The 70,293-nt window shown below is 40.7% G+C and overlaps 7 protein-coding genes across 10 annotated transcripts; all 7 read left to right on the forward strand.

The window, feature by feature from the left end:
- Window positions 1-1,892: 1,892 nt before the first annotated feature.
- Window positions 1,893-14,268, forward strand: hibadhb (3-hydroxyisobutyrate dehydrogenase b). The gene is made up of 8 exons (XM_012862690.3): window positions 1,893-1,962; window positions 2,781-2,941; window positions 3,051-3,160; window positions 3,252-3,373; window positions 12,283-12,416; window positions 12,608-12,684; window positions 12,775-12,931; window positions 13,653-14,268. Exons 1-8 carry the CDS (start codon window positions 1,893-1,895, stop codon window positions 13,809-13,811), a joined length of 990 nt encoding a protein of 329 aa, XP_012718144.1. The 3' UTR covers window positions 13,812-14,268.
- A 5,184-nt stretch (window positions 14,269-19,452) lies between these two features.
- On the forward strand, window positions 19,453-21,272 carry hoxa13b (homeobox A13b). 2 transcript variants are annotated; one of them, XM_012862565.3, is made up of 2 exons: window positions 19,453-20,185; window positions 20,353-21,272. In XM_012862565.3, the coding sequence occupies exons 1-2, from the start codon at window positions 19,540-19,542 to the stop codon at window positions 20,592-20,594; spliced, it is 888 nt and encodes a 295-aa protein (XP_012718019.2). In that variant the 5' UTR covers window positions 19,453-19,539; the 3' UTR covers window positions 20,595-21,272. The 2 variants fall into 2 exon arrangements, with proteins under 2 accessions (XP_012718019.2, XP_012718020.2); XM_012862566.3 differs by having other exon boundaries at window positions 19,453-20,173.
- A 5,000-nt stretch (window positions 21,273-26,272) lies between these two features.
- hoxa11b (homeobox A11b) lies at window positions 26,273-28,260 on the forward strand. Its single transcript, XM_012862570.3, has 2 exons — window positions 26,273-26,999; window positions 27,956-28,260. The coding sequence occupies exons 1-2, from the start codon at window positions 26,273-26,275 to the stop codon at window positions 28,186-28,188; spliced, it is 960 nt and encodes a 319-aa protein (XP_012718024.2). The 3' UTR covers window positions 28,189-28,260.
- A 3,348-nt stretch (window positions 28,261-31,608) lies between these two features.
- On the forward strand, window positions 31,609-35,871 carry hoxa10b (homeobox A10b). Its single transcript, XM_012862568.3, has 2 exons — window positions 31,609-33,093; window positions 35,192-35,871. The coding sequence occupies exons 1-2, from the start codon at window positions 32,310-32,312 to the stop codon at window positions 35,464-35,466; spliced, it is 1,059 nt and encodes a 352-aa protein (XP_012718022.1). The 5' UTR covers window positions 31,609-32,309; the 3' UTR covers window positions 35,467-35,871.
- A 352-nt stretch (window positions 35,872-36,223) lies between these two features.
- Window positions 36,224-39,679, forward strand: hoxa9b (homeobox A9b). Its single transcript, XM_021316446.2, has 2 exons — window positions 36,224-38,698; window positions 38,995-39,679. Exons 1-2 carry the CDS (start codon window positions 38,218-38,220, stop codon window positions 39,231-39,233), a joined length of 720 nt encoding a protein of 239 aa, XP_021172121.2. The 5' UTR covers window positions 36,224-38,217; the 3' UTR covers window positions 39,234-39,679.
- Window positions 39,680-46,884: 7,205 nt separating this feature from the next.
- hoxa2b (homeobox A2b) lies at window positions 46,885-48,551 on the forward strand (the record flags this gene model as incomplete). Its single annotated transcript, NM_001309978.1, is given in 2 exon segments — window positions 46,885-47,329; window positions 47,731-48,551. Coding segments are annotated over 2 exon segments (987 nt in total). The 3' UTR covers window positions 48,384-48,551.
- Window positions 48,552-52,879: 4,328 nt separating this feature from the next.
- On the forward strand, window positions 52,880-69,443 carry skap2 (src kinase associated phosphoprotein 2). 3 transcript variants are annotated; one of them, XM_036132843.1, is made up of 13 exons: window positions 52,880-53,103; window positions 53,238-53,318; window positions 55,902-56,007; window positions 56,124-56,149; window positions 56,380-56,481; window positions 57,784-57,864; window positions 59,756-59,839; window positions 59,946-60,070; window positions 60,245-60,308; window positions 61,628-61,741; window positions 61,841-61,945; window positions 64,594-64,706; window positions 69,095-69,443. In XM_036132843.1, exons 2-13 carry the CDS (start codon window positions 53,279-53,281, stop codon window positions 69,185-69,187), a joined length of 1,053 nt encoding a protein of 350 aa, XP_035988736.1. In that variant the 5' UTR covers window positions 52,880-53,103; window positions 53,238-53,278; the 3' UTR covers window positions 69,188-69,443. The 3 variants fall into 3 exon arrangements, with proteins under 3 accessions (XP_035988736.1, XP_035988744.1, XP_035988733.1); XM_036132851.1 differs by lacking the exon at window positions 52,880-53,103 and having other exon boundaries at window positions 53,134-53,318; window positions 56,383-56,481; XM_036132840.1 differs by lacking the exon at window positions 52,880-53,103 and having other exon boundaries at window positions 53,136-53,318.
- Window positions 69,444-70,293: the final 850 nt, after the last annotated feature.

Below are 70,293 nucleotides of genomic sequence, written 5' to 3' on the forward strand. Positions count from 1 at the left end.
GCCCAACAAAGGCCTTGTAATGGCTTAGATAACATGCAAATTGAACTGAAACAGGTCCAACTCCTTGGACCACTCCCTAATGGGGAGTCGTTAAAGTCATTGTATGCCTGCAGATTGAACCAAAAGTGGTCCAATCCTCTGCCACAGGGAGTCGTTAGGGTTGTTATTGGCCTGTTTTACAGGAACTATGTTTTGATCACCCGTATGAGGATGAGGATTGAGGTGATGATTGGCCGGAATTAACCCTATAGCTGTATTATAAATTTTTGAGAGTTGGAACCTAAGGCCTCCTCCTCTGTTTAAGGTTGGTTTTTCTCTCTTAACATAGATGGCTTCCTTCACACCCCTTTCAAACCATCTGTCTTCTTTGTCCAAAATGTGAACATTTTGGTCCTCAAAAGAGGGTAATTTGTCCTTAAGGTGTAGGTGGACAGCAAAGTCTTGTCCTGAAGAGGTAGCTCTCCTGTGTTGAGCCATGCGTCTGTGGAGAGGCTGTTTGGTTTCTCCAATATAAATATCAGAACATTCCTCACTGCACTGAACTGCATACACCACTCTGCTCATCTTAGGTTTGGGGGTTTTGTCCTTGGGATGCAGAGGATGGTGCAGCTGGTGCAAATTGAACCTTTTTCAGTTCAATCTGCATGTTATAGCCATTACAATGCCTTTGTTGGGCAGTAGTATAAAGCTTGCAACTCCACATTACTCCAGACTTTTTAATTGAGAAAGCTTCCGAGATAGGGAGCAAAACGTCTTCAAACTTTGGAAAAAAGTCCAGTTGTTTTGTTTTTTACTTTTTTGCAATGACTATGACCTGGATGACTGAGAATCTTCACCAGCATACGACTCGCATCATCCATGTGCGTTTCCGTTGTGTAATGATGTCGGAGTAAAAGGCTGTTCACAGCAGACCAAAGCTCATTTCCTACCCACAACAATTCTTACTGTTGACCCTATGAGAGATCAAGGAACAGTGCCTATGAGGAGGAGCTATAATTAGAGGTATTTGGATGGAGCCTGGTTCAGATTGTGGACTTTATCTTTGCCCAAATAACAGTGTATTCTGTAATACTGGCTTAACACTGTCGTCTTTTAAATTTTTAAAGATTTTAAAGCTAGAAGTCACAATTTTTGCTAATTAATTTATCAGTAAACATTCCTCTATTACAGCTCTTGTAGGAAAATAGCTTACATAATATAATAGATGCGTAAAGCCAAATAAAACCAAATTAGGAGGCAATTACAGCTCTATAGATGATTGTGATTTATATCCCCCATTATATTTTATCCTTCATGATGTCTTCTAAGCTTTAAGATATTTTTATTGTTTGACTTTATTTATTTATTGCTGTCTTCATTACTTTTTTTATTTATTTTTTGGTCACATCGCCTCCTATAAAATCGAGAACTGTTAACTACCAATTAATATACCCTTTATATTTCAGCAAAGGGGGCAATCAGGTTTATTCACAACTTTTAACATATCCTAGCACAGTTACTTTGAATTTTAGTGTAAATATGTGTTGACACAAATAAACAGAATAACCATTAAATCTTTTTAAAAGCTGGCCTGATCAGAGACGAAAAAATAGACTCTTGGGTTCATCCAAATGATACCGGTCTCAGGAAAAAAAAATAAAAAATAAACAAAACCACACACATCACCATAGACATTATATAAGATAGACATTATAGACATTATATAGACATTATATTATGTCAATGCTAATCACCTGCAAGAAAGAAGCTTGAGCACACCCAGAGCCCTCCCCTAGCGCCCATTGGCTGAAACAACAGGGACGTCCTGCGCGACTCTGCGATCCGATTGGCCGGGCCAGTTGTCACTGACGTACGTACTGCTACGTCTCCCGTAAGGTCAAGAGGAAAGAAGCATGGCCGCTGTGCTGAGAGGGTCCCTGTGCCTAGTAGGAAGGTGTCGTAAACATGTTGACTTTGCGTGCGGTAAGGGAAATATATTGAGATTTCGTGCACGATGCATTGGTCTTTGATGTTTAAAGAAAGAAAGCGGAGCAGTTAAATAAAGCCTGTTTTGCGACACAACGATGTTTTACCTTGAGTTGTTTTGGGAGAAGTTCAAGATATTTTGCGCTGGGATTGTAGCTGTTGCTCCAGGGGCTTTATTTAACCCATTTAAATGCTGTGTTTTGGTTCTTGTTTTACCTATTAGGCCTTTTAGGAAAGCTATGTTTATTTACTACTAGCATGTCTGGGTTTCAAAAGCCCAAAGGATAGAAATCGGCTACACATCATCATGTGTCCTACTGTTGTCAGACACTTTTAGAAGAATAATATGTCAGTAATCTAAAATGATTGTTCACTTAGACAACATGGAAACGAACAAGAAGAAAATTCAAATATTATAAACCTTTCCTTGTTTGAAAGGCATTTCTTTCTCTTTTATGTTTATACACACAGCTAAACAAAATGTCGATTTATGGAGAAGGACACAGCTGATATTATGATAAACTAAAGATTAGGTTTCAACCTGAGCTGTTTGTCTGTAGTCACTTATAACACATGATATAACACGTTATGGTATTTCAAAATAAGATATGTTTAGGTAAGTGGCTAAAACTGAACCATGCACTATACTTTAATTCTATCAGAATAAAATGAATTAATGTCACAGGAGTGCTAAGAGACTGCTCCAGGCTTTATGCTGTAGAAATGATCGGTTTGTAAATATTGGTTTAAAACGGTACATGTGTGGGATTTTATGTCTTAAAATTCCTCCACTTTTTTTCCCCATTTTGTTACAGTTTTCACAAGGTCTATGGCCTCAAAGACACAAGTGGGGTTTGTGGGTCTGGGAAATATGGGAAACCCAATGGCGAAGAATCTGCTGAAGCACGGCTACCCAGTTATTGCCACAGATGTATTCCCAGAGTCCTGTAAAGAGGTTCAAGAGCTGGGTGCTCAGGTAACCTATGCAGAATATACACCCACATTTATATTGGTGTATACATGCACTTCTTTGACGTTTTTAGAACACTAAGAAGTGGGTGTTTTTGTTTTGTTTTGTTTTGCAGATCGTGGATAATCCTGCAGAGGTTGCCGACAAAGCGGATCGTATTATTACCATGCTTCCCTCTAGTCCTAATGTCATTGATGTCTACACGGGACCCAACGGCATTCTCAAGTACACTTTGATTTGTCTTTAAATGTGTGTGATTAAAATCTCTTGTTCTTACAATGGATTCACCCAAATTATGTTTTTTTTTTCCTAACAGAAAAGTAAAGAAAGGATCCTTGCTGATTGACTCCAGCACCATTGATCCATCTGTTTCTAAGGAGATGGCTGCTGCCGCGTTGAAGTTGGGGGCAGTTTTTATGGATGCACCTGTATCGGGAGGTACATCATTATCAGATTTTTCTATTCTGTCTTGTGTGATACACATTAAACTTGCTGACTAGTTCGTCAATGAACAAAAGCAGCTTTAAATATGTGGTCTTTAGACAAAATTATTAGGTTCATTCAAGCATCCAGATTCCGTAACTTCATTACTTATTAAACAGAGATGAAGCCACAGTAGAAAAATTATGCTTGGAAAATAGTAGTTAGACATTTTGTCCGTCTTTGGGATTCAAGAGAAAAATTCATCTGTGTGCTGCTAAAGAAAAGCACATAATTAAATTATTAATGGTAAGGGAGACCACCTCTCTAGGCCCCTTTTCCATTGGCACCAATTTGGATCAGTTTGCTACGGGTCAACTAGCTTTTCCTCCTTTACCATTAGTAACTGTTATGTGGAACCGGTTCTGTTTTTAGTACCTGCTTTAGTGTGGTTCCAAGCACAGCGAGTCGGCCCGAAGACACAACATCAAAAGATTGTCAATAGCTGATTCACCGGGGGGAGCCGCTAAGCACACGTTTCTGTGCTTTGGGGGCTAATGAAAAACGTTACGCGTTTTACTCTTTGGCACCACCTTGCTATGTCGACCACATCCACATTTGCGCAGTACTCAGTTTTAATGGAAAACCACCCATGTAGAACTGAATCAAACCGACCTGTATCGAATCGATTCATTAGGCCCGTTTACACTACACTTTTTTAACCGAGCCGAGACCAGTCCGAGCTCGGTAACCGAGATAACTCTTGTGTGTAAATGGTCAGCAGACTGAACCAGACCGCGCTAACGATAACCGGACCACGCTAACTGCAGACCAGTTCATCAGTAGGTCTCGGACTGGTTTTTTTTATCCCGGTTCCCTGAGAACGAGGAGCGCATGAGCAGACCGCGTCATGCCCTTACAGTCAGCTGACTGTCCGCGGGTTTCCCGGCGTGTCTGGCTGCACGTCCCGATTCACACTCCATTCAGACAAATTTCAGACATTCATAATAATACTAGCTTCCTTACCGTGCCACACGGTTTCCAGAGATGATTCTGCTTATGAACCTCAGCGTCTGTTGTTGTTTCCCGCGTCTGTAAATCCTTATTAGACGTTAATTTGTCTTATCCACGTCCCAAAAGCCGAATCTGTCTAACAATAACATCCTGAATGTGACGGGTGCCGCCATTTTGATTTGCTCGGTCCCGCCTTCAATCCCAGAGAGCGGTAGTAACGCAGATCGCCACTAGGAGGCGAGGAGCAACCAAGTAACCATAACCGAGATAACTCCTGTGTGTGTAAACGGCTGCATTTATCTCAGTTAACTGGACCAAGCTAGGACCGGTCTCGGCATGGCTCGGTTTTTAGGTGTAGTGTAAACGGGCCAGATGTGTCACAGTGAAAAATGGAACATAAAAACTTAGGTTTAAGCAGTTTGTTCCTGTGCCGCACACCTCCATGTGATAACATAATCCCAAGGAATGATGATCTTAGCAATTGTCTAAGGCTACATTCACACTGCACGTCTTGATGCTCATTTCTGATTTTTTTTTTTTCCTGAAATCTGATTTTTTTATGAGGTAGACGTTCATACTACTATTACATCCGACCGCCATCCTACTTCTGTTTGAATAGTTCAAGACTGCAGTGCGACCCGCACGCGCAGATAACAGAAGGGGACATCACACAGCAGCGTGCTAGTTACAGAAGTAATGGTGGTTGTAATTGTTTCTAGAAGTGTTAAATAAAGCTTTGTTCAAAGACTCCCCCCAAAAAAACTAAAACATATATATATATATATATATATATATATATATATATATATATATATATATATATATTGTTATTATTAGAAGGTTGTTGAGCCATGGGAGCCGACAATATTAAGACCACATTATAGCAAGACGAAAAAAACTAAGCAGAAAGCAGCGCAGCTATTCATGAACTGCTACACCTGTGTGTGGATTCGTAACAAGAGCCAGGACAGTGACGTAAATGGTGGCTGAAATGTGACGTGACTGTTCAGACTGCAGACACTTTGAAAAATATCTGATACGTAGCCAAATTAGTACGACATATGGAAGTGGAAAAAAGATTGGATTTGAGTCGCTTTTCCCTGTAAAGTGACCATAGCCTTATGCTGCGTTTAGACTGAAGGTGATTCTAGCATTAAAAAGGCATCCAACCCATCAGCTTGGATTTTTGCTCAGAGTGACCGATCATAGATAATAGGATGGGCACAAATGACGATGCGTTTGTCCTCCATTGTCGACTTCCTGGGTTTTCCTGGTCATCACGTTGCGTCGGAAAATGCAGCACTACATCACATAGTAGAGTTTCTCTCATTGGTTTGACACTCCACGCCCAGCTGCAAAAGTTCAGGTTTTCTTTGGATGCTGGAAATCTCAAAATGCGGCGCACGTGCCGGGTGAAAAGCGCTACATGACCTCTCGTCACTGCTAGATGCGCCCCCACCATAGACTTTGCTTGTACACCAGACATCCCTGATACTCAGATCGTGTTCGGTCTGAACCCAGCATTAAAGAAGATTAGTGGTGTCCCGGTACCAGTATCAAGTACTCATTCTCGTACTTGTAAAAACAACCCAATACTCTGCACCGACGCCAATTTTGTGCTTGATTTTTCTCCCGTGCTGGGCTACGCTGCTGTTCAAAGGCTAGATACCATTATATACCAGGTAGTGGTGCTATACACCGAAGAGGTTGTTTGCTGACACTCCAAAAGTAAAAAGCAGAGAGAAGATAACTGAAGCTCTAACCCAATTCATCGCCCTTGATGATCAATCATTTTCAGTGGTTAAGGATATTTTCAAATTATGTGTGATCTACAAAAAACTATTAAGTACTCCGTATTGGTACTTGGAATTGGCAAAAATTTAAACTGATGTAGTCGTACTTGTACTCTGTCTGGAAAGAAATGGTATCGGGACACCCCTAGAGAAAACTGATGAGGCAACTTCCCAGCCAGTTAAAGACTTTCATTTTGGTAAAGTGACTAAAAACTAAGGCATAACCCAGAAATATTGCAAAAGACTTAAACGATCCATCACAGACTCTGCAAGCCTCAGTTAGCATGTTAAAATTAATGACAGTATGAGTACAACAGACTGAAAAACTATGACTTGTTTAGAATAGTTTCCACCTGAAATCCTCTTCTCTCTAAAACACTCCGCCTGACTTTATTTTAAAATCATTGCAATGAGCACAAATCGTTTTGAAGGAGGTCTCGCTTCCCGCGAACATCGTCATGTTTGGGGGAAAACCCCACAGTGCATATCAGCTCAAACATCTCATATTACCTCATAAGCACAGTGGTGGAGGGATGATGATTTGGGCTTTTTTTTTATTTTTTATTTTTTTTACAGTCACTGATTCTTGAGTCCTTGCAGTAAATAAATCGAACCTGAATTATTATTATTTTTTTGTTCCAGAGTATTTCAGAGTCAGATGTGAGGTCATCTGTTTAACAGCTGAAGCTTGGTTTAAACTTGGTCATTCAGGAACGAGCCTAAACATCCAAGGCCTTTATAAATCAAGATTATAACTTTGTTGAAAGAATTGTTATTAAACGTTATTAAAGATTTGCAAGCCTCAAAGGACTGAGACGGTGTTGAAAAGGTTCCTGATGTAAGAGGCGTCATACAGAAAATGAGTTCTTCAAGTTATCGTTGCCAAACGTTCTACAAGCTACTGAATCATGGGGTGAGTCCGCAAGACGACACGTTTGTATGTCCTGACTCATAAAACTGCTGCTTCCATGACTGTAGCCTCATCTGTGTCAGAGGAGTCTCCTTTATGTTCATCTGAGGTTGGTCCATTTTATGGCCGACCCCTAAAGATTAGTTAAAATTTATATCCTTCCTTCCCGCGATGGCTCTCAGGGATTGGCGTTTTTCCTGCAAACGTCTTGTTTGTGGTGGTGGCGATTTAACCACTGGAAACTAAACTGTATGTCGTGCTTACATAATTATGTCAATCCCAGGGTTTTAGACTCTTAATAAAAAATTTTAACCACTCAGTCGGTCTGTGAGAAATAAAAGGAAATACTGTAGTGGCGGTTAAAGCTTAAACATAAAAGCACACGTGGAAAGGAGTTACTACTGTAATTGAACCAGTATGTCTCAAAGATGTGTTTCGTTTCATGTTTAGTCAACAGATGTCTTTCTTTTTCTGTTCGTCTTCAATATAGCAGGTAAAATTAGTTTTGAACACTTCACCGACTTTCTAAGTAACTGTATTTCTAAAGGTGCAGTTTAAATCACATTCTCATCACGTCTGTAACAACCCGTCCAGTCCAAACCTGCAAGGAAATCAAACCATAGATTCCCGTAAATTATGCTTAGGAAAAATGGCGTGACACATTGTAAAGCATTGAACACCAGAAAAACAGGAGATGCAAATGGTATGGAAAGTCATGACACTAGCTGAAATGTCTCAGTAATTATTAGGGGGTTAAATGGCCAGCTTTATCATGATACAATGTTATATTGATCTGTTTGGATGACGGTGCGACATCTGCTGATATCACAAAGTCTCTTGCGATTTTCAGTCGATGCCATTGATATGATGCAATATTATCTGCCAATCTACTATTATTATTTACATTGATATCAACTCACAAAAAACAAAATGTGATTTGACCATTTTATTTCTAAGCTGTTACATGTACAAGGTATTTAAATCAAAAACAGCATTCTTCTCATTTTAAAATAATAATGTTAATTCGCTATAGTCTCATACCTGAATTTCAAAATAAAAGTGTATCTTTAAAAGTGACGTTGCGGATCGATATTTTTACTTTGCATTGGATCATAAATCATTTAATTTATATATCTATGTGTATCAATGTATTGTTAGACCCTTAGTAATTTGCATTCCTGTTACTTGCTGCTAATGACTATCGGTTGAGGCAATAATTCGGATATGGAAAGAACATCATGACATAAACCGGCCCCGACCAGGTGCTTCCCACAAGATTTTAGAGTGAGAGGAATAATTTAAAAATTGGTCCAAGAGAGAAGAATCTCTTGTACATAGCTCAGGAAACATCTGGATATAATAGGTACAATTGTTTCAGAGAAGAAAATAAGCAGCCACCATGGCCTGTGTGCACACTCGCTACGCAAGACTCCACTGCTGAAGGAAACACGCATTGAAATGCATTTTAGGTTTGCTGAACAACAAGCTTGTGAAATACTGGGATAAATCTCAGTCCCCTCAAATGAGACCAAAATTGGACTCTTTGGAGTCCAGAACATAAGTACTCCCCAAAAACTGGGAGGTTTGGAGGTGGGATCTTCATGGTGTGGGGCCCCTTTTTCACCATACAGCGCTGGCAGATTTCTTTATAATTGAAGAAAGCATGAATGGGCAAAAAAAAGTGCCAAGACTAAACATTTTTTGAAGCTGCTGGCACCTACCATGATGATGAAAATAAAAGAAGCGTGGACGTTTCAGCTAGCGATTGATCCAGAACCTTCAGGTTTTGAAAACTTTGTGTGGAAGAACAGGCCAACATCGCGTCTGAATGTGACCAGTTCCTCCACAGAGAAGCTGTCATCACCAGCTGAGGCTTTTGTACGAAGTGTTAAAGAAATCCCAGTTGGTGTGTTTAATGCTTTATCCCACTAATTCTGTTTTATTGCACATAATTTATGGACATCTATGGTTTTGATACCTTTGAATGTGTGAATTCAATGGTTTATTATGGAGGTCTGGTGAGAATTTCTTGTATATTGAACCTCAAGACATATATATTTCTCTGGAAATTGATCATCTCCTAAATACTAATATTACGCACTGTGTGTACTTTACATGTTTTAGCTGCTTTGATGGATAGGAACAAGAATTACAGCATTCCAGTTTTTTTTTCCACATAACTTTACGTTTGAGGTCGACTGGCATTATTAATGTTTCTTTCAAAGTTCTGATAACAAATGAATTATCCATCCATCCATCCATTTTCTGACCCGCTTAATCCCTCATGGGGTTGCGGGGGTTGCTGGTGCCTATCTCCAGCGTTCCAAATGAAATATATTTAACTAAACTCTCTGCTTGACAAGGTCCCCAAAACACAGAGCAGTTTGTCGCGTTTCCGCGGCTTCATCATAGCTCCTTTGTTTCTCAGTTCAACATACGAGAGGCTTCATGTAGTATTTACATCACTGAGAAAAATGCTTCACTGAGGAGGAACTCTAGTCCAGTCTAGATAGTTTATCCAAAGAGTGTGTCTCTGGTCTGGAGCACGGTGGCCATTTCTTGAGAGGGGGAAAAAAAAAGAAGTGAAATACTGACTTGTCCATGTCCGTCTTTGAGGTTGGTCCATTTTATGGCGAGACTCTAAAACTTTAATGAAGATTTATATGCGTTTTTCCCCATGATTGTGCGCACGGATTTAGGCTTTCCAGTTTCTGCCTTGAACCCCTGTGTGCTGCGGCAGCAGTTTAATGTCTGCAAACCAAACTCTGACAGCCCCATCAATCACAAGGCTGTACATCTTCTTCTCAAAACGGCACATTTATTCTTTTCCAGGCGAACTGCTGCAACCTCATATACCATTACAGAGTCTGCCTCTAGGTATTGCTGCTATCGCCTTTCTGTCTTTTTCTTCCTGTGCCACTCATTCCTTTTAGGAAGGATAAAGAAAATGGGATTCATCTGATCAAAATGCAGCTTAAAGCGGATGTCCTAGTCTCTTTTTTTTTTTTTTTTTTCAGAGAACTACAGCCTTCTGTTACTGCAGGTTTTGCTCCGGCTGCTGACGTTTTCACGTGGAGCAGTTTGCTAACGTGCTACGCTAACTCTACCTTGCTTCTATCGCTATTTTTACACAAGCCATTGATCGATCGCTTGCTAAACTCCCCGATTTTGAAGCAAAAAAAATCTCTTCCATATTCATCCTGCATAAATCCGTAACATCAGTAATCTGTTTAACTCTGATTAAATGCAGTTTCTCTTGTAGCAGAAATATTTTTGGAGGTTTTAAGACATGCTGGGTTGGACTACATGAAACGTCCCGAGCCTTTTCATCTATTTTGTCATTAAACTCTCACATTTGTAGATACCTTAACACATTTGTATTTTTTTTTTTTTGTTTGTTTCTAATGATAGATGTTGAGGCTAAACTCTGAAGCTGCAGTTGATCTTTTTCTTTGGATCTGGGCCGCCTTCTGCAACACTTAGCTCATCGTTTCTGTCCATTAAGGCAAAATGCTCCGAGCGCTCTTTGTGCGAGGATTAGGGAAGGGGAAACTTTTAACACCTACCTTGGCACTTCTCCACTGGCTTCCTGTAAACGTAAGGATCAATTATAAGACTGCGCTGGCGAACTCCTTGGCACCCATATGTTTTGCACCTGGTTATTGTAAGGTGTCAAGATTTTAACCCTGTATGAACCTCAAGCAGAAACAGCTGTTCCTGCATCTTAATGGAGGCTATAAGCAGCGTGAGAACAGACAAAGTCCGATTTTTCGTTTCACGCGTCACCATGACGGACCGTAGGTTTGTGTTTCCACGTGCGAGCTTACATGAACACATAAAATCTTCATTATTCCCCAAATATACAGATGGACTGTGACAACACATTGCCCGACCTCCTCTTTTAATAGTATACTATCATTTACTATCAAGTGTTTCAAAACTATGTGAATCTTCCTAAATAGAGTTCCTGCCTTCTAAACTCCATTAGTACAAATTTTCCGAGGCATTTTTGGCTTTTCTGTGGTTTCATAGAAACACAAATGACGCTTCTTCTTCCCTACATGTTGTACATGTTGCTTCTGAGCTGTCAGTCAGCTGTGTATAGTGACCAAATGAAGGCAACTTCTCTACTTTTTCCTTGTCTTAAAAAAAAAATAAACTGGGCGCTCGTAAATATTTACAGTCTCATAACACGCAGCCAGCCGAGCCTTGTGTGCAATCCTCCTTTATAATTCAACGCAGTAAAGAAACTAGCAACAAGGTACCAGACATGGGATCTCTGCAGGTACAATAAAGAGTTCCCTTCGTAGCGCAGCAGCTCACTTTATACGGAGAGAAAGAGCAGAGAACAAATACTATTCTGCACATTTACTTTCAGATGGCATCCCAATGAATGTAGTTACAATTATTTTTTTCCAGATAATTGTGTTTACTCTGATGTTTTTAGAGGGTAACGGCTTTACATCTAAATACTACTGGAGATTGAGTTTGGATCACTTCGCTTCATGCATCTATGCAGTTATGTGAATGTAATTTGGTAATATGAGATCATTGTTTTAACACCAGTATAAATGTAGGAGCTGTGGTATTTTTGTTTTTAAAACAAAAGCAATATTTTTCTCTGATACATTTTTAAAGGTATATTTGAAAAAAGTTGCTTTAACCAAGTGAAATCGCATTAGTTTTGCTCAGGTATTATAAGTCTGTTACCAGCCCTTGCTTTTTTTTAATCATCATTATTGTTTTTTTTGTTTTGTTTTTTTACAGATTATTTTATTCTGAAAAAATGCAAAACTGTGCTTATTTTCTTTAAACATTTTAATGTCATGGGTTATTTTTGTACTATTGATACTTTCCATTCTTTTTACTTTACTTAATTGACTATGACTATTCATCTGGTTATTAAATTTGATGAAATTACATCAAATTAGTCTGAATAGTTAGGGGGATAATGGAAGAGACATAAAATGTGCTCTATGACCTAGTTTGATATGCTTTTTTTAATTTTATGAAATTTGTATGAATTACTTATAAAGACCTTCTCATAATCCTAAACATGCAACACAGATTAGACTTCTATCAGTATATTTCATCTTTAAACTAGCTCACATTGTGTTCTTCTTTTTTGATTCGGTTTTATTTCAGCTAATGAAATCTGGCTTTTATCGTCATGGCAGTGTGTGTAAACATGCCTTGTTCTTCTTCTCGAGGTGTGGGCGCTGCCAGCTCAGGTAAACTGACTTTCATGGTCGGAGGAGTGGAGGAGGAATTCACTGCAGCCAAAGAGCTTCTGAGCTGCATGGGAGCGAATGTGGTTTACTGCGGTCAAGTTGGAACGGGACAGGTGTGATTACTTTCCCAGCATTGCTCCAGCGTCGGGAAGCTTTCCTGTTCTTAAAACAACCTTTTTTTAATATGATAAAAGCAGAAATTATGTGAATGATGGGTAATTATTGAATGAAGATTGTTCTCTTAAACACCTATAAACTGGGTGTTTAGGTTTCTAAGTGCTTTTATGTGCTCGTCTGATTACAGGCTGCAAAAATCTGCAACAACATGCTTTTAGCCATAGGAATGATCGGGACTTCAGAGACGATGAATTTGGGCATCAGGTAAAAAACAACAACATTGATATTGAGTTTTAAAGTATGATAAGTAGCTGAAATATAATTGCTGAAGCAAATGATTCTCTGCATCCACAGACTCGGACTAGATCCCAAACTTTTGGCCAAAATTTTAAACATGAGTTCAGGCCGCTGTTGGTCCAGTGACACCTATAACCCCGTGCCAGGAGTCATGGAGGGAGTCCCGTCTGGAAACAACTACCAGGGAGGTTTTGGCACACAGCTGATGGCTAAGGTCAGTTTATAGATTCACAAATAGGGCGGGGGGGGGGGAGGGGGTTATGGTTATTTTGGCAACCCAGATGCACGCTGTGAGCGAATTTTCACTTCTTTGTGCAACAAATAGTCGTACATGATCAGCCTTTTTGTGATGATGGCTTTTCTTGATTCAGAAATTGAATTAAAATGTTTTTTTATTTTAATAACGCCTAGTTTTTGTTTTTCAAAATTCTACACATAGGTCAATTTAAGCAATTGTGTGATTAGAACAAATTTTGTTGTAATGTATGTTTCAGTAACAATAAAGATGCTATTACTATTATTATTATTACTATAGAAAACTTTACCTAACATGTTGGGTCAAACTCATGACTCAGCCCTGCTGTGTTAAAGCAACCTGTGACTGGATCAGTGCACGTTACCATAATAATCCAGACCGGGTTATTTGTAATCCAGCTCTATTCTTTTAAGAGTGTAGAAATGTATCTTGGATAAAAGTAAACCATTTGTTTGATGCATAGTAGATTATTCTCATTGTCTATTCTAATTGTATCACAGGTCTATAAGAATTTAATTAGATTTACTCTGGAAAAACCCTTGAAATAATCCAGTAAACTGTTGAGCTGCTTCCAGACTCGACACACTGTGGAGTGTGTGTGTGTTACGGCTTTGACGTTTAGTTTTCTGAATTAAATTTGAAGTCCTGTCGTTTCATCCCTTCTTCTTCTCTTCCTAAGGACTTGGGCCTGGCGCAGAACACCGCCACCAACACGAGGACTCCTGTCCCCCTCGGCTCCTTGGCCCACCAGATCTACCGCATGATGTGTGCGCGCGGTTACGCCAATAAAGACTTCTCCTCCGTGTTCCAGTTCCTGCGCGAGGAGGAGGGCCAGTAGCATCAGCTCCCACCACCCCGTCCACAACGTTGCCTGCACAGGACTAACATAGCGTGTAGTTAGGGTGCATTTCCACACAGAGACATTATGTTGCCCCCAAGTTAGGAAAAACAGGAAGCCCAGCACAGTCTGGTGGATAACTTCAGCACTTCTTCAATGTTGGAAATTATATTTCTTCTGTGATTAAGCCTTTTTTTATATAATGAAACACTTTTCTGTTTTAACCTCATGTCGATGGTCACTACACACAGAGGAAAATCCCCCCCGAAAAGTTAACTTTATTACTTTGCTTAAAAGCTGCAATGTGGGTTTAGTCTCTACATATTTATCACGTGTTTTCTTTATTTTTCTTTACAATGTTCTTTCTGGTCACATTAGGGTTTTTCTGTTGACATTGGAGTTGTTACTTTTAAATGTAATATCCTGTTGGAGAATAAACACAAATTACTCAAAAGTGTCTCGAACTGTAATTTAGCACCTTTCTTTTTCTCTCACGTTTTTCTCTTAAAACGAACATGCTGGAAACGAGTAAAAGATTTATTCTGAAAACATATATTTTGTCATATCATTTTACTCCTAAAATCAACTTTGAACAATTAATTTACTATAACCACTAAATGTAACTGAACAATTGTATTAGGATTATTATTGAGCAGAATTAATTTAGCCTGTAGTTTGTCCTCAATGCTCACATTTAAAGGGAAAGAGGTTTTAACTGGTGAATGTGTTTACACCACACCTCCGAGGCATGCTGGTCTACAACTACAGGGATTTTAAAAGCATTTTGGACAAAGTTTGAAGCATAACTGAATGCATTGTAAATTACATTGAATTTGCATGTTGCCTCCCCCCTTATTGCACACACACATACACACACACACGTGTTGGCCAGACGAGGGCTGCTGCATGTTACTGATCTCCTTTACCAATAACTGCTGAGAGGCCAAGGTGCCGGGGGTCATGCGATCACAAGACAGATCCATAAAAAGTCCATTAAGCACTGCAGGCTAAGAGCTGTGCTGTCATCTGCTCAAACAGAGCAGCACTTTGCTGTCAGGCCTCCAGCAAATTGTGACACGCACATCATCCGCTGCCGCCATGGCTCGTCAAGGCAAAGCAGCCTCACTTTATAATAAGCGTGTGTGCTCAGTGGCATGCGTGGGTTGTTTCAAAGCAGCGCTTTTGGGACTTTTGCAATGATAATGAGATTGCATTTGCTGACTGATTAGACTTGGGGGAAAAAAAAGGGAATGCTGCTAATTTCTCTCCCAGATTTCTCTGCAGCTCCAACTTGCTGCTGGGAAGCTGCAACCATGTTGGGTCTGTACATAGGCTTAATGTGTCGATAAATCCAAATCTCACTCTGAATGCTTAATAAACTCATTTAGAAAACACTGTGGAAGTTGGAAATAAATTATTTTTCCCACAACTCCGTCAAAACTGAAGTAGGTCAGAATAAGGCGCAATTTGCTTTTATTTTTCTAGTAATATTCATTTGCATAGGTAGCGTTTAATTTTGGGGTCTTAAGTAAAATCCCAATTCTAGGTTATATTGTTTAACAAAGATAGCAGTGAATAAATTATAAGGCATAATGTTATTTCTCAGACCTGTTCATTCGAGCAAGCAGCCCTGTCCGAGTTTAATACGGGCAATAAGGTTTGTTTGCCCGGGACAGCAAGGCCCTGGGGGCGCATCAACGCATTAAAAGAAAAAAGAAGAAGCCGTTGAGTCTTGAAGGAGTTTTCTGTTGCTTATTCGCAAATCCAGAAAAGAGAGGCCTCCTGTGGTGTGTAGACAGGATTTAAAAAATTGCTGTACATGAGGAGAGGCCGGTGACACCACCTGATGACCTCATGCTAGATTAAAGGGTTGTTTTAGTTTGTTGTTATTAAGGCCATCACAGAAAACTGGGAAAGGTGGAAGAAATTAAAAGTTAAAAAAATAACATATTCAATTCCAAATTGTTTTTACATATTTTAAAGCATTTCAGAAAAAAAACCCTAATAAAATTAAAATAAAAAGTAAAAATAGTTTAAAAAAATTGTTGATGGATACAACCTGGAATTAATTATTCAATAGTGATTCAGGGTCTTTTATTGTGGTCTTTAAAATCTCTGTGTGAAAAAGTATGTTTTTTTTCTTTAGAATTTATAAAATAAATATATATATTTTTTAATCGAATAGGCTGTTGTTAGGGATGCAGGGGGGCCTGGTTGTTCATGGCGCCATTCACTCAAGAACTGCCTCTGGTATCCTCAGAGCACAAAGTTTTAATGTACAGTTCGAAAACTACCATGTTCTTCACTGATCAGTCTGCAGCTACGCAGTGACTTCACACAGCAGCTGACATGATTAAACTTGGAACATTAATTTATGACCATGCTGTTAAGATTTTCCTTTCACAAAATGATAATACATTTGCCACTTCTTTAAAATGTCAACAAAATTAAAATTTTAAAATTTGCAAGAATTTTGCACTACTGACAATTTTGTTCATGGGGGTTTAAAACAAATGTTAAAGTAAGCCTATTCCATACAAATGTAACAATTGATTGTTGAGATTGAGATCTATGTATTCTCTTGGGGCGGGAGCATCCTTCTGGCCTTGGAGCCCAATCCAACGCCCCAGTTTGCACATGGCTCTGTCCGGCTCTATAGTTTCACAAAGGGGGACATTTCAGTTGTAAGTCAGTATCATGCGTTTAGACTTTTACAGTAAACCTAGTCTTTGCCTGCTAAAGCTCAATAAAAGCTTCCTGTCTTTGTGTTCTAATTACCTACAAAGGTCTTTATGTTTACAAAAAAAAAAAAAAAAAAACACTCGTAGTGTATGTTTATCTTCCTTTTAACGTTAAATATATGTGTCTGGATGCAAATAAAAGCTTCTTTAAGGAATCCTGGAAATTGATAGCAAACCTAAGTGGGCCGATTCAGAACCAGCACCAAGGCTGTAACTATCTGCTGCTTAAGACCCCCAGACCAGGAAGAGGGCCCAACCTACAGAATATTGATCTTAAAACTTTTAATGTTTAGTTGTATTGACCAGAAATTAGTCTACTTTTAAATTTGTTTCAAATGTTTATGAACAACAGTTAAAGTGCTCTTTTTTAACTCTATAAAATTTGTGGATTCACAAATCATAATCCTATAGAGGAAAATTGACATTCATGGTGGCCGCTAGGTGATGGGTTTAGTTGGGATTGGGGCCCCATGCCACCCAGGCCCAACTCTGGGTCCATTCATCCCCCCCCCCCCCTTCCTTTTTTTATTTGTAAAATTTTCGTTAAAATGACGTCAGCTTGCAGTAGCCGAATTCGTTCATTTCCAGCTGAACGATTTGTTTTTAATGAACCCGACGAGCCAAGCACTCATGTTGCTTGACGACCCTTTAAGTTTAGAGGAAATAAATAAATAAAAATAAACATCCTTTTTTTTTTTTGTTATTCAAAATGCAGCGTTTTACACTGTTAAATAAAAAGCAGATTTTGAGGTCATTTATTGCACTGTAATTAAAATCCGACATGAGCCGATAAAGGAAGAAAAAAAAAAGCATTAAAAAAAGTTTTATGCCTCTTTTTTTTTTCTCCTCTCCCTGAAATGTAGGCTACTACGCTTTCCTGCCTACCAGCTATGAACTTGGGCTATAAAGATTTACAGCCTCAAAAGGTGGGAAAACTCCATTAAAATAAAAATGGGTGCTCGCATTTAGTTGGCTCTGCATTCGCTCTGCGTTGGAGCTCTCGGAAGGAAAAGCAGCGAAAAGTGAACCCCGAAACGACACGGTTTAACCCATCTCGGTGCTATCTTTTCTCGTTTTGTTTAAAAAAAAAAAGAATAGATTCCGTTTACGTTTGTAGATCCGTGCGCCATTCAAAGGCGGAGCAGGAGTTCAGTGGCAAATATTTTGGTGTCGGTCTGAGTCATTCTTTTCACTCGCGTGTTTTCGCTCCTGTTTCCCAAAACCGGTGGGGGAAAAAAAAGAGGAGAGGATACAATAAAAGCATAAAAAGAATCCCAATCGTACCCCCTCCTCGGCGCTTGACTCTCCTTCCTGACTGGACTGCAACTTTCAACTTGACCTTGGCCTCCAGTCGCGTCTCTAGCTTGCAGGAGGGGGAGGAGGGCGACCATATGTGCCATGTTTACCCTCCACTCTTACTAATCTCAGAGACAAATCAAAACACAACGTAACTATATTTTATTTTACTTTTTTTTAGTCTCGCTGGTCATGGACTATATGCCCTCTGAATGGTTTGATTAATTAAGATCAGAACTTGTCCGAAACTCTGGAACCAGAGCAGACTGTCAGCTCCCACACAAGAAAAATGCCCTTGGGCATGCATGGAACACTGCACCCACGTAACTGGAACATTAAATATAAACAGTTCTCTTTTGCGTGAGATTTTTTAAGACTAATTAGGGGATACCGAGCAGTTTTATTTTTTTATTGAATGGAAAAATGTGTAATTGTCAACAAATTCTGCCATGGTATATCTATTTTCATCGCGTGGAAATTCGCTAGCATGTCCAAATTTGGCACACTGGCATTACGCACAGCAGTATCATCGTCCCTTTCAAAGAATGCGGTAAAGAAAATATAAGTGAGCAATATATTGCAATAATTTGGCCTTAATTTGGTTTATAAATTCAGCGGGGAATAGATAGTGGCGCTTTTTTTAAAGTAGGCTATGTTGCTTCTTTCTAGTTTCGTCTAGTTTTTCATTAGAGTAAATGTTTGATATTGTTTAAAATAAATACCAAAAAAAAATAGATGCATTCATGTGTGGATTTAATTTGAATAGCGTGCCACAGAATTGCTTTATGTCTAACCAACCTCGCAGTGTTCAACCCGTCGACGTTGCACACTCCAAAACGTTTGAGATGTCCTTCTGTCAAAGTTGTCTGCTGCCCAAAATTGCTTGTTTGGTGCTCAAAAGGAAGACAGGCTGCCTTACGCCCATACTTCGCAGTTATTCCTCCCCAAAACGCGTTACTGTACTAAACATAGATTTGAAACAGTTGATTTTTATTTAAGATGAATGCCCGAGATTACCTAACACAATTAAACCACTGACATCCCACGCGTTGTTTGCTCGTGAAAATGAGGAAAATGTCAAACAGCTCGTATCAGTGCGCACCAAGCCCGCCGAATAACGCACATCTGTGCGTAACACCAAAGTGGAAAGTGTTCGCGTCAACACTTCAACGTTATTAGGTTAAAAATAGATTTTAAAACACGACTTTTAACCTTTTACTTACAATAATGTTCGACTAAAACAAAGTCAGTTAATCACAGGGCATATTTACTCATTAAAATGAGGACATCAACTCTGCGAAAAACGCATCATTTTCATTCTTAGCGCAAAATTAATAAACTGAATCTCCACAATTAACAAATAAGACGAGTAAAAATGTCAACAAATGATAACGTTTGAATCAGCAAAATCAACTTCTGACCAGGTTAGAATAAAGTAAAATAGCCTCTTGGCATAAATATTAAAGAAGCCATGTTTGCAGACGCTGAGCCCTATCTGCACTATCAGACGTCGAGACGTTTATCAGCTCCTTTGCATATCACGTGTTTAACCCTGGCCAATAACCTCCCGATCTCGGAGCACTCTGGTGTGCTGGTATCGTTACTCAGCCCCGGGTCCCTGTCTGGGCTCAGTCGAGGGGGATTTATGAAAAAGAGCCGCTCCTCTCCTCTCCTCCCATGTAGGACATGCTATGACCGCCTCGTTACTCCTCGGCTCGCCCTGGATCGACCCGGTCATGTTCCTCTACGACGGCGGCTCCCAGGAGGAGAGAGGCAAGAACATGGATGGCTTCGCCGGTGGGAACTTCGCCGCGAACCAGTGCAGGAATCTGTTGGCGCACCCGACCTCGCTGGCGCCCAGCACCAACTACGCTGCCAGCGAGGTGCCAGTCTCCGGCGTGGGGGAGCCTGGCAAGCAGTGCAGCCCCTGCTCTGCTACCCAGAGCTCGCCCAACGCCTCTCTGCCCTACGGATACTTTGGCAGCGGATATTACCCGTGCAGGGTGTCGCACGGCGGCGTCAAGGCGTGCGCGCAGTCCTCCGGTTACGGGGAGAAACACGCGGACTCGTCGGTCTCCGGTGAGGAGTTTTCCGCCCGGGCCAAGGAGTTTGCCTTCTACCAGGGATATTCCTCCAGCCCCTACCAGCCGAGCTACCTGGACGTGCCGGTGGTGCCTGCGCTTAGTGCGCCCTCAGAGCCAAGAGAGTCTCTGCTGCCCATGGAGCCCTATCAGCCCTGGGCCATCACCAACGGGTGGAGTGGCCAGGTTTACTGCACCAAGGAGCAGCCGCAGGCAAGCTCTCTGTGGAAATCCTCATTACAAGGTATCTTTTTAGGTAAAGATGCAGTTGAAATAAAAATTCACGGTCAAAATAAATCACCCCGAACAATAAAACCAGACATTTATTGGTTTAACATTTATTACTCGTTTATTTTTTTGTTTTCTGGGATTGGACGGAGTGTAATGCTGATTTTTTTCTTCCTTTTCCTTCTTCTTCTGCAGACTCGTTATCCGCAGGTGTGGAAAGCTCGGTCCGCCGTGGGAGAAAGAAACGCGTGCCATACACCAAGGTGCAACTCAAAGAACTGGAGAGGGAGTACGCCACCAACAAATTCATCACCAAGGACAAAAGGAGGCGGATATCCGCGCAGACGAACCTGACAGAGAGACAAGTGACGATCTGGTTCCAGAACAGGCGCGTAAAGGAGAAGAAAGTTGTCAATAAGTTCAAGAGCTCCAGTTAGCTCCCGAAAAATCGCCAAGAACAAGCCAAAGGCGGACATGGGTGCGCTTTCAGCAGAGGAGAGAAGAAGAAGAAGGGGGAAAAAAAGACATAAAACTGTGCTATAATTTATTCCATTTAGAAACTGTTACGCGCTCTCGCCAGAGCTGATCTGGTTTGAACTCTAACGTTTCCTTCCTCGTTTTAATTGGAACCAGTCCGCGGGGCCTGCTGGCAGAAGATCGGAAGTGATCAAGAGTTTTGCGTGGGATGCTTCAGTAATCACCGCGCTGACAAGACGTCCTGCCTTGAAAAGGCCGAAACTGCACCAAATTGTGCGCATCTTTGTTTTAATAAGAGCATATAAGGCTGAAACGCACAACAAAAAATATAAGAGTAACACTTTTTGGTTACAGAGTGACACGAGCAGGCTGACGTCACCAAATTATTAAAGCATATATGTAGTATTATTATTTTTTGTTCCAACTTTACGCTCCAGTTTGACAAATTTATTCTCCATTAAAAATCAACTTTTTGCCACATCTCCCATTCTGAACGAGTTAAATGTAACCCAAGAGTTCAGGGATGTCCAACATTGCAATCAAGGCCGTCTCCGGACGATTTTGAAAGGGGCGGACAGATTGTCCGCTGCATATAATCATTGTGTGGGGCACTGAATCAAAAAAAAAAAAAAAAAAAAGCTGCAACAAAATTTTGGTGTGATTGTGCAGTTGTTCAAAAATACGGGGAAATAATTAAAGATGGTACACTATGAAACACAAGAACGGACAAACATCTCTGACAACTTTGCCGGAGCCCCACGGAGGCGCCACTCACTTAAAGAGGATTGATCACTCGGCTTGTCTGGGGCCTGTACTTAAAAAAAATTATATATATATATATATATATATATATATATATATATATATATATATATATATATATATATATATACGACATGTTTTCCTCCTGATTGAAATTCAAGATTGACCCCGTTCAAAAATAGGCTATCGGGTGAACTACATTTATCACATTTAAAGTGTAAATAATTTATGTGCCGTGTTTTTTCCCTGTTTCTTATTCATAAGCCAACGTGTTTGACAATAAATGTTTGAGAGTCACGTGGGTTTCACTGATCTTTCTGTTTAATAATAAGAAAAAATTTAATAATTTTTTATTTTTATTTTGCGCTTACAGAGGAAAATCCTATTTATAATGTCTGATACCACGATGGACGCGTTGGCAGGCCAATTTGCAGGAGGAGAGGGTTTATTCAGCTCCCAGTCTTCATCACGGAGACACTGTGTCGCCATCTAGTGGCCAGAACTTGTCAGCACAGTTCATTTTGGTATGGGCTGCGGTTGTAAAGGCTATAACTGGATATTTTGGGTGCTGCTCTTTATTTTCTTGCCCCTTTGTATTCGACTTTTACATCCTTTCATTTTAATTAATGTTTCTATGACCAGCTAATGGATTTGCTGCGTTTAAATTGTGACATTGCTCTAATAAATAATATAAGGTTGCTCGCATCAGCGGTTTGAATCGGGTTTAAAATGTGTAACTGCACCCCACGAAACGACTTAAACAGCAAAAATCCTAAGGGGCTAAATGACCATGCATCAACTAGAGTGAGCCTATATGAAAAAGGCCAATCACTGAAAAGTGCATCTATCACATTATATAGATTACACACAGACCGATACGCCTTCAAGCATTTCTTTCTGTTAATTATGAGGATATTCCGCTTGCAGACAATGAAAACACGATATTTAGGATTAAGATACTATACCACATCAGAGCGATACCGGAAAACGTATAATTCAGAATATGGGCTTAATAAAAAAGTATGTTTAATATCTGCTTATAATTTGTGATCAAAAGAGTTTGGCTGGAAGCCATACTGCATTTCATTGATAGTGGCTGGGATGACAACCTCAACCAATCGCAATAACATGTACAAACAATTTAAACAAATACCTCCAAATACAATAATTTTTTTAAAGCTCAATGATTCATCAAACTACCCTAAGACCCACAAGGAAAAAGTGATACACAGTGGTGAGGAACACGGGAACAAAGTTGTTGTTTTCAGGCACGAAATGGAATTAGGAGAGGAGAAAATGGCAACATAGCTACAAACAGACTAAAGAGTTATACAGGAAGAAAAAAAAACAGACTCATATTATGTCTGCAAATTAAAATAAAAGCATGAGGTTTTGGTTCTTTGTTGGCAACTAAATTATTAAGATCACTGTGATGCTTATTTCAGTGCATGTTTTGTCTAACCTACCTTTAAGCAGAGTCAATCTTCATTAATCAATAAAAATAACACATGGCTGCAAGCGATCATTCTTACGACATATTTAAAAAAAAAAAAAAAAAAAAGAGTCTTAGACGTGATAAAAAAATATTTCTGCCAATATGAAAATATGTTGAAGGGTGAAAATGTTCTAGCCTGCCCAGTGTTTGTGTGTCACCTGTACAGCTGGGATCTCCCTTCGTAATGGACCAGGACAAAAATTAGGATCATATTTATCATTTTGGTGAGAGCGCCACATAATACTCGTCCGTGGGGTATTTCATGTTATCCTTCACACAAGGAAACCATTATATAAGTGATGCATCTCCACTGGTTTCACTCAAACCTTGACGTAACAACGCTCCTCTGGGACTCTGCTGCTCCCTCTTCTTGTTTTGTGTCATTGCTCCCCCTGCCGGTAGGTCAGGTAACTGCATCTGCGTCCCAAACACCCCACCTCCCGGCAGGCCTCAACCCTGCCAACACTGGACGACCATGAACGTGTTTTTTTATGGCTATTTATGTTTGCCCAGTCACTCCCTCTACTTGGGCCAGAAAAAAAAAAAAAACATGTGAATACTCTTGACTTATTCAAACCAGAATCAATAACTGTGATAATACAGAAAAAAGCAGGAGCGTGTCCAAAATAAGAGCCTCAGTATACATTTTGTTAATGTTTTTGTACCCTTTGCTTGTTGTTGGGAATGAGAGGAGAGACTGCGCGCTTGGCTCTAGCGAAAAGCGAATCTAAGAGGAACTAATCCCCCAAGCCATTCATACTGTTTAGAGAAAAAGTTAAATGAATAATAATAATGAAAAAATTCTTCCGCAAAGGATGTTTGGGATCCCCCCCCCCCCCCCCCCCCTCTTCTCCAGACAAAAGTCAAACACAGACATATTAAGTAAAGGAATGATAACTCTCGGTTGTTATATGGTGTTATTCAACTGCTATTAGGCCACTGCTCAAAAGCTCCATAATTACGGAAAAAATATTAAATGAGAAATACCTGCTATACAAAAACAGGAAGCACAAATTTGCACCATAAAACATGCATTTGAAACTCCAACATCAAAAAGGCTGGTATTAGTTTTTTATTTTTGTATTATGCTTGATCATTCTGATAACCACTTATTACATGAAGTAAAGCATTATTTTACTTTTTATGTTATAGTATTTTATCGGTGTTCTACAGGGCTCGGGGTGAACCACCGCTTCAGCCTTTTTCAGCTCGTTCCCGCCGTGTTTTTTCGCCTTTATAACACCTCCCATTCGCCTTTTGTTTTCCTTCACTAGCTTCTTTAACCTTATTCAACCAACTCGTCTCTATGACTTTAGAAGCAATGTGGTCGGAGCGCAACAAAGAGGCGATAGTCCGCTGGAAACCAGTAAAGGTGATGTTTAATTTTATTTTCCGTTAAATCTGTGTTTTTTTAAATAATTTTTTTGAATACATTAACAGGTGTTTCATTTTTTTTTGTCAGATTGTGTTTTAGTTGCAGTAAAATGTTTATTCTATAAGGCAGTTTATATTTCAGAGGCAGAAAAGACGGACATGTCATCTATCATTGAGGTGTTTTGCTTTTTTAATTTAAGGAACTGTTTGGTTTGAGTGATTTTTTTTAAACACCACAGCCTCCTGTAACTGTATTTATGTTAGACACTTCCTTCAACCGATTGACAAAATTAAACCTAAATCATCTAACATTAAAATGTTTCAGTCTGCATGGATTGTATTGAATATGATTTAATTTTTATTTTATTTGTGGTCGTGGTTACTGTTATTAATAATAAACAAATATCATATTAATTGGTGCTCTGTACTTTTTCTAAAATCTAATTTTACCGAGTTATCATCATGATCAGCTACTCTGACCTGGCAATTTTACACAAGTCGCAAGGCAAATAAATAGCTTATTCCATTCTACCAAGTAACCAGAGATCCTCTAGTCCTTCGTTTGTATGCAGCCAACCTAACTTAACCTCATATGACACAATAATTTGGCTAAGCATAGGTTAAAAATGACCAGTTTCTCTCCAAACACATATTTTTTCTTTATCCTGGCAGATCTGTAAATGGGGTTTATAGCTGATCAAACATATATGTTTGAAGAGAAACTATTTTTTTCCCCCAGTCTTTTTTCATGTGTCTAAAAAGCTCATGTTTGGACAAAAATTCTCTGGACTTCAGAGATCAGAAACATAAAAAAAGCGATCTGACCTTCTGGCTGCATGAGAATCAAAAAATAAAGTAGTATTACCCATAAACGCCTGAATATTAATGATTACAACAACGAATGCTTGCGTCACACGTAAAAGTAGAGGCGTCTCAATTGCTTCCCTAACAGATTTGAGAGCTTTTCGTGTGTTGCGTAAAAGGATCGGCGCGACGCATGCGCCTGTTACGCTCGCCATGCCATGACAAATAAAAAATGGATTTGTTTGAGGCAAATAGGCCGTGTCCAAAGGTTTATATCGGGGCGTTGCAAACAGAGAGAGCGTGGCGCCCCCCCCCCCCTACCCCCACCCCTCCCTGCAAATACCCCCTCTATATCATTCATAGCTCATGACCGTCTGCATTGAACGTGAAACTCAAACGTTGTCATGACCGCGTATCAGCTGATCGCGCCGTTGTTTTAGACTTTCACATGCAAAACATCCTTTCCACTATAGAGGTGAAGCTTCGCTGCAGAATTATCCAGGTGTAGCTCAGCATACTGGTAAATAACAGGAAAAAAACACTCATCGTGGTTGTTACACGAGGTAAGGCGCAATGTGCCAAACTGAAATAATCTTGTGGGCTTAAAATGAAAATTGGCCGAAGCAACAAAGGAGATAGTCGCCTGTCTTTACAGTCCATTGTCCCTTTCTCCTCCTTTAGAACTTGTAACCGGATTTGGGTCACCCTCAACAGCTTGATTGGTCTATAAATAGCCAGATGAGCAACATTTCATTCACACTGTGCGCTCCAGATTTATTTTACGCATGAGCAAATCACATTGGTCACTCCAAACTCAACAAGTTGTCTCCGTGATGCTCAGATTTAAAACAAAAGACTCCAGCAGTTCAGGTGAGGCTTGGGTTTTAAAAAAAGAAAGAAAAAGAAAGAAACCAAACAGTATAAAGTGGCGGGTGCAACAGCTTGGCGTGCAGCTGCAAATTCATGGTGTTTTCGTGCAAACCGGATAGAAATGACCCTGACGTGAGCTGTGCACGCTGACCTTCAAGAAATGTCCAAAACGCTCCAAAATCCCCGGCGTTTTCCAGTTTCTGTATGCGAGGATTAGAGTTTCCAACTGAAAAAAAAAAACAAAAAACTATTCGACTCATATAGTTAACACGCGTCGAGACGTAGGCTATTTGTCATATTGTGCCAGTGGTCACATGGCTTTGGCCCTCAGGAATGGATGGAGATGGATCCCCCACGTCAGCTTGTACGTCTAAGGGTTTCTGCTCCAGCAGTCTGTCTCAAAGTGGCTGGAGCGCAGCGTCGCGCAGGAACAATGCGAGGATTATTACCCTAGAGCGATCCCAGCCGCAGAATATGGATTTTGATGAACGGATGTCTGGTTCCAGTATGTATCTACCGAGCTGCACTTATTACGTCTCCGGAGCGGACTTCTCGGGTCTCCCACACTATTTAACCCAGAACCAGTCCTCCTGCCCCGTCACGTACCCGTACCAGTCCTCAGCGCTGACACAGGTTCCGTCAGTGAGAGACGTGGCTTTCAGAGACTATGGCATTGACGCTTCCAGTAAATGGCACCACAGCAGGGGGGGTCTCTCGCACTGCTACGCCGAGGACGTAGCGCACAGAGACGCCTGGGCGAGCCCGACCTCCAGGGGCGCGGAGCTCCTGGTGAAAGGCGGCCACTCCGGCTCTTCCAACCCGACCCCGGGCTTCTGCGGCAGCGTCGGCAGGAACGGCGTCCTGCCGCAGGCGTTCGACCAGTTCTTCGACACCGCGTACGGGAGCGCGGAAGGCGGCGCCGCGCCGCCCGCAGCGGACGCGGACAGAGGCGGCAAGACGAGCCCGGCTCAGGCGCACCCAGACTCTGACACGGCGGAGAGCTGCAGCCCGGGGTCGCCATCCGGCCACAGCGAGAAGAAGCAGAGCAGGAGCGGCAGCAGTGAGTGAGGAGGAAGAAAGAGAGAGAGAAAAAATCTAACGCTGCTGCATGCTCTTAAAGCTTTTTTATATGCAGTTTTATAAGCACGCAAGGTTTATGGAGGGCTCGGTAACAAAACTATGTTATAAACTACAACACCACGTGCTTGGGATTGAAATTGGCCATGAAGACGTTGGCGTAAAGTTTGGATTAAGATTTTTTTTTTAACCAGATTTTCATTCTTTTCTGCAAGACACTTGCTTTTACGGCTTATTTCCATGTAAAGAAAAACGTGCATTATATTGTTCTGTGTTACAAAAAGTGAATGGCATATGCATGTCATGTAAAAAAAAAAAAACAACAAAAAAAAAAAAACCTGATTTGCTACGAGCCGGCGCCTTCTAAATAAATTACTGGACTGAAAGGAATTTGGTAAATTGCTTTTCTCATAGCCCGAAACTCTGAGGCATTTGTTGCAGGCATTTGTTGTCTAAAATGCGCGATGCATTTTTGTTTATAATTATTTTTTTAAATTAAACTGATGTTTATTAGTTATCAGTATTCACTCTTTTCCCCTCCAAACCTGCACTAGAACGCACTTTGTTGGACTCGCGTTTTCACTACTTGTTGACACAAAAGCTGAACCAACAGCAATCATAAGCGTGATACATATAGGGCAAGGCAAAAACTCTTAAAACCATGTTAATGTGAGGGGTTAAAGGATTTCAGCGTGATTGTAGAACTTCCGACATGCCCAAGATGCTTGACTCTCATGTGCAGTCTCTATTTACTCGTGTTGCTCTTGCAGGCCTGAGAAGTGTGTGTGTGTGTGTGTATGTGTGTGTTGGGAGGGGGGAGGGCACTTGAACTCCAAAGCTCATGCATTGCAGGACCACCATGACCGGTGACTTCACGTTGTTGCATTGCATCTGCAAAATCCAACAAGTTCCTTATCATTTTCAATCGTTGTGTTGCAGGCGGCCAGAGGACGCGCAAAAAGAGGTGCCCGTACACCAAGTACCAGATCAGGGAGCTGGAGAGGGAGTTCTTCTTCAGCGTTTACATCAACAAGGAGAAGCGCCTGCAGCTCTCCCGGATGCTCAACCTGACGGACCGTCAGGTGAAAATCTGGTTTCAGAACAGGAGGATGAAGGAGAAGAAACTGAACAGAGACCGTTTACAGTACTACAGCACAAACCCTCTGCTCTGAAGGCGCAAACAAAGACTGCCGCCGAGCGCCTTCGCACCAAATCAGGACAAAGGACTTTCTTGTATTTTTATTATTTTAAAAAAATCTTCTCCTAAAAATCTTCTATTATTTCTAAGCTGTGTATTATTATTATTATTATTATTATTATTATTATTATTATTATTATTATTATTATTATTATTATTATTATTATTATTATTATTATTACGGTTATGTAGGCACAGAAAAATCAAACACAACCAAACTGTACTTAATTTTCTAAATAATGAATACATTTCCCCCATAGAAAAACAACTTCCCCCCTTCCTTTTTCTTTGTATTAAACACACATAAAAGCAATGTCTTGGTCATTATAACCCCCAGAAATGTTTTTCTTTACGGAAATCACGCACGTACTTTAAGGTTTCTCAAGCAAAAAAATATCTATGGTTATTTTCTTCACTTCCCGTGGTAACCTAGAACCATTTTGCACGTTTTGAAGTCATAGCAGTCCTCGTCGTCATATTGTTGACGGTGGTCAGCTTACGGAATTCTTTTTTAAGGTCCTTAAACCCCTTTAACGCGCATTTTTCTTTAGCTTCCTGCAAAAGGGCAAACCACTGATGGATTAGGTCAATATCTCCAAATGAAACACAATCTGACCCGTTTTTATGCCCCAGCACGCAGTGCGCGTATCTTGACCGATAGGTCTGATGTTATTTGATAGCGAAATAAGAGTTGTTATTTGATGCCGATTGACAAAGAGTCCGTTAATTTGTTAGAGGTGGAAGAGAAAAGGCTGATGTTTGGTTCAACATGCCTGTTAGGATGAGTTTGATCTGAATAGGCACACGCACACGCACACGCACACAGACACACAAACACACACACACACACACACACACGCGCGCGCACGCATTTTGGTTAACATGCTCAAAATTAATAGTGCTTGAGTAAACAAAAAAAGGCAAATCTCATTCAGATTTCTTTTTTCCCCTTCTTCTTCTTTTGGAGAAATTGGCAAAATCTACTTCAAAATTGGATTGATTTATTCATAATTTCCAATATTTGCATCTGTTAAGGACACCTATAATTTAAATGTGAGGCACGATGGCACTATTCTACAGCCTTACCGGGAATAAGACCGCCTGTTTAACAACAACTACAGCTTTGTATCAACCTTCACCTTCCTGAAACAACCTGGCCAAGTTAACGAGGGTCCTGGGCGGATGCTCCATACACACACCGTGCATCTTTAACATGATGTTGCATTTAAAAATGAATGCAATTGCCTTGAATTTATTTATTCTTTCTGGCATTATTTTTTTTCAGCTCTTAGAAACAAATCAGGTCAAATAAATAAGTGAATCAGTGTGCAACCACTGCTTTATTTCGGTCGCTGGGCCCCTGAAAACAACCCGAATGGCCCTGTCATAAGCTAATAGGGGTGCCTGCGTGGAAGCTTCCTTACACCGTGCATCCTGTTGGGCTCCCAGGAATTCCGCTTTGATTGCTGCACATCCTCCCAGTTGCTCCAGTAACTTGGCCATAAAAGGGCGCATTCGTCTGGACCATTTGGAGCGCGGTGCCATAAAGCGTCTGAGACCAAGGTTATTAACTGGGACTTTAAAGGAGGGGGCAGAAAACAACACAAAAAAAGCATTGAAACGTGTGTTCGCGGACCTTTCCTTCGTCATTTGTTGCAGCACCTCACAGCCGCTGGTGGGAATGCTCATGCGAGTTGTGTATGTGTGTGTGTGTGTGTTGGTGTGTTTTTTTTTGTATGTCGTTGTTGTTGTTTTTGTGAGTCGAGTCCGTCTCTGCCCACCGGGTGGCGCTCCTCAGATCAATGTCATTGCCGCGAATTGAGATTAAAGAAGTTGGGGCTTCAGCGCTCAGATGCTTTTTAGAATATGTTGCCGCCTGAGGATTTGATGAAGGTAGGAATATTATCGTGCGTTTTTTTTATTTTTTTATTTTTTTATTTATGTACTTATTTGCAAGGTGATTTAAGAGGGTTGTCCACGCGAGAGTCGCAAACCCACAGAGGCACTGAGTGTAGTAGTGCGATTCATGGGGAACTGCTGGAATGCAACCAACAGAAATGTTTCCTTTTCATACAAGATGTGTGTGCTTGGATTGGATTTGGTGGTAAATAACATTTGTAATGAGGGGAACGCGCCTTCTGCGACAAATCTTAGGCGCATTGACATCTATGTATTCATTTGGACGCTTCTCGTTTCACTTTGGAGCCGCTTGTGCCGTGTGCGTGCGCGCAGTTCAGTCACCAGGGTGGCAGCTTTGCTCAGTATCTACGACAGCTCCTTACAAACTAAGAAGAATAACAACTTTGCCTATGAAACGGCCTGTTTTATGGGAGCATTGATATAAGGGGATAGTAATAAAAAAAGGAGCACACTGAAACATGGCAGGAAATAATCCGGCGGGGTTAATGGATATTTTCCTCCATCGCTGTTTGACTGCATGCAGCTCTGACGCCATATAAAACCGGAGCTCTGATTTCTAGACTTTACGGCTCCAGACTTCTTCTTTTTTCTCTCTGTGTCTATGTGTGTGTGTGTGTGTGTGTGTGTGTGTGTGTGTGTGTGTGTGTGTGTGTGTGTGTGTGTGTGTGTGTGTGTGTGTGTGTGTGTGTCTTGAGGAGGTAGGGGAATAGACGTGACCGCGTGTGGTGTGTTTCAGGGCAGAGCCTCGTCTTCAGAGCCGTGTCTGCCTCGCACTGCATTTGCAGGCCCGTGTTTTAAACACCATCCCGGCTGGAAGGGATTTCCTCTGAAGGAGGTTTGTGTGTGTGGGCCTTTTTCCTTTGTTCCTTCAGCCGAAGCAATCCAGGACAACAGTCAGTGTTTACTGGTGGGAGGCCCAACAGCCGAGGTGTAGCATGATGGGAAATGATCCGTGACAGATAAACTCCAAATAGAAAAGAAAAAAAAGACATCGAGAGCGAGAGGAGCTGTGAAATAAATGCCATACAATATAAAATCTGAAAGTAATATTTTTTTTTACTCATTTTAACTTTATGTATTTATTTATAATCCTAAAAAGAAATCCTTTGGAACTTTTCAGTAAAGGATGAAATGTAAAAGAATGAATAAATGACAACTATCTATCTATCTATCTATCTATCTATCTATCTATCTATCTATCTATCTATCTATCTATCTATCTATCTATCTATCTATCTATCTATCTATCTATCTATCTATCTATCTATCTATCTATCTATCTATCTATCTATCTATCTATCTATCTATCTATCTTATCTATCTATCTATCTATCTATCTATCTATCTATCTATCTATCTATCTATCTATCTATCTATCTATCTATCTATCTATCTATCTATCTATCTATCTATCTATCTATCTATCTGTCTATCTATCTATCTATCTGTCTATCTGTCTATGTAGTTGCAACCTTGCCTGTATTAAATCTGCATCACATAAATGTGCCTCCAGGGTATAGTTTCTGGCGGCTGTACATCCAGTGTGTAGTAAAAGTTGTGGGCTATTGACACCATCATGGCATCTGCACCCACAATGTTACAGTTAAACTTTATACCACAACTGGCTTTGCTTTTGGGTATTTGCAGCGGGGCGACCGGATGAAACGCAGCGCAGGCCTGGAAGATTTAAAAGTGAAGTCCAACAATGATGTTCAGAGCTGCAGGCTACAAAAGCGAAGAGGTCCTCCTCGGCAGGATCATTTTTGGAGCTTTCCTTCACTCTTACTTCCTACAGGCACCTCTCCAACCCCTCATTTTTACAGTGCTGTAAAAGAGGCTGTAAAACCATGCATTGTGCGCAGTTATTGGGGACAGCTTTCAGCAAACCGACCAGTTAAACTGGGGCTGCTGGCTACTTGGGAGCATCGCAGCTCTCGGTCATTACTTGTGAATAAATTCCTTACTTTAAAAAAAAAAAAAAAAACCTGCAACTAGGATGCAGCACCTTCCTCTCAGAATTTTCTCTTTACTTGGACTAAAACAAAATATACGACGCATTAGAGCAGGCTGCTCGGTCTGGGAGGAGTCTGCAGTCGGCTGGTGTTTTAATTGGCTGCAGACTTCAGTGAGAAGCGTGAGTATCAGTAATTATCCAGCAATGTTTTTGCACAAGAAATGTCAGCCAGAGAGGGCCATCTTCATCCGCCGCCAAATAGCAGCGCGACGATGTCATGTCCCAACAACCAGGCTGGAAACTCGTTCTTCGTGGACTCTTTAATCAACGTGAGAGCCGACGGCGCTCCGTATTACCAGAGTAGCAGTCTCTATTTGCCGCCGGCCGCGGAATATTCATACGGACTGTCCGGCGGCTCGTGTTTCCCGGCCGTCGGCAAGCGCGGTGAGCCGACGACGCAAAGCATGATCCCGTCCTCGGTTCCGTACGTTCAGGGCATGGAGACGTGGCTGGAAACGTCCAGGTCCTGCCGGGTGGATCAGCCCTGCGGCGGCCAGCATTTGGCTCAGTGTTCGTTCTCGCCGAGCATAAAGGAGGAGAGCGCCTGCTGCCTTTATGAGTCAGACAAACTGCCCAAAGGAGCGACGGCGGATGACATATCCTACTCTAGCGCGTCCTGCCCCGTCGCCCCCGGCAGCACCGTGCCAGTCCCGGGCTACTTCCGCCTGTCCCAGACCTACGCGTCCTCCAGGCTGTATCATGATGTTCAGCCGGACATGAATCACTTCAGTCTGCCGCGACCCGGCCGCTTTGAAGGCCAGCCCTCCCAGCTGCCGTCCGCCTCTGCGGAGCCAGAGCGCGCCAAGACCGACGAGGAGGCGCCCGTCTCTGCGCCGTGCGCCCCGGCCAGGGAGGAGGAGGACAGCCGGCTCTCCTCGGAGAGCTCTTCCTCTACGGAGCCCGCTGAGACGTGCGGCGCGGAGTGTCCAGACAAGTCCGTAAAAGGTGAAAAACTTGAGAAGCCGACTGCGCAAGGACGCAAAATCGTCAAGTTTCTCGGACTTATCCATGTTTTTTTTTTTTTTTATTAAGTGGGCGGTTATTGTTTTACAGCCAATTAAGGTTTCTGATGCATGATGGAGGAGAAGTCGAGCTTTAGGTGAACAGGGAGCTCCCAGGTCTGTGTTTGTTTGGGCTGAGACAAATTTGACCATGACTTGGCCAATCAGAGCCGAGGATTGGAGCCATTGTGTCTGTTTGGTTGTAATCAAAACGGAAACAGGCCCCAGTTAGTTGCGCCTTTTTTTATGGCATCGTTGCGTTTTCATTTGTTTTCATTGGCATCATCTCTGACTTCAATTATCGAGGGAGAAAATCATTGGATAAAAAAAAAAGTTTCATCAACGATTAATGAACGGGAAAGTTGGGTTTACAGATCAGTCTTAATTTACGCATTTTAAAGACATTTAGGTGTTTTTTTTTTACAGTAAAACGACTGAACATTAACAACTGTTTTTAAGCATTAAGGGAATTAACAGTATTTGGTTTTAATGACAGAACAATAGTATTCCCAGCAGTTCCTTTATTCGTCTACAACTTGTTTCTGCAAGTTTACCTCGCTTTACACAAATATTCTTTAATTCCAGCTGCAGCATTGTCAACTAAAACGGATATAACAGCCATCAGTCAGTCAAACTAAATTAATTTAATTTGCATTGCATCATCTCGCAGCCAGGTGATGCGATCTCAAGATACTTAATAACACAAAAAAAGTCCTATTCATATTCGGAAATATTTCAAATTAAATCAATATAAAGAAGATCCAGTCATGCAGACAGATTCAAATTTATCTACAAACACTTTAACTTGATCCTAGTTAGAAGGCAGCGCAGTCAAATCGCAGTTTCTCGTGCCAACTGCCATAAAATTGTCTGTCTCAGGAAGCTGAGCCAATTGCATTGAATCAATGACTTGATCTTGACATAAACAGGCAACTGTTCTTGACTTAAGAAAGTGAAATATTTTTTTGATAGATTGTCATTATTTAATTGAAAATCGCTGAAAACGACAAACCCTCCGTCATAAATGCATTAGATAATAAAATAGAACTGAAACACAACAACTTACACTGGTTCACTTCAACAGTATGCTTGTTGATGGTTATATTTTTATTTCACAAGTAAAATAATTTCCTTGTTAGTACTCTTACGGTACCTTGCGGTCCTTTAGTTCAACCTTGCTCTTGTTCTATAAAATTAAAACACAGGAGGTCCTGGTTAATTGGGTTTCTGGTATCCCTAGCCATACAGAAATCACAGTGCACTGTAAACAATGTCTTGTTGTGTTAACAATAAAGTTAGTTTATTCGCAACGCGTCTTTGCTGCTTAGGCATTTCCCAGTCCGATTTACAATGCATTGGGATTCAAAAGCTCCACACTGTAATCTAAATTACATAAATATGACCTAAAATTATTAACGTCCATTTTTAAATAAAATGGGCTACATAGAAATGCTGATAGACTGTAATTATTAAATTTTGAAATTAAATAATTACAGCGAGTTAAACACATTTCTTCCCGTAGGCTAGAGTAAAAAAAGTAATGACTAGACCCGTAACATGAATTATAGTGATCATTTATAAGAGTTACGGTAATTTATCAGCTGTACATTTTACATTAGATTTGACTGACTTTATCGTTGTTATTTTAATAATGACATTATACATCGTGTTGTCTCTCATAACATAAGACGACCTTGTAAAATATTTGCTAAACTTTGGGAGATGTGTTTCCAGTATAAATGAGGCTACTTAGCTTCTGGGGCGAAACTGGCAACATTATTTTGCTTTGGTCACACTCGTGCGTAAAATTGTGCGGAAATACAATCAAATCAACTTGCAATTGGATAGTTTTTGATCAGATTTTTATTTAATTTTTTTTTGCTCAAATTGCAGCATTTATAAGTCAGACGTTAAATCTGACATCAGCTGTCAGGCTGAGCTTCTCCAACATGGGCAATGTAGTTTTCATGTATGTTTCTAATTTCTGCACAGCACTCCTCTACTTTTATGGTCTCCAGTAATGCCGTTTCCCACTGTTACAGGTGACGGGAAGATGGAGAGCACGGCCAACTGGCTGACAGCAAAGAGCGGCAGGAAGAAGCGCTGCCCCTACACCAAGCACCAGACTCTGGAGCTGGAGAAGGAGTTCCTCTTCAACATGTACTTGACTCGGGAGCGTCGCCTGGAGATCAGCCGCAGCGTGCACCTCACCGACAGGCAAGTCAAAATCTGGTTCCAGAACCGGAGGATGAAACTGAAAAAGATGAGCCGCGAGAACAGGATCCGGGAGCTCTCCAGCAACTTTGGGTTTTCGTGAGACTTTGATGGGAAACGCCCTCCTCCTCTTCTTCCACCTCCTCCTCCTCCTCTCCTCCTCCTCCTTCTCCTTCTCCTCCACCCAAACTGTGAGCGCGCCCTTGGAGAAACGGGACCCAACTGCTAACTTATTGATCAGAGCTGTTCTTGTCGTGGATTTGTATTTATACATGGTCACATTTGATCCATCCCTGTACACACTGTGCGCTCAAATGTGAGCGATCCATTGGATTCTGCATGCTGGACTGACCACTGGCTCATCTGTGTTACGGTTACATGTAGGCCTTAATGTGATGGCTGAAAAAAAAAAACCCTGACAAACAATAGGTCTGGTGAATATTCGCACATTTAGCTGCTCAGATAAATAAAAACAATGTAGCCCGCAGACGTCTGATTTCGCTCACAACCTCAGACTTTGTGTGTTGTTTTAAATGTTCACACTAATTTACTTTTTCATACTGTGGAGTTCCTGCACAGCAAACAAACAGTTTCTAGAGATTTTTGTAGGTAAAATACCAGAAAGTATGGAGGTCTTTTTTTTTATGGTTGTGTTGACTAGTCACGGAAAATGTGCTGAACATGCCTTTTTCAGCCCATGCGTTTCATCCAGATTCAGGCTACAGAAAAAAAAAACATTAAACTTAAGCCTTTATTATCACCCCTGGAAACATTTTGATTTTTTTTTTTGAGAATTCAGAGACGTGTTTTCACTTTTCAATTCTCGACTATTAGTCGCAGGCTGTGCACACGGACGGCAAACCTCGTCTTTTCCGCGTAATTTCTTCACTATTTTGACGGGAGAAGAGGCTCGCCGTCCAGATTTGATGATGATGGGGGAAAAAACAGCAGCAGCGTGTGTCTAATTAAAGTCAACCAGTGAAAACATTTTTAAATCGTTAACTAAATGTTTTCCTAAGTTCTAATGAGGAAACCCGATCTGGAGACAAGATCCTTCAGCAACAAACGACTTTTTACGCATTTATGTTCCTGGATGCTGCTGAAAGTCGGGCTTTGTTAGCGCATTTGATCAACCCATAAACCTTAGTTTTATACAGCATTTGGACGTGATTAAGCTTCATACTGTTGGCTAGACGTCATTTCAGCTTCACTTCTGAATCACGACTCACGCTGCCATATTTTCCGTGTCTATTCAACCAAATTTCTTTCGGGAATTGTTGTGTGTGACTATATGTCTGGGTTGTTTAACGTGTGTATTGGATTTCGGATGTTTTACAGCCATAAACTATTTCCTGGTCAACAGCAGCCCACAACAATCTCGGTGCGTTAAAAACAGACTTCGGTTCTCTTGTATATTTCTGAAACGGCAGTGAATAAAATGTGATATGTACATAAAGGCCACTTTTAGAGCCACATACGGTTTAAAACACGATTTGTATTTAAATAAAAAGAAAACAAAACACAGTTAGGGGAAGAAAAAAAAAACACACACGGGCCCCTTTGCAGGAGAGCAGGCTGTTGCGTGGTTTAGGTAGTCTCATGTTGTTGGGCTATTTATTTTATGTTCCCACAACACGAAACTGCCTTGATTACCTCAGTGCAATTCATCTTATAATTAAAAGCAAAACCACGTTGGGTTGTGCCTATTAATAATTTGGCGCGGAGTGCGTCGGATCTTTCAAACTGCAGCTTAAAAACAATAACCTGGGAGGATTTATCTGTGCGTAAAATACAGCAATTACATGGGAGAATTGCCTCATATCTGCTGGTTTTCAGTTAGCTGCATTTTTTTTTTTTTTTTAGATCTTAGGCGGGTGGAATGAAATGAGTCCCTCTTTTGTATCATTTCTACGATCAGGACAAAATGTGTGGACAGACAAGGCCTCGGTTATGATCATTGCAGTCTCGCCAGTTGCTTAAAAAAAATTCCGGATGCGTCTGCTTGGACCCTGCAGGGAAAGAGGACAAAGGATAAGCTTTATTGGTGAAATTTAGCTTAGACAGCTAGGCTGTAACCTGAAGAAAAACAACCCAATTGCCCGTGATAAAATGGACCGTTATATGGCACCCAAATAACTCCAGTCCCGCTGTTTTTCCGTCTTGGATTGCCTTTAAAGTGGAGCCGGGCTTACAGATGCAGCTCCGTTATCTCTTGGAAACCTTCCTTTGGGTTGTTTACAGTTTCTTGATACAAAAAAAAAAAAATCAATACGTTTTTAATAAGGTAGAATAAACAGTAGTAACAATACTAACTTTTGCGTGAAAGACATTGGCACCCAAAGCTGTTCTGACGTTTTACGTTCAAATGCCGACACATTTTCAAAACCAGATGTTTTTAAAAGCAGCAAGCCGACAATTTATCAAAAATAAGCTTTAAAGAAGCAATAAACTTTCTCCTTTATCCATAGTTGTCCTGGTTTCCACTAAAACGGCAACTCTTGACCAAAATCACACGTTTATTGCTTATAAAAGGAAATATTTGCCAATAAAAGCGCGGGGACTAGCTATTAAAATATGGCGAGGGAAAATGGTGGCCTCCTTCTTAAGCCGAGCGGTATGCAGGCTGATTTATTATTTATTGTTCTGTCCCACGGTCACGTGTTTTGGGGCGCCCTATCCAGTTTTGGACAGGGTTCAACTTACTGGACGCAAGGAGCTTGTAGGTGACGCACCAACGCGGCACCTTACAATGGAATGAATCGTCTCTTACACCGCAGGATTGCAAAAGCAAGGTTTTTAATTTCCCCCACCTTTTTTTTGGTGCGTTGTATTTTTTTATTACCATTCTGGTGCAATGGGGACGAGCTACTACGTTGACGCGCGCGTACTTTCGGATCAAGAAGAAATGGCACCGATGAGATACTCATCCTCAGCAGGGATGGAGCAGGCGGCGCACACCGAATATGGCGGACAGGAACAGAAATCGTCTATTTTCGGCGGATCTTGGGGCACCATCGCAGCGCATCCTCCGAACGCATACCTACATCACCAGTACAGCGGAGACGCGGATGGCATGTTTGCGCGCTCCTGGGCGTTGGACCCGGTCTCGGCGTCGCTGTGTTTGACGGGAATTCCGTCTGCAGCCGCGCATTACGACATCAAGCCCGAGCCGCTGCTCGGGGGTGCGGAATGCACGACTCTGGAGACGCACGCACCGCTCTTGTCTGACATTGAAAACGGAGCTTCCCTCACGGAGATTCCCTGTGAAACATCCCCCACGTCCGCAGCCGGCGACGACAAGCCGACGGCAGAGAAAAAGGAGGAGATTGATGCAAGTAAGCAACGCAACGCTTTCCCCGTTGGTGCAAAATGTGTGGGCCTAATAGTGAGGGGATGCAGCTGTCTGAGATTGTGGGAAAATTTGTTCAAATTTAGCCAAATGCGTCCTGGTCTTTGTCTGAGAAATAAATAGTGTGCAAGATGACTTGGAACATTTTTGTTTATGCCGGCTTCGCGTGTAGGGGTGAATTTTTTTTAACTTAAAATAAAAATAATAAGAAAAAAATAACCATAAACTAAACCCATCGATGTTCAGCATTAAACTGTACTCATGGCGACTATTTCCTTCCAGACAACCCGTCGTCCAACTGGCTGCACGCAAAGCCCACCAGGAAAAAGCGCTGCCCCTACACCAAGCACCAAATCCTCGAACTGGAAAAAGAGTTTCTCTTCAATATGTACCTCCCACGGGAGCGCAGGTACGAAGTGGCGAGACTCCTGAATCTGACGGAGAGACAGGTGAAAATCTGGTTCCAGAACCGCAGGATGAAGATGAAGAAGGAAAGCAGAGACCGAAGGAAAGACAGCTAGTGCCTCTTTGCATTTCGGGTTGGGGATGGGAGGAAGGGGGGAGGAGAGGGGGGTTCCTACAATTCCTGGTACGCGTTGTTGTAAATTAGTGTTGTTAAAACAACGCTGGGTGTCCTTTCCCCCCCCAACTTAAAATTGTGCTCAGTGTTTGTGTCTCCTTGTGGACTTAGATGTCTCGTACTTTACGCACACAGATTGTTGACTCTGTAGGCCTCTTATTATTTGCATGAACCAATACTTGACTACCTGAATATCTTTCAGCTACCTATTTGCATTGATTAACTTATTCTTCTTTGTTTTTGTTTGTTTGCTTTTTTTGTTGTTGTTGCGGCGTCTTGTGTTTAAGTGTTTGAATGCATTTGTGAATACCCTGCGCACACTTGAAATACCTCATCGGCACTGATTTGAATTAAAATAAAGTTTTCTTTGTTTCACACATGTGAAAATGTGCTATGTCGCAGTGATTCGTGGCCATTTTAAGGAAACCAAGTCAACATCTTGTCTGCATATTTATAATTCACACAATAGATTGAAGTGGAGCATAAACCTTAGGTAAAAAGATAAAATAAAATAAAAGTGTAAATGTATTTATCGGGTTTTGTAGTTAATTCCAACTGGCTAAATGTTTAATTTCTAACATTAGAAAACATTTCAACTGAGACTATATATATATATATATATATATATATATATATATATATATATATATATATATATATATATATATATATATATATATATATATATATATATATATATATATACTGTCTTGGAAGGAAAGAATGTGATGATGAGAGTCAATCTTAAGGCCTATTAATGTAAGGTTAATGGCATTTATTGTATAAAAACAAGCATTTTGAAGAATTTTTTACATTATTTTATGTTTTATTTACTTTCCTTTTCATTATTAAGAATGTATGCATTTTGCCTTGCTAGTGTGAATTGGCAGAAGCGTTAATCAGTACTGTGCGCGCATGGCTATTATTGTGACGCTGATAGAAATAAATATAAAACAAGTTCAGTAACTTTTTATTTATTTATTTCTATTTTCTCACATTATATTTTATTCTTATTCAAACAGGAATTTATCACAATTGGGTGGCAGGAAGGGCCACAAGCGCAAATATGCGAACTTATATTAGGGATACTAAAACATAGTCCATATATACTTTACTTTGTTTTCAGTTCTCGTTCAGCTAAATCTTGATAAGTGTGTGTTTTCTAAAGTAGGATAAATAACAACATTTAAGAACCAAAGAAAAGTCTTTGTATGAAGGTATTGGGACATTTATTAAAAAAAGTTAGAAAACTGAGGCATGCAGATATTTTCTGATTCACAGCATGTATGCAGACCTTTCTGAAACATGCGCTCTCCAAACTGTAGCTGCCTTCTCCATCATAACCTGACTGTTTATAAGGTGCGAAAATAGCGCAGCATACGGAGGCTCAGTGGCACCACTCAGGCAGCGTTCCTGCCTTGCTTCCAGCAAACAAATCTGGCATACTGTTAGAGCGAAGCAGAGGGGTACCAACAAAGACCCCCACACAGAGCGGGGTGCAGGGGGCCACAGGCAGGAGTGCAGATGGGTCTGCCTTCAAAGGTGTAATTGCTTTACAACCGTCTAGCAGCAATTTCACTGTCTCACAGCAGAGACATCCGTTTGTTGTTTTGTCTGTTTTTTTCTGTGTGCTAAGTTCTCTGGAAAAGAAAGGAGGCCAGAAAACAACTTTTATTTGTGGAAAGAGCTTTGAGATTTATATTTTATCCGTCTCAGACACTGAAAAAAAGTGGCTAACTCTTGCAGAAAAGTGACACTGATTGAGCAAGTTTCGATTAACAGAATCAAAGAGTGATACTGATGATGATCCAGTGAAGGCTTTGTTCGCTGCTAGGTGCTGCTTCGCTCATAAAACCAGAAGGGGGAGCCAAAAGCTCATTTGGAGACCAGACCGGATGATGCGTTCAAAGTCACATCGCTCCTGTTGGAATGCAGATCTCTGCGTGCAATTACCAGCACATCTAATCATGAAGTGTGCTCTGTGAGTCACTATTTTATTTCATATTCATTTTATCACAGGGATAACTTGCTTAACATCACTGCTTGATGTTAAAATTATGCATAAGTGACTTCAAGCTGATAAATTAATAAAATATACCGAATGCACATGTCTATTGTGTCCAATCTCTCCATCTCAGCAGCTCAGAGTATTTTAGCAATGTTCTGGATGGATCCTCCTGTTTGTAATCCAAAAAGAATAAATAAATAAATAAATAAAAAACTCGCGCTTCCTGTCTGCATAGATTGCTTCCTGTCCCGTTGTCACTCGCTCCTTACCCTCGTACTCTCTCACCGCAAAAGGTCATGTGGCACATTCATTCTGTAATTCTTTGGTCTGGGACATTGATAGGCTGTTTTAACGAGAGCTGATGTTCACATGTGCCAAAGACCATAAGTAAGACACAGCCACCCAGATCTCAGTTAGGCACACAGTGCTGCTGTGTGCGTGGATGCCATTCTCGCCGCCTGATCCGGGCTGGACATTCTCCCGAGCAAACAGCAGTGTGAGGAACCGTGCTGCAGAAAAACAGAAAGTTGCTAGGAAGTTGTTTGCAGCGACCTTTTACGACCCCCTATTCATCACACCTCACGACACTAGCAGTGACAGGAGAGGCCCTTTTGGCGGGGAGGGAGAGAGTTCAGGAGGAGGAAAAGAGCAGTTTTACCCCCTCCCAGCCGCTCTGTCAGCAGTCTGTAAGTCTGGCATGAGAAGGATGAGTTTATCCCTGCGATATCAGGGCTATCAGCATTAAGGATACAGGATTTACCCATAAAGTGCTGGTTTTACAACTCGGACTGATGGAGATTAATTGAGATAATTTTTGAAGACCGATAATAAAAATAACAATAAATAAATAAATAAATAATAATAATAATAATAATAATAATAATAATAATAATAATAATAATAATAATAATAATAATAATAATAATAATAATAGTTATATTATTATTATTATTATTATTATTATTATTATTATTATTATTATTATTATTATTATTATTATTATTATTATATGCCTTTTTTGCTGCTAATTGGAAAACCTTTACCTAATTATTTCGGGGTTGAACAAATAAACCTAAAACTGCAGGATTTTCTCGGTCACAGCTATAGCCTTCTGTGTAGGTTTTGGCACGGAGTGATCGGATGACACCCGGCACTGCACTTTTAATTCAAACCCCATTAGACGTGGCGGTTTAACGACGTAAAATGATGCGTAAAAGCGAAAATTGCGCACAAATGACGCGTAAAAGTGCCAAAAATAGCGTTCAAGATGTTTAACGCGATGGTGTTGCAACACGTTCCGGGGGTGGATGGCTGTCCTAGAGGCGCTGTAAGGTCGGTGTTGTTTTATTTATAGAAGGAGAGGCCATTACTTGAACACAGCTACAAATATTTTTGATCGTGTGGAATTAATTAATCTACTTTGATATGGAAAAAAAGTCCTTATTTGGTCTCAGATTGACAGTAATGTTGTCCAGGTCAGAATGAAATTTACAGACCCGTTTTGTCCCGAAGCTCCATAAATAACACTGTAATGCGAAAATCCTCTCGTAAACACATCTTAGATTTCAACCCACACACACACATTTACACACGTCTGGCAGCGTGTGCACTTTCCAGAAGGATAATGTGCGCCTTAAGCGTGTACTTTTTTCTTTTACCCATTCTATTTTCTTCAACGAGAAGAGCATGATAACATAAAATATGAGAAGACTCTTGCCAAAAAAGCATGCAATAAACACTTCAGTCTTTTCACTGTATTACATCAGTTACTTAAACATTAGCCCATCAATCTCTCACACGTGTTTACGTACGAAATGTTGTAAATGAGTTCATATTTCCCAGGAAATTAATCATTTTTTTTTTTTACAAACTATGAAAACACAGACGCACACTCGTGTCATTTCTGATTTATTTATTGTTTTTTTATTACATGTGATGAAAATGACATCTGCGCCTGCATGGTGAGTGAAATATATTCTCTCCCCGTCCGTGGATTCTGCGTGGCTGCAGGTTTGTTGGCCTGCTTGCCTCCCAGATGTCTCCAGAGCAGACGGGAAACGGGGCTCTCCACGGTGCGTCCAGACGTCGTCTGCAAGCGCGCACAACAGAGAGGAGAAAATGAGGCTTCGAAGGCTAGACAGACTCTGAGCAAAAGGGAATAGATTATGTTACAGCATTGAAGGGGAAATATTAGTGTATTTGTATCTGCTATTTGGTTATATACATCCTTAGGGAATGTATCTTGTAATTCTATTCTGTTCTGCATCAGCCTGCAGTCTTTGTCACTGAACATATTTTAGGAATTTTCTCTGCTCCCTCATTGTTCTGTAACGCACATCTGCGTCTATTTAATCCAATTCGCGTTGGTGTCGAAACTGCTGTATGAATCCCATTTGATTCAGCGTTTTTTAAGAAAATGGAGAATTGATTAATGCAACTGCACGATATTTTGGTGAATAACTACATATGTTGTAAGCAGTAGTGAGGTGTAAAAAACATAAATTTATTTGGATACAATGTGGGATTTAAAATGAAAGCTTTCCAAAATGTTTTCTATCATTTCAGTTTCAGTATTTCGTAGTTTATAGGTAAGATATAATGTGTGGTTTGGTAAATGTATAGTTCTAAAATATCTAGTAGCAGTTTTACAGAAAAACTAAACAAAAACAAAAACGGAATTGTTTCTTTTTAAGTGTCTATTTAAACATGTGTTAAAATTGTACTATTTCAGAAGAGAGCACTTTCTCCTGAAGTCATACCATCTGAAACCAGATCTCTATGCGCGCCAACACCCACTCACCTCAGCCAACAACTGATCCAAAATGAAAACGCTGCTCCTTTCCTTCAAGAACCCTTTTAGCACGTCCAACATTCACCTCCATCTTCCCGTACGTTTCCTTTTGCAATCGACAAAAACGAGGTTTGATCTTTTACAATCCGCATGTGGATCCTCAATATAATATTGAGATATTATGCATAAAAGGCTCTGTTCTTTAAAAGCAAAGCAAATAAAAGAAATCCAGAGCCATGTAGCCAGTGAAGCTGTCTACTTCCTGGCCACATATGATCTAAGGAGTGTTGGATGGATCAGATGTGCTCTCTGGCAGGGAGCTGTCAGACCTTTCTTGGCTGGAAAGATTGATCACACTCAGGCTACCCAAGCTCTTTGTTTAGAGGCAGAGCAATAAACAGCCATCAGATCCGCGCATCTCTCCCTGCAGCTACAGCACTGCAGTGAAAAACCTCTGCTGCGCCTCATTGCCGTGTTTCAACCATGCTGGCGTATGAAGCAGGAGGCTCAGATCCGCATCAATGCTGGATCACTGTGGACTGGGGAATACTTAAGTAATGGAGGAAGCGAATTACAACAGCACAGAGGCAACATCGTTAGAAGATTTTGATCGCAATCTGTAAACCGTAGTCACAGATGACATCAAAATTACATCAGATTATTTCATCAGAAACCCGCAAATGCCTTTTAACAATGCATTCTCTGTGCGTCAGCTTCTGTTTGTGCTGGGGGAGGGGTGGACATGTCTTCATGTGTCTGCAGCGTTTTCCTCCTTCCAGAAAGGCTCGAGATTAACTCATTGGACACCGACTCTTTCCAAGCTCTTACATGAAAATAATTAAAGGACCGTCTTAGAAAAAAAAACACACATTTAAAGATGTACTCTCTGCGCATGACGTGCCAAATACGCACGGCCTGTGGGCAGGGGCACTTCCAGAAAGTTTTAGAAGGGGTGGTCATTAAAAATCGTGGGAAGGCAGACCAAAACCATAACAGTGTGCTTTCAAGTGAAAACGATGGCCCATATATATATATATATATATATATATATATATATATATATATATATATATATATATATATATATATATATATATATATATATATATATATATATATATCAAAATGTTTGACAAATATGTGACCCTGGTATCATTTGATGGACAAAACAAAGCAAAAAGCATTAAAAGGACAAAAAACATAGAAAATATAGGAAAAGAAAAGAAAACTACATACTTACCTGTTTAGTTGGTATTTTACTCTGAAAATTGAGAGTTCGCCAAACAAATCTGAATATAATCTATAAAACACTTACAGTAAAAACAGACAATGCTATTATAAAATGTCCAGATGTGATTCTAGACCAAGTTATTTACCAATGTTTTTTTTTCCACACGGCCACAGAACAAAAAATAAATAAATAAATAAAATAAAAAAAGGGGCGCAATAATTAATCTTTTAATATATAAAGCAAGTCAAAGAGCCAAAGAGCCACTTGCGACTCTGGAACTACAGGTTGCAGACACCTGAAAGTGCAACTCCTTAAAACTGTAAAGGTAAAGAAAGAGAGAAAGAAAGAGAGAAAGAAAGAAAGAGAGAAATAAATAAATAAATAAAGAAATAAATAAAGAAAGAAAGAAATTGGTCCAAGGGACTAACCCTTTCCGGTTTCTGTACATATGATAAGAAATTGATTTAGTATTATGTCTTCAGTGCAGGGGCCAGGAGCAGTTTTACAGGGACACTGGCCCCTGTCAGCCCCTGTCTAGAACCGCCCATGACGGTTCTCAAACATTTCTCATTTTGTTTCTCCTGGTTGTTCCTCACACATGCAAACTAAGGGGGACCGGGCCGTTCAGTCTGTGGCTCCTATGATTTCATTGTAATTTTTTAGAACCTTGTTTTTATACGTCACTTGAATAACTTCAATGCGATTTATGGTGCGTAGTGACCTTGTGACCTTGTGACAGGCGCTTTACTTACCCGGTTGCTCACTTACTTACTAATCTTTTTTGGGAGCTGTTAAACAAAAAAAGTACATGAGGGCGATCTGATGCGACCATTTTGACCATCCTCAAAGTACATTAGTAGACTTATACAGATAAATCGTAAAATAGTAACTGAATGTTGTGAATCATTGAAGTTTAGCTTCTCCTTTTTCGAAAATCAGTGGTGATAAACATAATGTCCATAATAAGACCGTCCTAACAAAGAGGGCGGAGGGCATGCAGTTTCCTGGGGTAGCCATGGACCCCTCACCTACCCTACCAAGACTATACTTAGGCTACATCTTCTTTCAAACACTGGTTTATGAAACTCCATGGGAAAAAAACAAACAAAAAAAAACAAACAAAAGAAATTCTCAAGATTCTCAAAAAACATTGCAACCAAGCTCTTTTTCCATTTATCCATTTGGATCAAATACCAATAATGTCTTTAAGTGGCCCCTGCGTCTGATCGGCTACATAATGAAATGTTCTTATTTCTTGCAGAGTGTGTTGGCAGGTGGTGGAAGAAGAGAAGCCTCGGCCTGGGAACCATTTATTCTAGAACCTCTGTAGGCATGCGTTTTTGGGCGCTGAAAAGGAACAGTTTGGAGAGAGAGAGGGGCAGGAGGTGACGAACAACCCCCCTCCCCCTCCCTCCCACACTCTTCCCGAGTTCTCTTGATTAAAAAAAAAACACACCTGCATTGTCATTGGGCAGATTCAACCATGTGACAAGCGGCACGGTCTAATTCCAAGCATGTCTCCATGAAAGCGCTGCTTCATGGCGCAGAGGTCTCCACACGCCTGTCAGAATAAAACGCGTGTTATTTTCCCGAGCCCTTGTTTTTCCACGCCGAATCTGCGCTTTTTTTTTGTTTTGTTTTTTACCCTCCATCACAACAACAAGCAGGAGGACATGAGTTACGCATTCGGACGAGAGAGCGGTTTCATCAACAGCCGGCCGTCGCTCGCCGAGTGCCTGACATCTCTCGCCAACCCCGGAGATGCGTTTCAAAGTCCATCAATCAAGAGCTCGACACCGATTCCCCCTCCTCCCTTCGAGCAGACCATCCCGAGCTTGAAGCCCAGCGTCCACCCACGCTGCAAGCGGGATCTGAAAGGCCACGGTCCGCTGGAGGCTGCGTCTCTGCCCACGGAGTACCCGTGGATGAAGGAGAAGAAAAGCATCAAGAGAAGCCAGGCTACTGCCTCTTCCGTCGCCGCGGCAGCGTCTGACCTCTCTCCCCAAGGCAAGACAGGATGATTAATAACCTCCGTCCTAAAAGGGCTCCTCATTGTCTCCGCGCTATAGGCTGCATGCGTCATGCGCATCCCTCGCAGCCGCAGCAAAGTTGTTGATTTAAGCTTGTTTAATCTCACCAAACAGCGCACGGGCTCGCGATGCAGCGTCAGAGCGCCAATGTTTGACAGTAATAGAGAGTGATAGATTACAAGTTACACGGGGCCGGCAGCTGGCATGTTCATTAATCTTCAGCCTGCGTCCTGTCCTGTCCACGCAGACCCCATCATATTCAGCCCATAAATCCTCCCAGCTCTGCAGGTTTCCACCCATGCACACAGCGTCTTTCCTTTTTTTTTTTGCCACTATGAATCTGAACACGTCGTGCTTTATTTTTTATTTATTTTTTAGGTTCTCCTGAGAGGCCGGAGAGCGCTGTCGGTCCTACTGAGTGTTCGGGGGCATCCAAGAGGCTGAGGACGGCGTACACCAACACCCAACTCCTGGAGCTTGAGAAGGAGTTTCACTTCAACAAATACCTGTGCAGACCCAGGCGGGTGGAGATAGCCGCGCTGCTGGATTTGACGGAGAAGCAGGTGAAAGTGTGGTTTCAGAACAGGCGGATGAAGCACAAAAGGCAGAGCCACTGCAAGGAGAACAGGGACAGCGACGGCAAATATCCCGCGGGCCTGGAGGACGAGATGGAGCCGGCCGAGGAGAGCGGCGCGCTCCCGCAGAGGGAGCGGTCCAGTTTGCACCAAAACACCCTGACTTCACAACAGGGTCCGAACGGACACAATGGACAGAACCACAGCCCTCCGAGCTGCAATGAGAAAAATCCCACACATTTTACCGGCCCAGCACCCGTCTGCGCGTCAACAATAGGCCCGGACAATGCCCAGTCCCCCGGCCTGGACGCCTCTTTGCAGGATTTGTACGTTTTCTCCCCCTCGGCTTCTTTCTCGTCGGATTCATCGCAGAGTCCGTTGCCTTTATCGTCCGAAACGTTCAGCCTTTTCTCAGAGACACTCACAACAATGGACCTGCAAAATCTCAGCTACTGAAAATCCGCTTCCGTTTTATATTCAATTCAATCCCTTTATTCGGTTTTTCGTATGTGGGAAATAATAAAAGAAAGACCCTCACGCAAGGTGAGTTAATGACCACATTCAGGTTTATTTTTATATTAATCTGAGATCATTATGTTTCTTGAAATAAATTTGTACAATTATTGAAAAAAATACAACTTTGGTCTTATTTCTTATGTATTTGCAGAGCTTATAGATTTTAGCTTCACAGACGTAAAAATGCGTGTCAACAAAAGTAAAAGAGAATAGGTCCACGGGAGGTGCGGGGAATATCATGTTGCATTTTATTAAGACAAATATAAAATATAAATAATAATTATAGAGAACAAATACAAGCAGTATAGTCAAATAAAGCTTCAGATTTTTCGTGTCTAGTTTTTTTAACCTTATCCCTCAAAATAGTCTGACAGACTTTTTTTAGTAAATAAATAGACTGACATAAAAAGAAAACTAAAGCAAGAAAAGAAAAGAAAAATAAAACGTCAAGAATATCCTGCTGGGAGACCCAGGCCAAAAGTTGTGACTCCTCTTGGCTTTCTAATAAAGTTTTATTGCCTATAAAACTCACAGTTTAAGCTGCTTGTTTATGGCACTCTTTGCATGAAAAAAAAAAAAAATCAAATCAGCCTGCACCCTGTTGTGTTTATAAAAACCTTTCAGCTTTCAGGCAGTAAACGATACACTGAGGTGAAAGCAATGTTTCCACACTAATCAATGGAATCACATGGGCTACTGGCTAAATTTCATTCCCATGATGTGTTTACTGGTCTGGAAATTGACATTTGGGAAATGTATAATATTATCAGTTGAGAAGTTACTGCACAGAAGGGTGCTTTTCAGGTTTTCACTTATCATGTTGAATAAACTGCTTATAAAAACACACTTTATATATATAAAGAGTGTTTATATATATATATATATATATATATATATATATATATATATATATATATATATATATATATATATATATATATATAAAATACTGTTTGCGGCCGGCATGGTGTTTCTGAGCTCGTCTTGTTTGGCTAAAAGCAGCAACTTAAATGTTGCCTATTATGCAGAGCAAGCACTGCATAACAGGTTCAAACATTGCATGTTTGCGTCATCTAAAGAAAAAAAAAAACTCATGAACTGCTGTTTCAGCTGAAAATCATTTCAAGTGGATGAGACTTATAACCACAGCCAGAGCAGCAGGAGTCTAAGCTTTAAAAGCTGGTATGATGTTGAGATCACTGTCAGCATTAGCGTTTACATCTAGCCCCACACGCAGCCACCTAAACTGCAGTTTAGCCCCCCCCAGACCAGCAGGGGGCCCCCAACAGTGCTTTATTGCTCTCAGATTAGGCAGTGGATTCCAAAACGTTTGGTATACAGTCACATTGAAGAATTAACTATTTTAAAATTGATGGTTTTTAAATAATAAAATACAAATAAGTGGTCATCATTTTATACTTAAATCTAGATTCATGCCGGATGTATCCTCCCGACTGTGCAGGGGATATTGACACAACTGACAATTTGCATTAACAGTCATCATTTTAATGCTGCTAATTGAATCATTTCTGCTGCATCCTTTTCTGTGATGGAGTCAAATGTAATGCACTTTGCAAATGAAAATATATCTCCATGAATAAATAATTGTTGTCTGTGGCTGCTTTTAAGCGCACGCAATTTAACACGGCCCATCCTTCCTGATTCTATTGAGTCTTCTACAGAAAAGCTGGCTGCCATGACTGTCAGAAAGGAGTAAGTGAGAAGAATATACTTGGCTACACATTTTATGAGGAGCTTTGTATTTAACAAATGCTATAAGGTAATTGATGTCAGGGCCAATTTTTTATCCCTTTATATGATCAATTAAATTGTGGACACTAGTAAACATGAAACTAGTGGCGTTAAACAGTCACGAAAATACAAGTGTTGCTATTCTGGTGAGAGTTGGGTTTAACTGGAGGTTAGAAATTCGGCTTGGGGCCCCTATACAATCTTAGACCAGCCCTGAATGACATATTCAGTTCAGTCAAAACCATTTCTAATACTTTGATCTGATAGACAACAAGTTACAACCTGCTGCTGTTTAATGGATGATGATCAGTTGGTCTGTCTGGGTGGCTTTGCTGTGTTCGGCCAACATGATGGTCAGCACACAGGACCACCACACGTAATGAGAGACGGATACAAACAGAAGAAACCAACAAGAGGCATTTTCTGAGATAACAGGCAAGCTTTATGGAGAAACCAGATACGACACTCATCCTTCCCTCCATGCACGCACGCACACACACACACACACACACACACACACACACACACACACACACACACACACACACACACACACACACACACACACACACACACTGAAACTGACAGAGGTTAGAGGTCAAGCTGGCTCTCCTCTCCGGGAGGAACTCCTGCCAGGTCAGGAGGGGGTCACGTTTTCAATGACCGCGCGGCTCATAAAAAATGCATTGGCAGCTTAACAGGAAGTGAGATCATAAGATGTTTGCAGCAACATCCATGGGAAACTAGACAGTCTGGTGAAAAGACCTTTGTGTACTTATAAAAACCAACCTTGGCAGTGGTAACAATAACAAAAGGATTCATATTATTCCAAATATTATAGCTACTAACTAGGGCTGGACAGTAAAGAAAAAAAAAAAACATAGCGATAAAATAGAAATCATATTGATCGATATCGATAATTATCAACAAATTCAAAACATATATTTTAAGTGCAGCCCTGACCATTTTTTGCTGTTGCTTAGCAACCTATTTTGAGACACAGAACACACAAACACTGAATTCAAGCTCAACCCTTGATTCAACCAACTTTTTTTTTACCAAAACTGCAAGTATTTTAAAAATAAAAAGAACGCATGCTCTCTGAACTCTTTGAAGGGGGCGGAGCTTGGTGACAGAACGTTCCTGGATCTGCGTTTGTGATTGGTTGGGAGGATGCAATGACTGTAGTGTTAACCTACATGATAGGCTAGAATGCAAAAGGAAGGAAAACTGTTCTTCTATTAAACTTTTTATTCACCCTTTTTCATCGATATACGTCTATCAATTGATATATTTTGTTATTGAATTATCGTCCAGCCCTACTACTAAAGCTTTATTGCTGATCCTGTTAGTGTAGGAGACAATCATCCTGGATTGTCAGTAGTTGCTTAAAAATCTTCTGAGTTTCTGTCATCTTCCTTAAATCCCACAACACTTTTAAATGTGAATATCTTTTAAAGGAGAAACGTAAAAGCAAAACAGAACAGGAAGATAGTTTAGACATACCCCAAAATGAGATGCATGCCTCCTTTTAAAGAAGATCCACAGGGGACAGATTTTGATAATGGTTCTGATATTTTTAGTTACTACCTAAAATGTAAGTAATCGGTTCATGGCACGCCATCAAATTTTTGCTGACATCCATTACTGATCTTTATCGCTTGATCACATCTTTTCCTCTCTGACAGGATAAATGCGTTTCTGCAGAAGGTCTGCACCTGCAGCTACAGTAAAATTAGTCAAACTGCAACTCAGCACGACCGCTCTGACCTTTCTGTCACATTTCCCCCAGAAAAAGCTATACATTTCAAAGGTTTAGCCTTTTAACCTAGATTGTGTGACACTGCCTGTCAGAGATGACTAATGAATGAATGTGATTGTCATCAACAGTTTAAAAAGGCACAGTTTTTACTCAGTGAAAGCTGAGCGTGCCTATTGTTCAACCCCACATTACTCTGACACTCCTAAATATAATCCAGTGGGATTTGGGAATTCTCCTAATTAAAAAATTGTGTCCTGCTGCCCTTTACTCAATCAGTGGAAATGCAACTGCTCTTTAGTGGAAAAACAAAAAACAAAACAGCATCACAAACTCCAGCGAACACCCCAGACAAGCCAGGGAGGACGTTAAGAAGATGTTTAAATCAGAGTCAAACATGGCTGTGCAGCTCAATTGTCCAGCCAAGGAAAGCATTGATCACAGAAGCAGAACAGATGCTTTGGTTACTCTGGGGGAGCTGCAGAGATCAACAGCTCAGGAAGAAGGAACTGACAGCTGGTCCTTCAGGCACTCTGCAAATGTTGCCTTATTTGCAGTTCGCCAAAATGTAACCTTTGGCCTAACATTGATCTAGCAGGACACAAAACCCTGAACACACCAGCTCCATGATGAAACATGGTGGTGACAGCGTCATGCTTTGAATGCGCCTTGCTTTGCCAGGGGAAGGGAAGCTTATCTCTGTCTGTCTGTTTATCACACAACAAAGTGACTTGCAGCCTTGCCTGTATTAAATCTACATCACATAAATTAGTGTTTCAGTTATGCTCTTGGCAGCTGTTAATGACCCCCTGTTTAGATTTACAACGCTGACATATACATAAAATAAAAAAAAAATAAAAAAAAACGCTTTCGTCAGTGTGAGAAAATAATCTAACATCTAACCCGCGGCGGGAAAAAGCGTGTCCATTAAGCATATTTAGTTAGTGCAATACTCATTTTGATGTCGAATCAATCAAAAATAATTATGATCTCCAGACTTTATTGTTGTTTAAAGAGCCGGAGGAGCTTTAAAGCATCAGCGCCGCGTCTGCGGAGGCGTTCACTGACAGGTAAGCGATCAATAAACGTCACCGCGGCCCGTCCGGAGTGAACGCCGGCCGTCCCCAAGCGGAACCGAGAGTGTTCTCTGTGAGAAATAATTAACAAATAGGACTTCCGTATGTGTGTGTGTGTCTGTGTGTGTGTGTGAGAGAGAGAGACCAGAGAGACTGAGCTGCAGCTGCTTCCGTGTAGCTGCTGAGAAGTTTCTCTCTTGGCGGAAGGTTGACCGAGCAGCAGCAGCTGTCTGTCATTTCTGGCTACAATGCGTGCGATTCCCGACGAGATAACGACGCTCATCGCAGGTAAACGCTGACGATAAATGATTGGTTGATTGTTTGTCACCCCTTTTTTTTCTCGCGTTGTTCTTCTGCAGCCAGACAACTTTGGTAGACCGTTTTGAGAAAAGAGGAAGCATGCATTCAGAAGTGATTTTTGTTTTGTTTTGATGTCCATTCCTACCAAATTGCTTTGCTTTGCACATCCCTCTGCTGAAGCTAGATTACTAAACGTTTCTCCTACCTGGTTATGCTGACTATCTTACTGCGGTGGGACCAAACAAACGTGAACGCCGGCTGGCTCGTACTATCCAGGAGTAGATTGCCCTTAAACATCCGGCCTGCTGCCCCTTTGGTCTCAAGCCCCTGTACCGCACATCTGTGATAAACTTCCCAAAGTCAGCATGCTTAAAGCTGCCCTGTCAGACGTTTCCGGAAAATCCATCAAAAATCGTTTTAGAGGTGGTTTAGCACCTATCAAACAGCTCACAATGGTCAGTGTCCTATGTGTCTTGCTTATTTTGTGGTGAACAACATTTTAATCTTGATTTAAAAAAACAAACAAAACACAAATCCTTGCACAAACGCCTTTAGTGACATCACAAAAGGCAAATGACAGTAGGTATTTAAGATTTATTTGAATATCGAAATGTTATGACTTCTCTTTTAAAGGAGATAACAGAGAAGGTGGTTGAGCAAGCTGAGCACCACGGGCGGTTCTAGACAGGGGCCGACAGGGGCCAGTGTCCCTGTGGAACTGAGCCTGGCCCCTGTACTGTAGATGCATTACTAAATCAGTTTCTCATTAACGGAAACCTTAAGTGAATGGTCCCTTGGACCAATTTTATTTTTTTACCTTTACAGTTTTGCACTTTTTGAGATCATCTCACAGTTTTTATCTGTAAGATCCGGGGTCCACAACCTGCAGTTCCAGACTCTTTGGCTCTGTGGCTCACTCAACATATGGTGACATTTTGCTCTGTTTTGTTTCAATCTTTTGTTCTGTGCCCCCATTAAAAAAAAAAAAAAAAAAAAAAAAACACTGGCCCCACTGGTAAATTTGGTCTTGGACTGCCACTGCTGAGCACAGAGTAACCTCCTCATCTGCTGCTTCACATTGCTGATCGGCTGGCTTAAAGGTGATTATAAGGTCTTATATTTCTTAACGAAAATACCAATTTGACTGGTTTGTGTAACAGGAGAATAACTCACCTCCAAGTCTTATTGAATAAGGAAACGGTGAAGTGATGAAGTTCCAGCACTTTTGTTGAGAAACAGAGCAGAGATCACGTAGCTGGAAAGTAATTGCACCCAACGGTCCCGCTGCAGCCTGCGTCTGCCCTGTTTCTGTCCGGCCTTCGTTCTCGCGTCTCTACTAACACCTGACCGCAGCCTTGCCGTGAGACAAAACAAAGACTGTCTATCCTAGACAATCATTATCCCGCACAGTAACTACGTAGCATTTGGCCTTGGTAATCAGCAGGACTGTGGAGCTGATGTGCAGTCCTCGTGTCTCCAGTGCTCCCATGTCTGAGTGGCGTCAGGTCATATTGACTTTAGGATAATATTCCAATAACAGTTTGAAAAATTGTCATTGTGGGGAAACTAGAGTAGCACCCCACCCAATACAACTCACTGCAACTGGTTAGGTTGTTTTAGTATATAAAGTTGTATGACTTGCTGCTCTTTTCCTCATTATTTACATTCTTAAAATCAAAAATGTTCAACTTTAGCTACGTTTACATGCACATAATTTCACGATCGGAGTAAAATGTATTTGGATTAAAAAAACAAAAGATAATTGGATTTTAAAGTTTATATGGCCCACAATCCATTAATGTGATCATGATGTGCGTTTATATGCACCTGGCTTTTTTTTTTTTTTTTTTTTTTTTTTTTCAGAATAGAACCACACTCAGTTATCAAATTTCCCTTAAAAAAATACAGAAGAAGAAGTACTTCCATCTTTGCTGGGCAACAGAAAATAGCAAACAAAACAGTATCGTGTGAGTTTGTGTGTCTTCTGAGTGCCCAGGCCGGACCTGCACCAGGTTCTAATTACAGTTCAAATGTTCCTGAATAAATTATAGTTATGACCTTTTTTAATGTTTCAAATAGAATTCTGATTGAGCTTGATCTGATCAAAATGTAAACATAGCTAATGCTTCTATTTGTAGTCTGTTCAGCTGTAGGAGAAGGTGTGAGCCTTATTTGCCAACTTTGCCTAGATTAGATAAGATATTACTAAAATCAGGAAAAGGCAAAGGTGTTTTAACAAAGCAGGACACATTGTTTCAGACACCGGATATCATTAATAAATGAACCTAGGATGAAATCAGTTGCCAGGGAAACAAACCTATAATGAATCCCAGCAGTCCCAGCATCAATATCTGTCCAAAGCTGCTGCTTCCCCAGATAGCTCACTAACACCAGCTCCATTCTTGTCCCCAAATCCACACAAAGCACAGTTAACAGGCTTTTTTTTTTAGTGCACTTTTGCACTTAATTAGCGAGCTCTGTTTTCTTTTCTGTGCATTTGTTGTTCGAAAAAAAAAAAAAAACACACCACTGGATCATATGTTTAAATGCTTCTCCTGGTACTTTGTTTAGACTTGGAACAGTTCCTCTCTGATGGACTGAAAGTAGAAAGTTTAAGCAAGAAGGGAAAAGAGAGGAGGGAAGCTTTCCTCAAACGAATCAAGGAGGTCAAACTCAGGTATTGTTGCATTCACAGATAATTTAACCTTCCCTGCTATCATGATTGATGCCACAAAACTTTATCAAAGATGCATGTTTTAAACCAGTAACATCGATTCACCGTCTCGCCTACAGTTTCCCCCAAGAATTCAAGGACAAAGGTGAGTGTTTGTCGCTGTTTCTTTCCTTCCTCCTTCTAAGCGATGAAGCCGATGTAGATTTGCAAAAATATATATATTTTTGCCTTCAGTTCAAATAAATGTCTATTTGAAACGTATGAACGCTCTAAATAGCCTGGAAAAGGAGAACCTTCTTCTGAAAAGCTGCCAACACGTGACAGATTAACATAACCGCGGCACGTATTGCCCTACAACGCGTCTGTTTTCTCCAGTAGGTGGAGACGACTCGGACGAGGATGAGGAAGTCGACAGCAACAACGACGGTGCCTCTCTGCAGTCAGAGCGCACAGACAAGGATGAAGACGCGTGTGAAGGTACAAACCACAGCCGCCCTGTGTACATGTCCGGAGCAGACTGACTGAACAGGCGGCAAAAGAGTAGTATTGCGGCGATGCCATTTTTTGGCCCCAATACCGATACTTGGCTGTGCAGTATCGGCCGATACCGATACCATCTGTTTGAAATTGATGAGTGTGTGTATATATGAAGAACTGCATACTACTTAGGGTAGTAGAACTTTTTATTGCCTACCTGGAATGGGTGACAATAGTTGAATAAACTTTTGGCTCTCGAAGGCCAAAATAGTGCAACATTCGTGAAATTATAACATGTATAATAGTAGTGCAACAGTAAGACAGTAAAATCACATTAATAATTGAATAATCTCTTTTAAACCCTGAGTTTTGGCTCTCAAATGCCAAAATAGTGCAACTTTCATGAATTTATATATGTATAATACTAGTCAGGAGAGAGAAGGCTGTGTTCAAGTGACATACAAACATCAAAATGGTATCGGTGCCCTATTTGTTGGTACTCGGCGATACCAATACCACCATTTCAGTGCTGGATCGGAGCCCCGGCCGATACTGGTATCAGTGCAACACTACAAGAAAGTAAATAACAGGGCAGCAAAATCCACAAATCTGGGCCTGCTCCTCTGAGGAAGCGACTCTGAGTGGCACAATGAGGGAGGCATTCCAGCTGTAACTTAGCAACTTACTTGGGAAGCAATTCAAAGGGCACAACCGCTGCCGCTCACCCGCCTCACTTTGCCTCCCACCTCTTCCACCGCTAAAGCATATTTTACTGCTCTTGGCCACAGTCTAGGGACTACGAATTTCTGCTGTGGCAAAACAAAAACATCCCCTCCGTTATTGAGCCCACTCTAACCCAACATGCTTCCTGATAGCAATCGATGCAATACTTCATACTTATGCTGTCTAGAGAAAAGTACAAGGGAATTCCTTGTGCGATGGTGATTAGGGCACTGGGGCTTTATGGGCCTTAAGCAGCTGCCACTTTTTATGGCTCCTCTTTCGCACAAAGCAACTTTGACACAGCATTTGGACATTTGCATTGAAGTTGCACATGGCAAGGGAAAAGTCATATACCGATACAAAACACGGGTGAGTGGTGTATTTATGGCCTCTGCTGTTAATTATTGTCAAATGAACAAATGCATTACGAATAAGTTTGCCTGAAGCTGTTGCTGACACAATGATTGAAAATGAAGAGGGAGCATTTTTAACAGATCAACATGATGAAGCTGATGCTGATGGGTATGTCTTGGTTGATGTTCAGATTTTTTAAAATTTTTAATTTGTTGTCCTCTACAGGTGCCCAGCAGGCCCCGGCGGTGGCAGCCCAGGACTTGACATCTGTCGTTAAAGCAGGATATCTTGAGAAACGCAGGAAGGGTTGGTGCTCTTACGATTGTATCTAAACAACTGAATTGTGGTAGATGCTCCATTAGGCAGCACAAGGAAATACAGTACCTTGCCAAAATATTCATTCCCTTCAAACTTTTTCACTTTTTTGTCACATTAAAGGGAAAACGTTTTAATTAGGATGTTATGTGACAGGTAGAGCACATCTGTGAAGTGGATAGACTCCCTGAGTCAATACCTTTTTCTTTCTGCAGTTACAGCTGCAAGTCGTTTTGTCGATGTCTCTACAAGCTTTGCATATCTATAGACTTATTTTTTTCCTACCATTTTTTTTTTTATGGCAAAATAGCTCCAGGTTAGTCAGAATGAATAATGAGTCTGTGTGAAGAATAAGCCCTCCTTGTCTGGCCTGTTGATGATGATGTTAGATGATGGGCTAGATGGATATAGTTGATGGATTAATGTTTTCTGTGAAGATTTTAAATCTTTTAAATTATGTTTTATAGCCTTGCTCTAAACATCTGTACTAAATCAATGACCGATCCACTCGCTCCCTTGGTTTTTATGATGCTTTCTGTCCACCAATGTTCTCTGACAAAGCTCTTAGGCCTTCACAAAACAGCTGCATTTATACTCAGATTAAATTACACACATGTGGACTTCTAAATACATTAGCTGACTTCTAAAGCCAGGTGGTCACACTGCCCTTTACTTGCAAGGCAAGTTTATTTTATGGCACATTTCAGTAACAAGACAAATCAAAGTGCTGTACATAAACAGAGCATCAGAAAAGTCTATGTGAAAAGAAAGTACACTGCCGTGGAATAGCAGCAGCAGGTCAAGATGTTAGACAAGTTGGACTGCAAGCTTCAACATTAACATTCAAAGGCAACTCCAAACAAGTTGGTTTTTAACCTTGATTTAAAGGAACCCAGGGTATTAGCACTTTTACAGTCTTCTGGGAGTTTGTTCCAGATAAGCGGGGCATAAAAACTAAAAGCTGCTTCTCCGTGCCTGGTCCTGGTTCTGGGGATGCAGAGCAGATTTGAGCCAGAAGACCTTAGTGGTCTGGAGGGTTGATGCACTGATAACAAGTCCGTGATGTATTTAGGTGCTAAGCTATTCAGTGATTTATAAACTAACAGAAGTATTTTAAAGTCTATCCTCTGAGATACAGGGAGCCAGTGTAAGGACTTTAGAACTGGGGTGATGGGCTCTACTTTCTTAGTCTTAAGCCTCCCTCATATTTGCGCGGACATGAGTCTGTGGATGTCCCCTCAGAGTCCGCACAGAGAGGTACGTGCACATCTAATTTTTATGACGTGTAAATAGTCACATTATAAACGGCTCGGGAGCAAGAAGTCTTCACATCAAACTATTTTAAATGTGACACTGAGCTTGATACACTGAGCTTCTCCAAGCAGGCGTTCACAAGGATGCGCGGCATCACAGTCCCTCTCTCTGTGCGCACTGACAGGTGTGCGGTGGGTGCCTGCTGGAAAAGAAATGGCTCTAGGTGCACAGCTAGCTATTCAAACATGTTGATTAGCTTCCCCCACTACGTCCCTTTGGCAGAAAGTGTGGCGAAATGTAGAAATTTGTCACAAGAAATGTAGTCGCTGGACTATGAAGGATGAAACATCAGCGACAGTGGAGAGGAAAACCTCCAGCAGAACCAGGCAACTTCCAGCATTGATTGTAAAAATGGTGCCTGCAGTAGGGTGCCTCTCAAATGTAATGGTCCAATGTTTAGGATCCTTTTTAAATCGTTTAACTGCACAGAAAATGTGTTGATTATGGAATTTGCATGACACAAAATAGCATACATTAAAACACATATATAAAATGCCATGTGCTATCCACTAAAAACACAAAGCAAGAGGCCATGTTTCATTCATGTTAATCATCTCTGTCCGCACAGATCACAGTTTTTTTGGCACCGAATGGCAGAAGAGATGGTGCGCTCTTAGCCATCACACCTTTTACTATTATGGCAGTGAAAAAGGTAAAGTCTGTCGGTTAAGACTTATTTGTCTGGATGATTATTTTTTGTTTTGTTTATCTGCTCTATGCTGACCACTTATGATGGTGTTTTTATGTTCCGCAACCAGACAAGCAGCAGAAAGGCGAGTTCAGCATCGACGGCTACGCAGTCAAAATTAACAGCACCTTACGGAGAGACTCAAAGAAGGACTGCTGCTTTGAAATTTCCGCTCCAGACAAGCGAGTCTATCAGGTATAGTTGTCTCACTGATGTTACGCCACAATATAAATTTGTAACATAAATGATGTGCATAGTCATATGGGTCATGCAGACATTCCTCTCTGTGCAACAGTTGAACTCAACATGCATATTTAAAACGTTCAAATGTGTACCGTTGTTTTAATTACCTTCTGTGTTTGCTTTCAGTTTTGTGCGTCATCAACAAAGGAGGCAGAGGAATGGGTGAAACAAATAGATTTTGTGCTGAAAGGTAAGGGGATTTCTACATTTAAGGACACTAAATTATACCGTTTAAAGTCAGGGTTCATGAGAAGGCTTAGACGTTTTCCTTAAAGATATCTGTTTATATATACGAGCGGAAATTACATTTTACCCTTAACAATCACAAAATACAAATGGATAAAAAAAAAAATCATGAAAAAACAAAAACATCCATCATTACTGTCTCAAAATGTCTGTTAGTCTGGTGGTATTTGGAATCGCTAGTATTTACTTAGGGTTACGCTGGTTATACGAAAATTTGAGAACCACTTAAAACATAGTACTACTGCTGAATGTTTAAAATACAGCATTGTCGACTTTGGGATGTCGTTTCCACATTTATCAGATTTTCAGACCCATTTTAATGTCTCCTTCATAAAAGTGACACATCTAGCGACTACTGAAGACGTTTGGAGACTCTGACTTGCGCTGGCATTGAGAAGTGCTCGCAGGCGGGCCAGTCCTCACGCAGCAGAGCCTCCCAGCCGCAGTTAAAGCAGCCCCCTCTGCATCTAGACAACGAATGAACCTCGCATGCAGAAAGCTATTGCTTCCCAAAACAATTACAGGAAGGGCAGGGTCTGAATGTATTTTTCTAAAAAAGGTAAAATGTTTTGAGGTAAAAAATAGTTTGCCACAAATAATAGTCCTGGAGATGATGTTAAAAACCAAACTGGCCTCAATAAAATGAAACAAAAAGGCAATATATAAATGAATACAACAAAAAGTTATATTTGTAGTTCTCAGCATGTTTTATGTATCTTTTACTCCCACAATGTTATTATTCATCTCTCCAGCAGTTTCTAATACAGTTACATGCTATGTGTTGTCAGCTATGTGTATCATGTGATGACATCATTTGGTGACTTGCTGAAATAGCTAATAGCTACTTTCCTTACTGAGGAGTTGGCAACAGTGTTGAGATGCACTGCTAATACCAGTTAGCTTGCTACTGGGAGTTTTAACTTCATATTGTTATATCGACGTTCTAACTTTAAAGGTGAATAACAATCCACCGGCACTTGTTGCTTCCCTTTTGTCTACTTCTCTTTTATATCATTATTTAGAGTTGTGCTTGCCTTGTAAATGGTTAATACCAAAGTTTCTTACCACTGAAGTTGAGCCACATATTCTTAGCGATACTTTTACTACAGTTTGAAAATCTTGGCTCTGTTTCATCAGTGGTATCTACTTTTATTACTTTACAATGTTAAGGTACCAAAAAAACATGAAATATTTTATCATTATCAGCAAATATACTTTTTAAAAGATTTAAATAACAGATCAACTTGTTATTAATTTGATTAGATATGACGGGCATCATCCCAGAAGAAGAAGAAGACGACGACCAGTTCATGTATGATGATGTTGGAACTGCTCCTGGTGGCGAACCGGATAGCGATATCTACGAAGAGCTGCCAGGTCTGACCTCATCAAATACCAATCTCTGTCACACTTCTTCTGGCCTTTCTAAAGACAAACAAAGACACTGATATATCAATATGGTTGTATTTCCCCCAGAGGACGAGATGCCTGCCGCAGCCAATCCTCCTCTAAAAGCTAAGGTTGGACCATCGACCAAACTTCTCCCTCCTACTCCTGCGGCTGCTTCTGCTGCCCCTGCAGGTATGTTGCAAAATTTATCTGAACACAAAATAAATAACCATCACCAATAGCAGCAGATGAATGAAGCATGTAATCAACAAATCATTTTTCCCTCTTGGTTAAAATGAAAGTTTAAAAGCTGCAGTGTAGAAGAAGTGGAAGAAGAAGAAGTTACAACAACAGAGGAAGTTGCTGCGACTAACTGAAAGTTAACACAATTCTGGAAATAACTTTGCTCGACTTGCTCAACTTCCTTTCACAACAAATTGCATGTTTGAAGCACCAGAAATAACTGGGCACAGTTCTCACAAGAAAAGAGCGCTACTAACAAAAGCAAAATGGCTACAGCTTAAATGAATAAACTGTCTAAAAAGAACAAAAATACCATTGAGAATGGTTACAAATTATTTCCTACCAAATATTTCAACATGCATGTTAGACAAGGCTAGTTTATTTGCACAGCATCGTGCATACATAACATCAAATACATAAAAGAGAATAGTAAAATTTCAGCATGTCCTAACAAAGCAACATGAAAATATAGATGATGATGATGATGATGATGATAATAATAATAATAATAATAATAATAATAATAATAATAATAATAATAATAATAATAATAATAATAATAATAATAATAATAATGCATTTAAAAAGTGGCTTTTAGAACATTGAGGAACATTGTACAGAGCAATAAAGATAAAACAAGCGCTTTTTAAATGTATAAATCAGCAATACACTTTTGAACAGATGTGTTTTGAGTTTAGACTTGAACTGGTAGAGGGTGCCGGTATTGTAAATATTTGGAGGGAGAGAATTACAGAGTTTGGGAGAATTTTAAGCAAATGGTGGAGATGAGATAAAAATGAGCATCAAGGATCTCAATGAAAAGCTGCACTGAACTGTTTTTAATCCTGATTTTAAAGATTCTGCTCATTTCCAGTTTTCACACTGTTCCTCTCAGATTTTAGACACATCTTAAAATTTGGGTTCCAGTTCATAGAGCACAGGTTTCTTACATGCTTTGTGGTCTTGAGCTCCACTGAATCCGGTGAACGCTGACTTTTAAGCTTTTATTTTTGGGATAAAAAACAACACTTCTGTGTTTTCTGCATCACGGACAAGGAGGTTCTGTCCCATCCACTAGTTCATATTCATATACAGACCAAATTAATTAATCTACGAGAGCCTGGTTATGTGATTACACAGCGTTTAAAGTTCTGTCTCCTCAGCATATACATGGCAAGAGATATTGAACAGAAGTGAGCCCAGAATGAAGCTTTGGGGAATTCCACATGTAGTCTTTCCTCATGTAGATTTATAATCCTTTTTTAATGCTTCATTCTTTTAATCCAAAAGTATAATGAGATTTTTTTTAAATCAACTTAACATTGAAAGATAATGGAGATATGCAAGTCATAATAAAATGGTATAAAGGTGGAAAGTAAATTAGAACAAAATCTGCTGATAACCTCACAATAAAATATGTTCAGGCTAAACTATCTAGAAGCATCTAAATTCTTAGTAAAGCAAAAACATCTGAATTATAAAGCATTACGCATTCTTTACGGTTCACTGATTTTAACCATACCTGGGCTACTGTGTAGAAGTCTGGAGTAACACCTACAGGACGTCACTCAAACCGATATGCAGGCTGCAGAAAAGAGCATTTAGCATGGTTCTTTAGGGTGGTTATCACGACCACACTATTCCATTTTTTATTCATTCTTGTTTACTAAAATTCTCAGATCTGGTAGAATTTCAAACCGGACATATAATGTATAAAGCTAGAAGTAAACAGCTACCATCCAGCATACAAAACCCTTTTTGTGGAGAGCGAGGGGGTATAATTACAGGGATAACCTAAATTTGAAAATCTTGTTTGCTTGAACAAACATGAAAATAATGTGCATTTTAATGAGCGTTTGGACGTAGATGTGAGTAGGCATGTGTGATTGTGTATCTGTATGTTTATATGTACAGTATATTCAGTTATTTGTTTAAATAATTGGCTTTGGAGCAGAGGCTCAAGTAAAGTAGGAAGCAGGAAGATTGTTGGTGCTAATGACTATAGAAGGGTAAGCTATGATTAAATAAGTCCTTCGTAACCCTTTTTATACATAATCACTAAATTATACATATAATGAATTATATAGAACATTATTTATACATATTGTTTGTTCATTCATTCATTTATTCATTCATTCATTCATTCATTCATTCATTCATTCATTCCTTGAATGATGTTAAATGAGACTAAATAGTCCTGCACTGCCAAGAAAGATCTGAACCTACTCAGCACAGTGCCAGACAATCCCATCCAATCTTATCGATGACTGTGTTGTGATCAACTGAGAGCTGTGATCCAGTAACACCATGGTAGAAGTTTCTGCGGCTTCTCTGTAAAGACCTTTTTAGTATTTATAACTTTTACCAATGCAGTAACAGTTCAAATGTGAGCCCATCTTCACCAGACCTGCTATTACGATGTATTCAGCAAAAAATGGTGCCAGCAGCCTGCTGTAAAGCAACGAAGAATTAGCTCATAATCAGCCATAGCACTGGGAAAACGCATGCCTCTGCGGTGGCTTGTGTTCGATCTCCTCACCGTTCTAACTACTGGACTGCCATTTTAATATCACCCTACTCTTTTTCTCTTTGCAAAGCCGACAAGAGCACGGACTATGCAAACTACTACCAAGGCCTGTGGGACTGCACAGGGGACCACCCAGATGAGCTGTCCTTCAAACGTGGAGAGCCCATCTACATCCTGAGCAAGGTATGGATAAGGAAACCTTGGGTGTGTCAGCGATGAACTGCTGTTTTCTCCCCTGGAGAGGATGGGAGAGGGTACGAATCATATCGGAGGAGATTTTGAAACATTCAGGCTCCAAGACCATCTAAACAAAGCGGTCACAAAGTTCTTGTGATAGGGAGATATGTCAGACATGTTGCAGGCAATGCCCGGTCCTCAGCAGGAGGTGATGCTAGGAGATGGACTTGGCTAGAAGTGTTTCTCTGTAACTTTGACGGGGGGGTGTGTGATTACATGCGTCAAAGCGAAAAACATTTTTCTTTAGTGCTGTTGGCAGAGTTCGTTCTTTGCTCCCCATCTGGACTATTTCAGCGCTCCGTCACCGCTGCCATGGCCAAGGCACCGAGCAGCCCCAAGCCCACACACACCTCCCATACATCTCGCTCACCTCTCTAAATAGGAATGTGTGTTCTCAGGAAACCCAGGCTTAGCGTTCGGAGCAGGTGAGGACGTGTAGTGGACGCACTATTTCCGAGGCTTGTCAGCCGGGCAGGGCCAGGAGAACTGAGTGGCTGTTCTTTACCTTTGCCCGGTAACCAAACAGGAGTCCTTTTGTGCTCGGCCGTTTTTAAACGGGCACCAAATTGGATTTTGTTGATATGTTCCGCATTTGGTACAGTGATCTTGAATAAGAGGGGGGGGGGGGATTTTGTATTTTTACAGATGGATGTCGGTGCATGTGGTTTGTTTAAAGAAAAAGTGTGAAATGTGCTCCTTCTGGACAGGCAATATTTCTTGTCTGGTTTAGTTTCTATGATGCATGCAGTCAGCTGGGACAGACTGCTGACAGCTGGCCAAGGCGCTTTTAAAATTCAAGTCTGCCATCTAGTGGCTAAGCATATAATTCTTTTATCCAGATGTGTTGTACAAAGCATTGGGCAGAGTTGCGCTTAAAATACTCTTTTATTAACCAAAAATAATAGCTAATTTAATATAGGTAATTACTGTATAAATACAATTGTATGCCAATCTTGAATTATAGGAAATGGCTGGAATAAAACATTTTCATTGTAAAAATGGGAAAAAAAGAAAAGTAATTGAATATTGTATAATATCAAAAATAGCAAAATAAAACAGGTAATTAAGCATATATCTTATTCTATTTACAAAAAATAGAAATGGTTAGGTTTCCATATAGAGGAGACTGGGATTTGTTTTGGATGTCACAGTGGGGAATAGAGCCTCATCCAAATTAATTTTCACTTTAACAAACGGCTTATTATTGTGCCCAAAGTAGTTCTGATTTCCACATGATGCTCGTCAACTAAATCCTGGTTTGTTGTTCTGTCTCGTTGCGTGGAAAAGGGACCAAGAATCAAGTTGCTCCTTTCACTGGCTGAGAGTGCCATTAGCTGAAACCTTGGTGTTGGGGGTTGTTGGCCTGCTGCGAAGGCAATGACCATAAAACCTGTCTGGACCGCCGCAGCCAGCTGCAGCTAAAAGCTCGCTCTCGTCTCATTCCCTCTTCCACAAGCCTCCTTTATCCCTCTGCCGTGTCTCCCTCCCCCACTGCCCAGTAATAGGTGTGGTGTTACGAGCACCCCCCCCCACCCCCCCTCCAACCCCCCTGGAGGTCAGGGCTTGAGAATTGACTCGCTGTACGAACATGCTGCACAGCCCATTGCTCTTTCCGTTTGCTCATATGTGCACAGCCCCCCACAAAATGTTGAATGAATAATTAACCAGCATGGCATCTAAAAACTTGATATCAGGGGCCCATCGTCACACTTCATTGTTGTTAGCTGATGCAGCTGAAGGAATTCCTTGCGACAAGTAATTAAATTACAAAAGCGAGCCTTTAGTCAGCTTTGGGTGTTTGTGTTAATGTGCGCGTGTTCTCACAGGGTGTGGTGTCATTAGTCATCCACAGCTCTGTACGTTCGTTCCCTTGTTGCGTCCGGCGCTCGCTCAACCGTAACTTATTTGTCAGAGGTCCGACTGCACAATGAGGTGTTGCTGTTTTTCAAAGGCTGGAGAGTCCGGAAGTACTGACACACACACACACACACACACAGCCAAGATAAGGTGTCATTTGGATCATGCAACACAATCAAGACATTTTTTTAATCCATTTTTTTTTTACATCCATGATGCCGATAAAACAAACTGTTAGATACATCTTAATGGTTCAGTTCTAACAATCTGCATGCATTACATATGGATAGATTTTATTCTGCATTTCTGATAGGAGGTTAAGTTTAGCAGTAAAAACACATTTTTTAAATAAATTAGATTATTTCAGATCATCTGTCCTTCAATATTAGAACAACAGTTGGATTTGATAGGTATAAACCTGAGACTGAACTTAATGAAGTTATTAAATTCACGCTGAGGTGGTATGTAAACCTTTTCCCTGCAAACCAAAGCCAAGATATGCCATTCGGCTGTGGCTGTCCCAGCATTATAAAGTTTAGCTTGCTGAAAAACTTGACTTTAACTTTTAAAAGCTATTTTAAGAAGGCATCATTTAATGTTTTCCCTTACAGCCGAACTTTCATTTAGCGGCAACAGCTGCTCTAGGCTTCAGAATCTAGCCTACTAGTAAGTTTAGCTTTAGCGTCAACGTTGTAGCAAAAAAACAAAACAAAAACAAAAAACTGTTTAAAGCACAATACAAATCAATTTTATTTTTGTTTTGCTCCAACACGGAAACCTTCTGATACTCAAAACCCTATGACAGTTCTTAACTTTTAACAAATCTATTCTACTAATTTCCAATACAACAAATATAAACATCAGAACTGTATCACCTCCTCGGTCCAAACGGCTAACGAGAATAACAGCTAACTGAACCAAGTTAAATTCAAATCAAAAGGTTTGGGAACATTTTTTTTTATGAAAGTGATAATACTATAAAATGTAACTTATAATTGTAATTTATAAACCAATCTGCTTGTTCAAAAGTCCTTTTTATAGTATGATGGGCTACCTTAAAGGCTTTATCACTTTTATACGAGGTCTATTATTCTCACAGCTGATTTATACAGGCTTTAAATACGCTCTTCTTTATCTAAAGTAAAAAAAATCTAAAGCAACAATCCTGTCATTGGCTACTGCAGACTGTTGCCATTAGAAATGACGGCTCCGGCTTGTCCCTGAATTCTGTCTTTAAATTGTTGCCTCGGCCTGCCCTCCTCCTGCTCTGTCAGAACCTGAGCTCCAGTCTTGATTCATGTTCTGGAAAGACTTTGATGTGAGGTCAGACTCTTGTCCAAAAAGAGAGAGATGGTCTCAGATCTCCCTTCGCTGTGTCTTCCTCTCATCTCAGCATGCTGACTGTCATTTGGAGCCGTTTCTTTTGGGCTTGGGCAGATTTACGTACGATGCACGAGGAGGGCATTTCTTGGTGGAGTGCATTAAAATGTGCGTTTGCAACCTTAAACATGACAGCACAAAGTGGGGAAGGGCGAGAACAAGCTGTGGGACTTTACTGATGGGATTTAGCTTGCAGAGCCAGGCAAGAGGCTGAGCAATGCTTGGAAATATCATGTTTTCCCCTGCAGAAAGCATTGGAAAAATCAACCAATCAATGCTCCAAAGAAAGATTTAAAATGACAGTAAAGCCAGAGTAAATATCGTTGTTAGAACTCACCGCTAAAACTTGACCATCCAAGCAGGATGTCAAAAAGACATATGCAAAACAGATAATTTGATGCAAAACGGCTCAAATGGAATGTGAAAAATGGACAAATATAAACAAAAACTACATACATTAGAGCTAACACTGGGAGGAAAAGGACTAGAAAGACATTATAAGTGGAGCACAGATCTAGCTGAAACAAAATAAGCAACCTGAAGTGAAAGAAATAATCAAGAAGTAGATATGCAACTGAACGTAACTATTAAAAAGGACATGAACCTTCAAAGATATTCTTTAAAATAGCTACGAAGAGATTAGGTATACAGACATACTGGACACAAAGAAGTATAATCAAAATCAAATGCGAAACTAGAGCAAAGAAAAAGTGAAAAGTTTGCAAAATGAAACGCAAATCCAGCAAATGAGATAACTGGTCAAAAATTTGTCCCCAGATAAATCTCAATGAGAGACTTGACTGGGTAAAAACTAAGCATAAAAGCTAACAAAACAAAAGCCCTTGAAGCTGTTAAAAAGTAATTTGGATCCTTTTGTGCGTGGAGCTACATCAGATCATCTTTTAGCCACTGACTTTTACCCATCTGTGTGCCAAGGGCATCTTATTTCAATATTATAACCCGAGTTTGACAATTATATATAGAGTCCTGGGTATTATTCAACTTATAATTGCTTTTACTTCTTGCTAATGATTAATTAAACAGTTTTAAAAAAAAATGTGAGTCATGCCTATTAATCTTTTACTCTTTGCTCCTAGGAGTACAACAACTTTGGCTGGTGGGTCGGAGAGAAGAAGGGCGCGATCGGCATCGTTCCCAGAGACTACCTGATGGAGCTGTATGCTATGTAAACACGCTCTGTGTTGAGCTGCTCAGACTTAAAGCAAGTCCTGCTTGATGCACTTGTCCGCTGTTTCAAATTAAACGTGAATCCGGTGTTTCATCGTCAGCGAAGACTGATGAGTATCAGAATGGCGTTTTGACTGGAAGCATTTTCGAGCGTTTTTTTTCCCCCCACACTCTTGTATTTATTTTCTGCCGAAGTTATTTGTGATGCCCTTGTAGTGTTGCTTTCCACAAAGATAATAAAAAATTCAAGCTACCACACAGGCATTTGATATTCTTTATATATTAACCCTTTTTTTTAAACCACAAGGTGGCAATGTAATCCTTCAAATGCTCATAAATGACCTTTGTGACAGGACACAAAAAAAAAAAAAAAAAATCATACCCAAGGTTCACAGATCACATTAACCAGAATACATACATTGCAAGGTATATATTCACAATCCTTAATACTATAAAATTAACCCACCTATTGCAAGAATATATAACTCCTCAGTTAAATGGCTAAAATGTGGTTATCATAATAGGATTTTTTTCCCCCTTATGTTGGGCACTTCTGTCCCATGCTTCGAAGGAATCTCTTATTTAAAGCACCTGGGAGACTTTGCCGGGCAGAGGATCACAGTGATGGCAGATGGGAGGTTGTGCCGCCTGCCTGGCTCTAACGGCTGAGGTGTGCTAATAGGACAGGCAGCCACACAGAAAGCAGAGGTGCTTATCGCCCTCCGAGGGGCTGTTTGACAGCAGGCGAGGTGGCGTTAGCCGAGCACCGTCCCTCTGAGGTTACATGCATATACTGTACGTGTGTTTTTTTTTTTTTTGTGTTATACCAAAAACGGGACTCAGCTTTAATGCACTCGGACGACGTGGCCTTGTCAGGGTTTTCTTTTGTCAAGGTTGGAGGGGAGAGAGAGAGGAGTGGAAAATGGAAAGAGAAATGCATTCATCAACCAATAACTCACTGTATCTATTTTTCTTTTTCTTTTTTTTTTCTCCTCCTCGCTGCTGTCTCTCTGCTTTGTTCCTGCTGAGTGATGAGCCACAGTCCTCTGTCCTCTGGGTGACATTCAAAGCCAACATAAATCCTGATTTTTATGGTATAGAGCAGCAA

Source organism: Fundulus heteroclitus, chromosome 3 (assembly GCF_011125445.2).
Source record: "Fundulus heteroclitus isolate FHET01 chromosome 3, MU-UCD_Fhet_4.1, whole genome shotgun sequence".
Lineage (NCBI taxonomy): Eukaryota > Metazoa > Chordata > Actinopteri > Cyprinodontiformes > Fundulidae > Fundulus > Fundulus heteroclitus.

Bases quoted from the DNA above. Each gene is read 5' to 3' on its own strand.
- hibadhb (XM_012862690.3), top strand. From the start codon at position 1,893: ATGGCCGCTGTGCTGAGAGGGTCCCTGTGCCTAGTAGGAAGGTGTCGT. The intron at 3,374-12,282 runs GTACATCATTAT...CTTCTTCTCGAG, and splicing joins GGATGCACCTGTATCGGGAG to GTGTGGGCGCTGCCAGCTCA. The intron at 12,932-13,652 runs GTCAGTTTATAG...TCTCTTCCTAAG, and splicing joins GCACACAGCTGATGGCTAAG to GACTTGGGCCTGGCGCAGAA.
- hoxa13b (XM_012862565.3), top strand. From the start codon at position 19,540: ATGACCGCCTCGTTACTCCTCGGCTCGCCCTGGATCGACCCGGTCATG. The intron at 20,186-20,352 runs GTAAAGATGCAG...CTTCTTCTGCAG, and splicing joins ATTACAAGGTATCTTTTTAG to ACTCGTTATCCGCAGGTGTG.
- hoxa11b (XM_012862570.3), top strand. From the start codon at position 26,273: ATGGATGGAGATGGATCCCCCACGTCAGCTTGTACGTCTAAGGGTTTC. The intron at 27,000-27,955 runs GTGAGTGAGGAG...GTTGTGTTGCAG, and splicing joins GCAGAGCAGGAGCGGCAGCA to GCGGCCAGAGGACGCGCAAA.
- hoxa10b (XM_012862568.3), top strand. From the start codon at position 32,310: ATGTCAGCCAGAGAGGGCCATCTTCATCCGCCGCCAAATAGCAGCGCG. The intron at 33,094-35,191 runs GTGAAAAACTTG...CCACTGTTACAG, and splicing joins TCCAGACAAGTCCGTAAAAG to GTGACGGGAAGATGGAGAGC.
- hoxa9b (XM_021316446.2), top strand. From the start codon at position 38,218: ATGGGGACGAGCTACTACGTTGACGCGCGCGTACTTTCGGATCAAGAA. The intron at 38,699-38,994 runs GTAAGCAACGCA...ATTTCCTTCCAG, and splicing joins AAAGGAGGAGATTGATGCAA to ACAACCCGTCGTCCAACTGG.
- skap2 (XM_036132843.1), top strand. From the start codon at position 53,279: ATGCGTGCGATTCCCGACGAGATAACGACGCTCATCGCAG. The intron at 57,865-59,755 runs GTTGGTGCTCTT...CTGTCCGCACAG, and splicing joins TCTTGAGAAACGCAGGAAGG to ATCACAGTTTTTTTGGCACC. The intron at 60,309-61,627 runs GTAAGGGGATTT...TAATTTGATTAG, and splicing joins AATAGATTTTGTGCTGAAAG to ATATGACGGGCATCATCCCA.